Source organism: Diabrotica virgifera, chromosome 9 (genome assembly GCF_917563875.1).
Source record: "Diabrotica virgifera virgifera chromosome 9, PGI_DIABVI_V3a".
In the NCBI taxonomy this organism is placed as follows: Eukaryota; Metazoa; Arthropoda; class Insecta; order Coleoptera; family Chrysomelidae; genus Diabrotica; species Diabrotica virgifera.
The window spans coordinates 43,776,920-43,849,008 of record NC_065451.1 but is presented as its reverse complement, the minus strand read 5'-3'; the positions used below and the strand labels follow the sequence as shown (position 1 = coordinate 43,849,008).

Below are 72,089 nucleotides of genomic sequence, written 5' to 3'. Positions count from 1 at the left end.
AGGTATGCGCCATTAATTCTTTACGTTTAATATTCGTGTACTTCTTGTAGTCATTTTATGATGTATCTCAGTTTTACAATTCGTCAGAGAGTTGCTGCGTGCTATATACACTCACCGGCACAAAATTCCGCCACGCAAAATGTTTTATTAATTTTGACAATTTATAACTTTATTATTTGTGCTCCGATTTTCAAGATTCTTGCACCAGTTTGTAGGTACATGTATTCATATTGTTTGGTATTATTCCGGTAATAAAAAATTTTGCTTGCACGTCATTGTACAGGGGTGAAAAAAAGCGTTGTATTTTTTCCTAATTTTAAAAAATTCTGTGGAAAATGGAATAGCTGATTTTGTTTCATAGTCCTGTCATATTTTCCCGGAGGCATCACCAACACTTCTTGTTTTTGAATTATCCGAATATCTTTTTTCTTGTAAGAGCTGTACCATTTTTTGTAAATAAAAACATTGATTGACTCATACAATTGAGGTTGAATTGATAAGATTAGAATGGCCCGCATGCAGCCCAGATCTCAATCATATTGAGCATTTATGGGATGAATAAAAAAAGCTATTTGCCGTCATCCTAGGCCTCCAGAAAATTTGCTACAGTTATGGCCCTGGTAGAGGAATATCAGGCAATTCCCCAGGCAAGGAAAACACATCTTTATTAGATGCTAAACAGATTACGAGCAGTCGTTGCTGCAAGAGGTGGACATAACCGCTATTGAATTGTTGTGTTTTGTTGTTAAATTTGTTTTGTTTTTTTAATTTTAGTGCATTCGATATTTTTAATTAAATAAACCTTCAAAGCAGTGTTTTTATTTACAGCTCTTACAAGAAAAGGGATATTCAGATAATTCAAAAAACAATACTTTAGTAATACCTCCAGGATAATACAACATGAGTATGAAACAAAATGAGCCCTCCAATTTTTCCACAGAATTTTTTATCATTATATATTATTTTAACTGACATCAATACCTGTACCTACAAATTCGTGTAAGAATCATGAAAATCGAAGTACAAATAATAAAGTTATAGATTGTCAAACTTAATCAAAAATTGTGGGTGGCGGAATTTTGTGCCAGTGAGTGTATTTCATAATATTTTGAGAATTTATAATAAGTTTTTTTTTTAATGACCGAAGAGAGTTTTTATAAAGGTCAGTCTGATAACTTACCAATTATAAACATAACACTTTATTATTATGATTATTAGTTTATTTTAATTTTATAATAAGAACGGTTCCAGAAAAATGTTGTAATGGTAAATACTACTCAATATGTAATGTACAGCCGGTTCCTAAAAAAACTGATACGACTCTTAGTAAGATTTGATCATGTTGAGCAGTGTATTTGATTGATCTGACATTATTTGATTTATTATGACAGACAAATAATAAAATAAACAAACAACAGACAACTGATTACATATTATGTTAATTCATAAATTGTACTAATTATTAAGGTCTAAATGTTTATATTATTTTGAATTCCTATATTTTATAAAGAACATATAAATGATAGTTTTTACATCAAATAGATCACATAATTATTGTAAACGTGGATTATACAACAAAACAAATTAATATTCAATTCAGCCCTGTAACTTATTAAAATAAATATTATAGAAGTTTTCAGGGACTTTCAGCCCTCGATAATAATGTAGTCTTTCATTTTGAGTTTAAATTTTTCAAAAATATTTATTAGTTTTCTCAGGATTCGAAAAAAAAAATGAATACAATTAAAATACATTGAGAATTTTGACATGCGTCACAATTTTGCATTAACTCAATGTAAAATTCTAAACTGTTGAATTCCAGCTTCCCTAATTATTTGACAGCAAATGACATTAGAAACTACTTGTAGAGGATTGAAATATGTATTGAAAACAACTGTTAAAATTGGTCTACGTAATTAAACATATTCCAAAATTTTGTAAAAATGTAATACACTTCAGTTTTCAGCCCAAACTTAGGCCACACACAATGCAATATGTTCACATTTTTGAACTGTCAATATTTTTATTTTATCATCTATTGTTTAAAAACAATACAGTTGATAAGATACCCTCAGTTGCGAAGAAATTATTAATAATAAAGGTTAATAATAAAGTCTAATAACCGTGGAACAGAATAATATATCTGACAAATTTTAAGATTTGGCAGTGACATTGACAGTATGTAAATATTAAGTATTTATCCTTCAAAATACACTGCCCAATTTTCTACAAAATACGCTTCAAGAGTCGTATCAGTTTTTTTTGGAACCAGGTGTACATCTACCAAAATTTACCAAAAGTTCTATTTTCTTTTTGTTCAAAATAGACTTAATTTATCAAAAAAAGTAATAAGTCGACACCAGATATTAAAAACTTACATTAAAATTATCCTCGAATACATGAAGACCTTGAGAATGAAGCAAAAGTCTTTAATGTCCTTTCAACATGCATATAACCACTTTATTAAGCTCCGCTTCTTATCCACTGCATTTCGACATAATGATTACAATATAATATTTTTGTTTTAGCTGTACAGGATATAACATCAGGGGAGTACTATAATGCATTTGAATTATGGAATGAAATCGTAGGCACTATACAAGAATATACGGAATTAGATATATACAACTATCTGTCACTTAAAGGAAGCGCTGCTGATGAAGAAGAGTTAAACGAATTTTTCAGTAAAGAAGAGGTAAGAAAAGCAATTCACGTTGGCAGCACTGAATTCGGCGATGGTGAGGTTTATACAAATCTTGAAGAAGATATTCCCAAATCGGAGGCACATAAAGTCGCTGAACTCTTAAAGCACTATCGAGTTTTAATCTACAATGGGCAAACAGATCTTATAGTTCCTTATGCTTTAACAGTAAACTATTTGCAGCAATTACACTTCCCTGGGTCTGAAGAATACGCAGAAGCAGACAGGACTGTATGGCATGATGATAACGATTCCGATGTGGTTGCTGGGTACGTGAAAACAGCTGGAAAGTTAACAGAAATTATGGTTAGGAATTCTGGCCATATGGTACCGACAGATCAACCAGAATGGGCTTTGCAGCTCATTAATAAATTTACCAGAAATATACCTTTTAATTAAATTTAATTAAAATTATATAGTATTTAATAAATACGCTAAACATTTTTGATGAAAATTTATTACTTCTTCACGTGCCTTCTCCGCCACCACTCATTACTGAACTTATCTTTAGTAGTAGTTATCTTTTAAGTTCTCGATAGAATATAGTAGACCTTGCTAGGATGCGACTCTGTCCACGCGAGCCATAGTTATCTCCTAATCTTCTGGTATTTGGGAGAAATTATGGCCTAAACCCGCTCTCCCACATAATTATTATAGTTTATCTTCCCATATCTTACTCTGATACCAGACAGCAGCAACATCAGTACTAAGATATGTAAGAGCAATGATCCTGAATCGGATCATTACAGCGATAAAAAAGCAACGGGAAACTTACTCATTATTCTTTCCTAGTATAATTATATACTAAAAAAGATAGTATGTATGTATAATCACACAAGAATAAAAAACCGCTAAACGCCGTAAAAATAAGTGGCGCATACAATATTCCCGCTACAAAAGATCTGATGTTAATATTACGTGTAGTGGCGCGAAGATGTATTTTCATTTTAATGCAAAACAAAATTCTGGTTTTATTTTTTTGATTTTTTTCATAATATTTGCCCAATTTGAAGTAAAACGTGCCACAAAAGAGTAACTTTGATACCGTTTGAATTTTGAAACTCTTTTGTGGCGCGTTTACTTCAAATTTAGCAAATATTGTGAAAAAATCTTGTAAAATAAAACTACAATTTTGTTTTGCATCAAAATGAAAATACATTTTCGCGCCACGTAATATTCATATCAGATCTTTTGTAGCTGGAATATTGTATGCGCCACTAATTTTTACGGCGTTTAGCGGTTTTGTATTCTTGTATCAGGAGTTTTTCAAAGTTATTTATAAATTAAATGTATAAAGTTGAATGCACTGTTTCTCAATTACACGTTAAGCTTTATAAATGGTCGCCTTTGTCGCATTATCTCCCAAATAATCTAGTGTTCATCGAATGTACACTAGATTTTTTTTCTATTCGAAATAGATTGAAAATAATATTGGGATGGTCGGTAAATGAATTCGGATTGCCCGTTGCCAGATCAAATTAGCGTCGTAGCCACTACAACTACATAAACCATTTAGAGAATAATCGTTAATTGGATTATACGTTTGTAGCTTAATAACTGCTAGATGGCTTAACCGATTTTGTTTACTAAACATGAGTTTGAATTATACTGACAAGTAGTATCTTATGCATCTAAGGTCAATTATGATAACTATAGCTATTACAGGAATTATTGAGCTTGAAAAACAGTTTTTCCCATTAGAAATAGATTTGATCATACTTATGAAGCCTATAACTTAAAAATTCGAATTTCCCGGATATAAGGCATACACCGCTAGATTCGTCAAGAGTCCTTCTACAAACGTTCAGTTATGGGCGTAATTCGTAGGTTGAAATTTTGAGTAATTGTCGAAAAACCAAAATTTTTAAAGTTTAGTTTTTCAGTTTTTCGGCTATACTGAGCCGTGTTTATCTCTGATCCTGACAGCTTAGACACCATTTGAAAGTTTAACTCAACGCTATTGATTTGGTGTATTTACTGTTTTCCTGTCTCTTCTTGAACCGAAGATATATACCCCCAAAAAATATGCCGTTCTGTACCTACCAAGTCCTGTAGCTGGCTTATGAGTAGTCAAAACTCACAAACTACACCGGTTCTGAATCGCCTTTTTTAAATAAAAATTGACTCATATTTCTGAGCTCGGTAACTTTTGAACGGTATAACCGATTTTCAAAATTAGACATGCGTTGGAATGGTAATGATCGAAAAACAATAAATGCTGTATAAAAGGTATATTTAAAAAACCCTCAAAAGGGCCACATCAATTCACATAACTAGTTTTCGACTGGTTTACCAGTCATCATCAGTGCTTACGTGCAATGTACATGTTAGCCACCAAAATGCTATTTTACAAAAATATGTGGGTCAAAGCCCATTTCAAGTAGTCCGTTAAGGAAACATAAGTATAAAAAGCTACCTTAAGCCTTGATGTTTAAAATATAATTTAATTTGCCCTAGGTAACATCTGAAATTTGATAATGATCGCTTCTATTAAAAGCCGAAAAGGTCGGAGTTAAATTTTTGAAGCTTTTGGGAGTTTTGGGGACGAGAACGAAAAGCAGACCCTAAATAGGAATGAGGTTGACATATGAATGGATGAGTCTTTTCCTGATCTTTAAGATGGGAGTTGGCCCAATTTTCAGTTCAGTCAGATTTAGAAAATCGAAAATTTCGTGTATATGTATATAGTGTCGGGTGTAGGGGGTGTAGGTGTGCGCCACTGGCGAGAACTTCCGTTCTCTGGTAATACTAGAAAGCCGTATTTTGAAGATTAGTTGGGTAGATAGGGTCACAACAGGGTTTTGCAACGTTTGAATAAAAGTTGTAAAGTAGTGAACATGGTTAAAAGGCGAAATTGTAATACTTTGATTATACATATTATAATGCTTCACCTAGAACAATATCACATACTTCACCTTGTCATGCAAGGTAAAATAATGGGAAAAAGGAGTGTGGCCGCCGTACAACTTTTTGGTTTAAAAACCTACGCCAATGGTTTGGGAAAACTAGCACTGAACTATTTCGTGCGGCTATGAATAAGACAATGATTGTTAATATGCTGGGCAACATGAGAGTCAACGATCGACAAGCGGTCTCGGCACCTTAGGAAGTATAATCAGCATGACAATTGAAATATAGGATCAGTCCATGGTAGACTTTAGATAGTCAGAGTGTACTAAGAATCCCCTGATGGAATTTAAAAAATTGAACGTGAAAAATAAGAAATATTTTTCAAGTGTTAAATCAGATAATATAGAAAAAGAATTGGCATGACCGAAAATCTATATTCTTGGAACTAGTGAGGTCACCTTGCCGGGTAATGGTAAATGCGTCACAATCAATGAAATGCCATTTTGGAAGCGACAGTCAATCAAATCCATCCAAACGGAGTCAGAATTTTGGTTTATAAAACTACTACGCCAGGGAAATAAGGCAAAAATTTACCATGTTCTGGACACTTGAGCAGCCAGGTTGCAAATGGGTTTTTTGGGTACTATATACCTAATACATTATAAATACAAAAATGCCCGTCACAGTTTGGACGAGAAATTTAGTTATTAACAAATAAGGGTCAAAAATGGGAGTTTTTTCGTTTAAATCGCTGCAGGTAAAAATAGGGTAATTAAATATCTTACTTATAATATTTTTCTTTTAGTAGATGGGCAAAGGTATAAAACAGCGCTTTTTGAATTTTGTTCCGATCATTTGTTGCTTCGGATAATGCAAAAGAAAACTAAAATGTTGAAAATAAAAAATTTGCTATAACTTTTGCGAAAATGAATTTAAGACTTTCATATTGCACGAAAAGTTGAGTCAAACAGTCCACACAGTGCACAAAAAATTTTAAGACGATTGGTCGGTTAGTTTAAATTTTATTCAATTTGTTTATCCCAAAGAGCTTTTCTTCGCAATGTTATTGTTCAGAAAATATTAATGCTATAGCAATTATGTGGAAACAATATGAAAGAAGAATAGTCATATTTTCAATGCATTTAAAAAAATCATTTGTATCACTACGAAAACAGTTTAGTAAAATAGAGTCATTTTTGGTTTATAAATAATTTGAATAGCTTTGTTAACATTGACTGTAGTCTAAAACTACAATGGAATTTGAAAAACTAGTATCTTTATACGAATTTTCAAAAAAAACTTTTCGTCCAGGTTAATGACGGTCAAAGTTAGCCAATTTTTTTATTTAATTGACGGCTACTTTGTTTATAACAATTAAGCAACCTAACTAGAGCCGTTTTGAAGTTGAAGGTATATAGTTTATGTGTAAAAGTTTGAGTAAACTTTAAACCTCAACAAAGTGAATAATAAAGTTTTAAAAATGGCGTCCTAACGAAATGGATTCGTGGTCGGTGGGGGGGAATTATTAAAATCCGTGCCCTCCAAAAATGAAACTGATTCTTCAAACATATGCTGCGATTAATATCGTCGGAGCTTGTTGATAGGTTTTGATCATAATTTTTTTAATTTGTATGTACTCGTAGTCTTAGAGAGTACGTCATGTACACACATCCCCACCTAACATTAAAAAATGTTAGTGGGAACTCCGCTTATCACTCAGGGATATGAAAAATAGATTACGACCGATTCTAAGACCTACCGAATATACATATATAATTTCATAAAAATTGGTCAAGCGGTCTCGGAGGAATATGGAAACAAACACTGTGACAGGAGAATTTTATAGATGTAAGTATATAGATGGCAATTACCAAATAGGGGTTGGTGATAGAAGAGTGAAATTAAGGGTTGTACGTATTTTTTAATTCTACATCATATAAAATTAAGGTAGATAATTTTGTCCAAACAAATAAAAAAAATATCAGGGGGGTAACCCCCCTTATAACTTATGGATATAAAAAATAGAGTAAAACCTATTCTCCGTACTATAGGATATACGTGTAAAATTTCATAAAAATCGGCCAAGCCGTTTCGGAGTAGTATGGTAACTAACACTGTTACAGGAGAATTTGATGTATATAGAAGTAACTGTGAATTAAATAATAGAAGTGGCTAACTTTGACCCTAATTAATCTAGGCAAAAAGTTTTCTTCTAAAAATTCGTGTAAAACTACCAGCTTTTGAAATCCTAAAGTAGATTTACTCTATAGTCAATATTAACAAAGCTATTCAAATTGTTTATAAGCCAAAAATGGATATATTTTACTAAACAGTTTTCGGAGTGATAAAAACGATGTTTCAATGTTTTTTTTCAATACTTTGAAAACATAACTATTCTTTTTGCATGTGGTTTCCACATAAATGCTATATCATCGTTATTTTCTAAACAATAACATTGCGAAAAAAAAGCTCTTTGCGATAAACAAATTGAATAAAATTTAAACTAATTGACGAATCGTCTTAAAAATGTTTGTGCATTATATGGAATGTTTAACTCAACTTTTCGTGCAATATTAAAGTCTTAAGGCCATTTTAGCAAAAGTTATAGCACATTTTTTGTTTTTGAAATTTTAGTTTTATTTTGCAATTTCCGAAGCAAAAAATAATCGGATCAAAATTGAAAAAGTGTCATTTTAAATCTTGGCCCATGTACTAAAAGAGGAATATTATAAATAAGATATTTAATTACCCTATTTTTACCTGTACCGATTTAAACGAAAAAATTTCCATTTTTGACACTTATTTGTTAATAACTAAGTTTCTCGTCCGAACTGTGACGGGTATTTTTGTATTTATAATATATTAGGTATATAGTACCCAAAAAATCCATTTGCAACCTGGCTGCTCACGTGTCCCGACAAAAACCTTATTTCTCTGGACTATACCAATAGATGGTAATTTTATTTCATTAGATTATAAATAAATTCATTCCTCTATCTGAATCAGTAATTATGTTACAACTTCATACTAATTTAGTTAACCTTCCGATGACCAACCTTTTTTTGTTACACGGATGACCAAGGGGGGAAAATGACCCCAGGTCAAAAATGTCTAAAAATGACAATTAACAAAAAAATTAAGTTTTTTTTTAATTTTTTTTATGGCATGGACTTTATGTCATTCAGCCAGTCAAAACATGAGTATTAGTGTCATGTGTAGTGTGTATGTTGAGTAAATGTCTTATTACTTTGCAAAGTCGACGTCATTAGCGTAAAACTACTTGGAATTACAAATAACAGACGGTATTTTACTAAACATCAACTTCAGAATATATTTTTTATTCGTAAAATATAGGGAATTTTTTTTATTTCAAAATATGAGGATATCTAGAATGATATTAAAGTCAAATAAAAAAATGAGTTAAAAATTGAAAATACTTTTGGATTTATTAAAGAAAAACATACGCTGGGGTCACAATTTCCCCCGCTTGGTCATCCGAAGGTTAATTGGTGGTGTCAATGCCAAATTAGGCAAAAATAAATGCAAATATTTGATTGGAGAACATGGACTGGAGCGAACGCAATGAAACAGGAGACGAAACATTGGTTGAATTTTTCCAATTAAAAAGTGGTGATAACAAACACGTTATACACCCTTCTACCAAAAAAATTATATACTAGGAAGTCGTCCTAAAATATATCTTGTTATATTTCTATTTGATATGAAAATTAAATTTTAATAATTATAAACAAAATTCACTTTAATATAAAATATTTTTAATTTTCTCAACCTCGGGCATATAAATTTAGAACAACCTGTATACAACAAATTGTTATATTTAATTTTAAGAAGTGATTAGAATAAGCGTACGAAACTCGGAACAATGTGCTTAGATAAACAAAGTGAATGACGCGTACCATTATCGTTCTTCTCGGAAGGTCGATCATTAGCCTATGCTAAATAAAACTCAGTGAAATAGATGATAGTTCATTATCGTTTTTCGCGGAAGGTTTCGATCATTAGCCTATGCTAAATAAGACTCATTTGAAAGAGAGAATAGGTCATTAAAATTTGTAAATAGTTAGAAAGTATTTTAGAATGGGATTTAAATATTTTCTTTTGAAATCCATTAAGCATATTTAGAAAGATTAAAAATTGGTTTTGAGGAATATTACGAATGAGAGTTGGTGGTGGAAGATTGATTTGTGAATCTGGAAGGGATATTTAGAAAGTAGGGGAATGGATGAGAAAGTGAGATCAGAATGTTTTGAGCTGTCGAGAAGTGAAGTCGAGTAGTAGACGGTAGTGTACGGAGAGTGAGAAAGCCGATGTAGTTCCGTGAGTGTGGAGTATCTATCGTGGAACGAGAAGTAGGCCAGGTCGAGAGTAAAAGAACCTCCTTGAGCCAAGAGTGTCCCGGTAGCTGATAGCAGTTTCGAGAAAGGTAGAACACAGCATCACGACAGACGCAGGAACGAGAGCTATACGAGCTAGTTTTTAAAAGGAGAACATTACTGGAAGCCAGGACGAGGTTTGATCGCAGCCAAGGATAGCAGGAAACGGGTCTTGTGTGAGGACATTTTCAGTTCACCAGGAAAAGGTCAGTCTCATTTGTTTGGACATGAATGTATGGGTTTTTCGTATTAAATTCCACATAAAAAATTGAATAACATAATCAATAATATCAGAAAAGCTTCATCAAACTTAAATAGAGTTGTTCCTAATAACTCCTAATAGTTAAATGTTAATAAAAACTTTCAATTGAAAACCAAAAGGAAATAAGATTCCCATTTGTAAATGTTATGTTTAAGAATAATAAGAAATAGCAAATATTAAGCATTGATTGCCTTTTAAATAAAATAAAAAATATTTTGATTATAATTGTAACCCATATGTGTATTTTTTTTACTCTTTTCTTTTCTATCCCGATTAGGAACCATTAAGAAATATTTAGAAGCCACGAAAGTAAGTAATTAATTTATAATTCGCCCTGAGATTGAAAACATATTGATATGTGATCTGGTTAATTAATTAGATTAGTATTAATACATTGATTAAATTAAGTGACATATAAGAATATTATCTCATATCAATAATCAAGATCACATCAATATGTATACGATAAAATCTTAAGAAACCAAATAGCCTATATTATGAAAGGAAGACGATCCAGATTAGAAATTAGATTCGCAAAAACGTGTCCAGGTAGTGACGTAGGTTCTGATAACCATACATTTGTTACTGAATTTAGGTAACATGTAAAACAGCCTAAACAGAACCAAAATAGAGACAACATCGATCTCTCTTCATAAAGAAACAGGGAAACAAAATTTCAAATTTCTAAGTAAATCAAGAACTACTCCAAGCTAAAATTGATAAAACAACAAAACCTATGGACACTATGGACACTAGCTCAATGGACAATTAGGAAGGCGAATTAACACGGAGAATTTGAAACCAAGAGGTTGAAGAATCGACAGGCATCTTATTATACATTGTGCCTTTTTTATGCCACGTGGATGCTACTCCCTCAATTTAGTCATTTAGTCAACATACAGCATGTATTTTATAAGTACACGAAAATTGTAAAAATGCTGGTGCACGACGTAAAGCATTATTTGTAGTATCAGAACGAATATGTGAATTTTCTATTCATTTAGAATAGAAATATGCTTTATTGTCACTGAAAATTATACAATTTTATGGACAAAGCTTAACATAGATTCACGAAAAAGATATACATAACAATAACAATAACAAATACAATTTTATAAAATTAGATAAATCGTCAATAAAAAAATATATAAACAAGTTAAAAAAAGTGAAGTAAAAAAACAAAAACCATTATATTGCAAAATTACTATAAATTGCAAAATTGAACCTACAACATAATATAATAAAACACAAACAAAGGAACTAATAAGTTTAAGCTGCTGTATGTGACACCCAAATATAGATAAATACACTTTAGTTACTTGTACATTACTGTGATTTCTTAGTTAGTCATTAAGAAACTCTTCTACTGAATAATATGGTCTTTTAGATAAATGAGCTTTTGTCATTTTACGGAACTTGAGAAAGGATGTTGCAGATTTAAGTTGTAAAGGGAGATGGTTGTATAGTTTTTTTGCGGAATATAGTATAGATTTCTTTACTAACTCAGAAGACGGGATCGGTAAATAGACATCAAAAGTTGAATTTCTGGTGGAGTAGTCATGATGAGGCCTTGCTGGAAAGACATGCATGTGTTTACGAATTAAGCAAACAGTTTCTAAAATATACAAAGATGGAAGGGTTAAAATTTCGTGATCTTTAAAGTAACTTCTGCAATGGGTTGTTCTTCTGAGGCCAAACAGATATCTTATTGCTCTTTTTTGTAATTTGAAAATAACATCAAATTGGGCAGCTGTACTAGACCCCCAAAAAGGAAGACCATATCGAAGATGAGACTCGAATAAAGAAAAATATGTTATTTTAGAAGATGCTAAATTGAGTTCCTTCGAAACAGATCTTATGGCATAGCAGGCCGAGGCGAGTTTCTTACTTAACAAATCGATATGAAGGGACCATTTGAGGTTGCTGTCTAAAAGAATACCAAGAAATTTTACAGAATCAACGGTAGAGATCTGGCTGCTATTCACAAGCAGGGGTTGAAGAGCACCTTTATATGATAATGCTACCGTTTTATCCACGTTAAAGGAGAGTAAATTAGAGTCAGACCAGGTTTTTATCGTAAGAAGATCAGAAGTTATAGTTGCATGAAGAGTTGCAATAGTTGAGTTGCTCCAAGTGATACTGGTATCATCAGCAAAAAGAAAAATTTTTCCATCGATTTTTAAATTAGTGATGTCATTTATAAAGATCAGGAAAAGTAGAGGACCCAATACTGAATCTTGTGGTACTCCACATATAATGTTTTTGAGACTAGAGTCAGTATCATTTGCTCTAACCAATTGTTTCCTATTATCTAAGTAAGATTTAAACCAATTCAAACAAATACCTCGAATTCCATAGTAATTCAGTTTTTTAATCAAAATGTTGTGATTTACACAATCAAAAGCTTTGGAATAGTCACAGAAAACAGTGGCAGTATAAAGATTATTGTTTAGTGCTTGGTAAACCTCGTGAAGTACAGAAAACATGGCATCAGTTGTACATTTATTAGTTAAGAAGCCGAACTGATTTTGTGATAAAATATTGTTATCAAAGAGAAAGGACATAAGTCGGGTTTTTATGAGCCTCTCAATAATTTTGGAGAGTACCGGTAGTAGGGCAATAGGTCTATAGTTGCAGGCATTAGATTTTTCGCCACCTTTATGAAGAGGAATAATAATGGCTGTCTTTAGGCACTCTGGAAATTTACCGTTTTCAAAGGAATCATTAATTAGTGACACGAGGAGTTCTAACACATTATCTGTGAGATTTGAGAAGATTTTTATGGATAGTCCATCAGTACTACAAGATGATTTGCTTTTGATACTATTGATCGTTTGGATCAATTCAGATTTATAGATTGGTCTTATAAAGAATGAATTCGAGACAATTTCTGAATTAGGGAGATAGGAAATGGGATCTTGTTGAGACTGAATAGTGGATGTTATATTTTTACTCACGTTAATGAAGTATTCGTTTAGATTTTCAGGGTTTGGAAGGGCAAATGTTTGAGCTGCGTGGGTTTTGTTTCGAAGATCGTTTATTATGGACCAAGTTTCTTTTGCAACACTTTTGGAGCTTCCCAGACGATTTTGATAGTAGGCTTTTTTAGCTGATTTGATGAGTTTTAAGTATGTGACTCTGTAATTGGTGATATATTGAGTGACAGAGACGTTGATAGTAAATTTCTTGATATAAAGTAGTGAACGCATATTTTTTGCTGATATGCGGATACCTTTGGTAGTCCAGGGTTTGCGACGTTTTGGCTTAATCGTAATTAAAGGAAATGCCTTATTGAAGATACAGACAAGCTTCTCCAAAAAATCACTGAAATTATAGTCCACGTCCGTAGAAGGAAAATGCCAGTCAGAAGTTAAACATAAATTTTGAAATTTATGAAAATTCCGAGCGGAAAAAATCCTACCTAAACGTCGGGTTTTCGAGGAGGGTTTGCTGAAGATGTTAAATTTCGTATATACTGCTTCATGATCCGATAGTTCCGCATTAATAACTGTAGAGCAAACATCAAGGGGTGAGAAATCGGAGACAATATAATCAATTATGGTAGATGTAGTTTTTGTAATCCTTGTAGGAGAATTAACGTGCATGGAGAGACCATATGATTCAAATATGTTGACCAAGAACATTTGGGTAGCACAAGCAGCAGCATAATTTATGTTGAAGTCTCCGCATATAATTTTTCTGCTTTTGTGAGGCAAGTCATCTAACAAATTTAGCAGGTTCTGAAAAAATAGTTCCACGGAAGAGTCAGGTGATCTATAGATGCAAATAATGTAAAGATTAAGATTTTTATTAAAAACTAAGGAGAATTCAAAGAAGGCTTCATTCAACAAAAAGTCATATTTTGTTATCAGAGAAAAATCATTGTTTGCAGAAAGAATTAGGGTGCCTCCATGAGCTGAGTTTGGACGATCTTACCTAGCAATTGTGGTATAATTCTCTACAAAAAAAGGCTCGTTGACTGCAAGCCAGTGTTCTGTAACAGCAACTATCTGGGGAAATCCTAATTCCTCTAGAAACAAAAACAATTCGTCAGTTTTATTTCTTATAGAACGAATATTAATCAGAACCATACTAAAGTTGTCATCACTAAAATTATTCGAGGTTTCTAGTTCCTCAGAACACGTCGTATTATTTAAAAATTTCGTCTTGGAGAGCTAGTGGAATAATAATTTCGGTGACATTCCCTTGATTTTTGCAGGTTTCTGGTATTATTGGTTATATAATGTGATCTGTTGTCCACTTGAACATTGCTAGTAAAAAAAGTAATCCATAGATGGAAGTCCCAAGGAAATAGAACAAGAGGAAGGCTCCGTAAAAGATAGATAGACGACGTAGGGATATAGTTACTTCAATCAGGTGCCGCATATAGGTTGATTTTAAATAATTCTTCTTCTTCTTTAGGTGCCGTGTCTGTATTTAGACGTTGACCGTCATCATGTTGACAATTTCTTTAAATCTCTCTCCATCGGCTGCTGCGCGAAATAATTCTTCTACTGTGCAGCCACACCATTGTCTAATATTACGCAGCCATGAAAGTTTCTTTCGACCAATCCATCTCTTTCCCTCCACTTTTCCTTGTAATATAAGGCGAAGCAGATGGTATTTAGGTCTTCTAATTATAGGGCCGAAGTATTCTGTTTTTCTTCTCTTTATGATGCTTATGAGCAGACGTTCTGAATTCAGTATTTGAAGAACATCTTAATTGGAAGTGTGCGAAACCCACGATATCTTTAGGATTCGTTGATAGCACCACAATTCGAATGCTTCTATTTTGTTTAGCATTGTGGTTTTTAACGTCCATGTATCACAACCATACAATAGGATAGACCACACATAACATTTTAGCACCTTCTTTCGAATATTCATCGAGAGGTTTCTGTTACATAAAACTGGTTTTCAGGTCATAAAAGCCTTCCGTGATATTTCGATCCTAGTTATTATCTCTTCATCAGCGTCACAATTTACATTTAACCAGCTGCCAAGGTACTCGAAATGATTTACCCGTTCTAACTCCTCTCCATCAAGAGAAAGCTGACCTTGATCTATATTAATCTTTCCAACTGCCATCTACTTTGTCTTTGAAATGTTGATTTTAAGGCCTCTTCGATAAATTGCTTCACTGACTAGATTTAGTAATGTCTGAAGATCTTGTAAATTTTCAGCAAGAATGGTTGTATCGACAGCGTATCTAATATTGTTGATTACTTCTCCGCCTAGCCTTAATCCCTCTTGTCTGTTATCCAAAGCCTCCCTAAAGATTTCTTCAGAGTACAGATTAAAAAGGGTGGGTCATAAAACACAACCTTGTTGTACTCCACGTTTTATCGGCAGTTTTTCAGTACGACTGTCTCCAATTTGGATAGAGGCTACTTGATTGTAATATAAGTATTTCAGCAGTCTTATATCGTAGTGGTCAAGTCCTGCAGCCTGCAGGCAATCGAAAAGTGTATCATGTTGTACTCGGTCGAATGCCTTCTCGAACTCGATGAAACAACATAAACGTTCTTTCGGAATTCACAACTTTTTTGTAATAGAACGCGCATACAAAGTAGTGCTTCTCTAGTTACTAGACCATTTCTAAATCCAAATTGCTTATTACCCATTCTAGTTTCGCACAGAAGGAATACTCGGTTTTGTATAATACGTAAAAGTATCTTAAGTGTGTGGCTCATCAAACTGATTAGTCTAAAATCGCTGCATTTGGTGGGCCTGCTTTTCTTTGGTAATGTTATAAACAGTGACTCCAACCAATCATCTGGTATTTTTCCTTCGTTGTAAATTTTATTAAAGAAAGTAGTCAAGTAGGTAATGTTTCCTCATCTAAAAGTTTAAGTAGCTCAAGAGGGATTTGATCTGGTCCAGGTGCTTTATTGTTTTTGGCTTGTTATATTGCTTTTAAGACTTCTGACTTCAGTATACTGGGACCTCTGTTTAATTGGTTGTCACAGGTAGTATTTGGAATATTTTCTCGAGAAGCATCGTCAAAAAGGTTACTGATGTGTCTCTCCCATTCTTTGCACTGTTGTTCGTGATCACAAATTTTTCCGTCTGCAGTTTTAAGTACGTGAGCATTTTTCTGTTTTCTAATTCCGGAGGTATATTTAAGTTTCTTGTGGAGGTTGAATCTATCATGCTTTTCTTGGAGGTCTTCTATTTTTTTACATGAATTCTCGAGCCAGGATTCTTTGGCCTGTTTAATTTTTCTTTTTATGAGTTTGTTGATTTCACGGTATTTGATAATATTTCTATTTTTGTATTTTCGTCGAACTTCCATCAGGTCTAGAATTTCTTGGTTCATCCAGTCATTTTTTGCCAACGTTGTAGGTGTTTTTAATAATTTCCTTTCGTCCTCTAAAATCGAGTTTTGAATATCGTACCAACATTCGTTAATAGTTCTGTTTTCGTTTGATATATTTGATATTCTGTGCATTTTACTATTTATCTGCTGTGATATGTGTTCGCGCGTTTGGGTGGTTTTAAGGGGGTCGAGGTATATCTTACTAGGCTTAGTTGGCTTTGTTAGTTTCTTTAATTTAATTTGTATTTTGGAGCAGAGTAAATTATGATTGCACTTTATGTCGGCGCCGGGGTAAGTTTTTTCTTCTTTGATATTGTTCCGAAATTGATGGTTTATTAGGATGTAGTCTTTTTGATTCCGTACTATTCTACCTTGATGTCCATCTTGAGGGGATTTCCACGTGTAGAGACGCCTTTCTGGAAGTTGAAACCAGGTATTTGTAATTACGAAGTCATTTTCTTGGCAGAATTCTACTAGACGCTCACCTCTTTGATTTCTCTCTCCCAAGCCAAACTTTCCGGTGATGTTTTGTGTCATCTTTTGCCCAACTTTAGCGTTAAAGTCTCCCATAATTATTGTTGTTTCGTGTTTCTTTGTTGTTTTTAGCACTTCTTCTATTTGATGGTAGAATTCTTCAATTTTATGCTCATCTGCATCTGTAGTGGGGGCATAAACTTGGATTATATTTATATTTACAGGTTTAGCATTCAGCTGTATTTAAATTACTCTGTCTGACATTGAAATGAAGTTAGTCACATATTTACTACTATGCTGTTTTATAATTATTGCTACTCCGTTTCGATGCATATGGTCTTGATTTCCAGAAAAATAAACGGCGTATCCGTGTGCTATGAAATTCCCTGTATTTGGCCATCTTGTTTCATTCACCCCCATGATAGTAATGTTTAGTCTGTCCATTTCAGAGAGTAGGTTTCTCAGTTTACCGGCTTCATATAAGGTTGTTACAATCCATGTAGCTATTTTATACGGATTCTTCATTTTCATCTTATGTCTGGTGATGTTTTGCTCACAGGGATTTCGCTGGCTAGCGACCTGGGAAGCCCTGTGGTTTAATTTTGTATTCCTTCCCCTGCCGGATTTTAAGTTCCGCAGCCCATGATCAGTAATGTTATTCGTTTCACTAATTGATTTCATGATAACTTTACTAGGGATTATAATGGGGTGGTTTCCCTTTGCCTTCCCCATCGCAGTGTTTTAGCCGTATCAATCTAATATAGTAATTGTCGCCTAAAAGTGTCCATATTAAACTGTTCCAAAACTTTTTCTCCACCGTAACACAGTAATGAAAATGCTGCTTTCCATTTCCATGTGTTAGATTTTATACTTACCCTAAAATCCGGGGTCGCCACTTCCGCCATCCTCGCCGTACCGAAGGCTTCCCTCTCCGCCGTGGCTGCCGTTGTGGTCTTCATCCGTAACTCTGGACAAGGGACCCTAAGCAGGTACTAGTTTCCCGGGCCAAGAAACACCTGGAATCTGTGGGGGGCAGGGAATGGTTCAGTTTCCCTGATAGGACTATCCAAGGAGTTCCTACCCACTACTCACATACCCTTAAATAATTGGCCGGCCAAAAGTCAAATTTCAAAACTGACGTTAAAAATTCAAGTCACGTCCTAGAGGCACCTGATGGTCTTAACAAAAACTTACTATCCCCACTCCAGAACTATTCACCGCGCACGTGTGCACGTGCGAATATGCGAATGTGCGCGCATGTAGCTGTTAGTGAATTTTTGTTCTCTTAGCTTAGTAGTCAACTTTTTAAAAATTGTGACTTTTGCAATATTCACCTTATTTTTTAAAGTGATTGTGATGAAATCGAATAATTTAGGTAAGAATAAATATTTCTTGAAATATTTTTAGAAAGTTTACTGTTATTTTATATTATTTTTAGAGAGTCAAAAACAAGCCGTTTTATAGTGACATTTTTGTATAATTTTTATGTTTATAAGACATTAGGTTATATTATCGCCTCCGATCGAGCAATACTATTTATTTTATAGCATACTGAGTATATTTGGCTAATTAACGGCATACAGTTTAGCTGCGGATAGCTGCGGATGCCAGAAATACAGGGGTTTTAATTTTGCTATATAGGATGACGTCACAAAAATAAAAGTACGTACATATTTGTTTTAAATATAATAATTGCGATTTTTTTTTACCTACATTTGGTGACTGTTCTGTCCTAAAAATAGTGCTCCGTAAATATCTCTGAGACTAAATATTGAGCTACAAGATTTTCCTAACCTAGAGAGCAAATTAAAATATTTGGAAATTAACTTATTGAACTGTTATATCTGATTATTTCATTCATAGGAGATTCTGACCAATAGAAAGCTACAGAAATCTGAATTAAATCGGTAATTTTTGGTAATTTCCCGTCGTCAAGTATATTACGTCAGATGCCCTTCGTTGCTACGAAAAAACACATTCAGTAACATTAATGGCAATTAATATTTTAAAAATTATAAAAGTGATGACTTCCAACCGTCAAATTAATATGTATAACAACTGTTTGTTTAATTGTACTAATTTACATAAATTGTACTAATTTACATAAATAAATTACAAGAAACAGTTTTATTCATGAAATAATCGCAACAAATTGCACTCGAAATTGCACTGCGCAAAATTAATATAGAATTTTTGCCCTCGTGACACTTTGACATAATTTCACTCGCTTCGGCTCGTGAAATTAAAACTGTCACTCGAGAAAAATTCAATAATTTAAGAGCTCTTGTGCAATTACTACTGATAATTTAATCAATTTAAAACAAAGATTTCGAGATTTTAAAACGGCGATGATAGAGAAATGGTTAAAGACTCAGGAAAAGATGCGGTATTTCTACAAGTAAATAAAAATTGGTTAAATGGAACATTTAAAACTTGTAGAAAACAAATAAATGGAACCAGGTCGGCTTCCTAAATTATTTGAGGACTCCAGTGAAAGGATGAAAAGAAAAAACAAAAGAAATACGTTCTTTGCTTGATGGTGAAACTATCGTTCATGAAGCACAGACATTACAGGCTCGTGAAAAAAGGAATTCAAAAGAGATCCCAGCTAGTGCAAGGAAATACATAGTTGCGTACAGGAGATTAAACTTCTTTTAACTTCTGACCAGCTATTAACAATTTTAAGAAGCAAGAAACGTGTACATAAATGGATCAAATCACGGTCATTTTGTTCTGAAATGATTAAAATGCTGTTACCTATCAGGTGACCCCAAATACTGAGTCCGATATGTCAGACACCGACTGAGGTATAAGTAAATACCTGCATATTTTGTATTAACATTAAATTTTGATTTTTTTCTGTGAAAAATATATGTCAATTTTGAAAAAACAATATTTTTCTTTGATTTGTACCAATTTTAGTAGAAATATGCTGTAAAATAATTTTGGCCGCGTAAATCCATTAAATCGACGTATGTGTGCCGCTTAGCAGAATGGCTCCTAGCTGAGTTCCATCCTCTTCTTCTTCTTCTTCTTCTTTACGTGCCATCTCCGCGACGAAGGTTGGCAATCATCATTGCTATTCTCACTTTTAATACTGCAGCCCGAAAAAGTTCAGTTGAGCTGCATCCAAACCATTCTCTGAGATTTCTCAGCCAGGACATTTTTCTCCTACCTATGCTGCATCTTCCTTGAATCCTTCCCTGCATAATTAATTTTAGGTGTTTATATCTGTCACAACGTGTTATATGAACCAAGTATTGATTTTTTCTTATTTTGATGGAATCCAGTATCTCCCTGCTGTTCTGTATTCTCCTTAGTACTTCCTCATTGGTTATTCTGTCTGTCCAGGAGATTCACAGTATTCTTCGATACGTCCACATCTCAAATGCTTCCAATCTATTGAAGCATTGTTTATTGAGGGTCCACGTCTCCACACCATAAAAAAGAACAGAAAATACATAACATTTTAGTACTCGCTTTCTAAGATTTAGGCTGAGGTCTCTACTACATAATATTGGTTCCATATTAGAGAATGCACTTCTAGCATTTTCTATTCTAATTCGGATTTCTTTGGTGTAATCGTTTGTTTCACTAATGTTTGTCCCTAAATAGTTATAATTCTGAACTCGCTCTATCGTCTTATTATTTACGTGTAGATTTATGTTTCTAATATTTTTCTTTGATATAACCATGAATTTCGTTTTCTTTATGTTTAGTGACAGACCAAATTCTTCACTCGTTGCAAAAAGCTCATCTAAAATTCTGTGTAGATCTGTAATAGTTTCTGCTATTAGTATTGTCATTTATTTTTATGCCTGCTACTTCATCTTCTAATGCTTTTTTAAATATTTTTTCTGAGTATGCATTAAACAGTGACGGCGACAAGATACAGCCCTTTTTAAGGCCTCTTTTTATTTTTATTTTATTGGTGTTTAAATTATTTATTCTTATGACAGCTTCTTGTTCATAATACAGACTATTTATTATTGTTATATTCCGTGTGTCGATGTTCTTTGTTCTCAGTAGTTTTATTAATGGATTATGTTTCACCTTATCGAATGCCTTGTTATATAGGCCAGGGTAATAAGCCAAAAATATACCCTGTTCGTGACACTCGAACAGCCAGGGTACTGAAACGTTTTTTCGAAAGGTAATACTATGAGATCACATTGTAACTATTTCCTGCGTAGAATCTGGCGGCCATTTTTATTTATAAACAATGTAATGTCAAAAAACGGGATTTTTTCTTTTCTTTTCAAATCAATGAAAAACAGTGAACCTCGTGGTTACTTTAATAAAAACATCTTCGAGAGCATGGACAAAGCTTTAAAATGACGTGTTACAAAGATTAATATACTTATTTATTGTTAATATAATTGAGAAAAAAGTCTAAATTCCAAAAAAATTAAGTTTGCAATAACTATTGTGAAAATTAGTGTACAGCTTTGAAATTTTTGTTAAATGAGGGTTCTTTGGTGCGTAATATGGGACAAAAATTTCAAAGCGAATCATTCAATTGTTTATATTTTATTCAAATTTTTTATCCCAGAGAGCTTTTTTGCAATAACATAAGTCAGAAAAACAGAATGTTAGAACCATTCTGCATGTGGTAAATGAAAGTTCATAAGATAAACTTTCAAACTTGATTAAAAAAATTTAATAAAAAATGCATTTATTAGTAGTAAATAATTATGCAAAAGCGTCGTCAATTTTTCCTTATAAACAATTTGAATAACTTTATTGTTATGGCCGGTACAAATTTTTTTTTACACATTCTAAAAGATGGCCTTTTTACATGAACTTAAAAAAAAATAAGTTAACGTAGGTCAATTAGGGCCAAAGTTAGCAACATTTTTTGTTTAATTCACAACTGATTTGTTTATAATAAATAAGGATCTAAAATAGCGCTATTTCGCTTTTAGAGACACGAAGTATTCACAAAAAAATGTTGTTTTTTTTTCTCTTCAAGGGAATCGTCACTATAGCTTCAAAAATTAAGTACAAACGCGACCCGCTTTCAACCGACGAAGTAGAAGCATAAAATCCGTGCGACCTAAAATTGAAATATCAACTTGAAAATACTACAGTTTTTTGTATATTTTCAACCAACCAATGGATTTTAATGTTTTTTTAATTTGTATGTACTTTTAGCCTGCTTTACAAATATGGAGTTGATTCCTAAATTATAATAAACAATTTAAATTGTTTAAACAAAAAAAAACATGTTATTTATTTTTTTTACCGTGTTTTAGGTGAACAATTTTAAATGTAAAATACTGTACCTATTTGAAAATAAAAAAAATTTTCTTTGTTTTTATAATAATTTCATAACGTTTCAACATGAACTAAAAACCACTTCTATGTAAAAGGTATATTTACTAAAAAATTTTAAAATCCTAATGGATTCAATAAAATGAGTTCATCAGAACATTTTCAAACCTATCGGTCGATCATCAGTTAATTTGAATACTTGCAAAATAGCCCCAGAACCAAAGAATGGTTGTGATTATAAATAAATCTACATTATGTTAAAATAAAATTAAAATGGCTAAACGCCGATGTTCAGGGATTAAACCTCTGGGAACATGGTGAAACTCTACCCGAGGACCCAATCAACCATCTACGGTCAACGATGACTACTAAGTTTATTATGCATGTTTTTTTATTTAGCTAATGCCTCGACAACTAATGGCCATTGGCATGGTAGGTACGGTGAATTTTTGCAGTTAGGTACCTAGTGCCATGTGTAGTTTTTAGTGTGTGTGTGTGTAAAGTAATTGTCTTGTTACTTTGCAAAGTCGACGTCATTATCTTTGAAAAGAGACGCTAATTGTATCCGAACGTCTGCGGTCCCTCCGGTGAGTACCGATTCCACAATGACAGAAACTATTTTCATTTATTAATTTATAATAAACAAAAAATTTCTGACCCTGGTGAGATTTCGAGCTCACGACCATTCGGATCCTTCGATCCAAAGGTAGGCTCTCTTACCACTGAGCCACAGAGGGGGTTTTAAGGCATGTTAATGATTTGTTAAATAGTAAATTAAAAGATTCAAATCACTGCAACTCTAAACATATTTATAGAGTAAAAGTCGCACTTTTATTAAAATTTTTGTTTTTTATATAGTAATTTATACAGAGTGAGTGTGTAATATGGATTAAATTAGATAGCTCTAATACTAATTGTTTTTTTTTTGAAAAATTCTCAGATCTGTCGATTAGTATTTCAAATCGAAATTTTTTACATACAATAATAATGTATTGAGGGGGTCCCAATTTAGAGATACGAAGTTATCGTTGATTTTCTTAAATGGCAACACTGTCATTTTAATATCTATTTTAATAAAACGTGTAAAGTTATACATAACTGTGAAATATAAAATTTTTATTCCCTACTATTTACAAGATAATAAAAAATAACAAAAGTATGTCTGTAATTTGGAATGATTTCAATAGTTCAAATACTGATGGTTTTTTTGAGAAATGCTCAGAACTGTCCATTAGTATTTCAAATCGAAGTTTTTTACATACAATAATAATGTATACAGGGTGTCCCAATTAAGAGATATGACGTCATCATTGATTTCCTTCAATGGCAATACTGTTATTTTGATAGCTATTTTGATATAGTCTGTAAAGTTATATATAACTGCAATATATCAATTTTTTATTCCCTACTATTTACAAGATAATAAAACACAATTTCAAATCTCTAAATTGGGACACCCTCTATACCTTATTATTGTATGTAAAAAAATTCGATTTAAAATACTAATCGACAGGTCTGAGTATTTTTCAAAAAAAAAACAGGTAGTATTTTAACTATTAAATTAATTCCAAATTACAGACATAACTTTATTTTTTATTATCTTGTAAATGGTAGTATAGTCTGTTCGCTAAACTCAGACGCAACTTTCTAGATATTTTAGTCGGTAATTTTGCCAATTTTAGTAAAATTGGCAAAAAATAATTACTAAATAGTTAATAATCACTAAATAGTTAGTAATTTTGCCAATTTTTGCAAAATTCGCAAAAAACAAAAAAAAAATATCGACTAAAATATCTAGCCAGTTGCGTCTATGTTTAGCGAACCGACTATAAATATATTTTGATATTTTGCAGTTATGTATAACTTTACACGCCCTATCTAAATAGCTATCAAAATAACAGTGTAGCTATTTAACCCGCCATTACACGCGCTATGAGGGAATCCCTCACCATATTTGTTTATAACCAATGAAATTGTGTAAACTAATACGATAACCTTAAGCACCCAGGAATGCCTTTAGCATGGTTCATGAGAGGGTATGAAAAAGTTATAGAATATTTCTGGCGGTCAGTGTGCTGTGTGATAGTTGAAAGAAGAGACATCCCACTTCAAGTGAGGGAATTCCTCACTGCGCGTGCAATCACGGTGAAATCACGTTTCTGTTATCTCAAAGAAACTTTTAGGTTTTTATTTAATATTTAGGTAGGTTTAATTAAAATATTATTGTTTGGATTAGGTTAGGAACAGTGGCACACCGAGTGGGGGGTTTAGGGGTTAAAAGCTCACCCAGAGCATATAGAAATATATAAAAAGAAAGTAGGAAAATGTAACTTGTCTTTCACAAATAATACCAAAAACTTTCGGTGCCCAAGCTAAACCCCCCTCCCCCAGAGGAAAATTCTAGGTGCGCCACTGGTTAAGAACCCATTTTTAAATTTACCTATTCTAATTGGGAAATAAGCCACAATTTAACTTGAAAAATTGATTTTATTGACGTTTCGAATTCCACCTGGGACGTCGTTATCAAAATACAAAATATTAATAGTTAATTACATAAATACCACAAAGAAATAGCTTCAGAACAGTTGTTAATTTTAATTTGTATTTTTAGTAAAATTAATTCGCGTAAAGAACGTTAATTTCTTCAGTGGCTTGCTGAAATTGAAAATTAAGAAAACTTGCTTTTGATCTATGTATATTATTTTTACTTTTGTTTTGTTAAATTAATAAAAAAAAGTTGGTATACGAGACTTTCTATAATATGTGAGTACAACCCATTTTATATTTATACATGTTGACATTCATTCTTCTTCGAAATAAGTCGAACTTATGTAGGTGAGGGCGACGCTCATACGCGTGCAACCACGTCCGAATAGAAGACGCGTGTAACGGCGGGTTAAGAAAATCAACGATGACATCATATCTCTAAATTGGGACACACTGTATACATTATTTTTGTATGTAAAAAATTTAGATTTGAAATACTAATTGACAGGTCTGAGTATTTTTCAAAAAAACAATCAATATTTGAACTATTGAATTTATTCCAAATTACAGCCTCACTTTGTATATATGTTTATTACAATTTTTTATCAATATTACATACATAAAATTATAGTTGTGCAAAAATAACACGGCAAAATATTTTTTTTTGAAAAAAGTAATTTTTTTTAAACAGACTAAATTGTTTATTACATAATTTATGAATCAACTGACTCCATATTTGTAAAGTATGCTAAAAGTACATACAAATAAAAAAAAAACATTAAAATCCATTGGTTGGTTCCCAAGATACAAAAAACTAAAGGACTTTTGCTGATATTTCGATTTTAGGTAACACTGATTTTATGCTTCTACTTAGTCGGTTGCAAGCGGGTCGCGCTTGAACTTCATTTTTGAAGCTTTATTGACGACTTCCTTGAAGAGAAAATAAAACCAAATTTTTTTTAATACTTCGTGTTTTTAAAAGCGAAAGAGTGCTATTTTAGATCTTTATTTATAATAAACAAATTAGCTATGAATTAGGCTAACTTATTTTTTTTAAGTTCGTGTAAAAATGCTTTAGAATGTGTAAAAAAATTTTGTACCGGCCATAACAAGAAAGTTATTCAAATTGTTTATAAAGAAAAATTGACGAGACTTTTGCATAATTATTTATTACTAAATTTTGGCCCTGATGGCAATCCTAAGTATCTATTAAAACAATGTGTTTGTACTATATCTAACCCATTGTATATACTCTTCAATAAATCTTTGCAAGAAGGGGTTTTCCCTGATTACTGGAAACGTAGTTACGTAAAACCTATATTTAAATCTGGTTCAAAGTCAAATGTTGAAAACTACAGAGCAGTTTGTACTTTATCAGCAATTCCAAAATTATTAGGTTATTTAGTTACTAAGCAGCTTACTTGTGAATTCAGTAGTATTCTGGTGAATGAACAACACGGTTTTGTACAGGGTAAATCTACAGTAACTAATTTACTTCTTTATCAGAGTGACATTGCCATTGCTTTGGAAAACAAGTTACAAGTAGATTCCATCTATACTGACTTTTCTAAAGCATTCGATAAGGTCAATTATAATATCTTACTTGCGAAACTTACAGCATATGGTATTTCTGGAAGTCTCTTTGATTGGATGCAAAGTTACCTGACTAATCGAATTTTAAGTGTAAAAATAGGATGTTTTCTTTCTAATGCTTTTACAGCTACATCTTCAGTACCGCAAGGTTCCCACTGTGGCCCCCTTCTATTTAATTTGTTCTTGAATGATGTTCACGCTATTTTTAAGGAAGTTAACTTTTTAATGTTTGCTGATGATGTTAAAATATATAAGACTGTCCATAATGAGGAAAACATTTTTCAGCTTCAGGCACAAGTAAATGATTTTTATGAGTGGTGTGTTAGAAATGATATGGAACTTAATATTAATAAATGCTTTTTAATAACTTTTGCTAGATCCCATTCGCCTATTCACCATCAAAATTTTATTAATAATACTCCTGTCACACGTGTGAACGAAATTCGGGATTTAGGTATAATATTTGATTTTAAATTAATATTTTACTCTCACATTGACCATACTGTTTCGAAGGCATTTAAGATGTTGGGTTTTGTATTACGTTCATCAAAAGATTTGTCAATTCACACAATAAAAATCTTATATTGCAGTATCGTGAGATCAATTCGTCGCCTTAATACTATAACTTGATAACTCGAAATTAGTAGTTTTGAGATAAACGAGTTTAAAGATTTTAAAGATATTTGTGCTGCTACCATGATGTTGGTAAATACGGAATTCACTCTGCGGCTCTAAACTACTGTTCCTTAACTTTTTGGCAACTGATCTATTTAGGAATATGGTCTAAATTTCTTTTCCAATATGGAAAAAAACATGAAAAATTAAAGTTATCAACTTTTAGCACTACCATAATGTTAACATTTGGTAATGTCGCATGTTGTGCTAAGTCGCATATAAGTGAACTTTTTAACACAACTAATATTTTAAACATTATTTTGTTGAAAATTAGCCCTCTGCCATGGGGTTTGCCAGATCTGCTAACAATTCTCGAATTCTTGCATTAAAATGAACCTAATAAACAGATAGCAATTATGTGGTAAGTTCAATGGTTTCAGAGAAACACGTGCTAAAACTAGATAACTTGAGTTATCTAGTTATAGCATTCAGTGTATGTCGTATTCACGATTATTTCGATTAAATAATAGCTTGATAACTTATCTTGTCAAGTTTTAGCACTGAATATTAGTGGCATTTGAGTTTTATCAACTTTCGTCAATCATAAATAAATACTTAACCCATTTGAAGTGAGCTATCAAGTTTTTACACAATATGGAGGCAAATAAAATACATTTTGTGAACTAGTTACCTCAAAAACGTCAATTTTGGAGTTATCAAGTTATAGTACTAAGGCGACGAATTATTGAATATGGTTGTATTGTCTGGTCACCTAGTTAGGCATATCAAATCCTAAATATTGAAAAGGTTCAAAACAAATTTTTACGTTTTGCAGCTTTTAAGATGGGTTTAACAGTCGGAAATTATACTTATGACAATATATTAATGAGACTAAATTTACAACCTCTTGAACGCAGAAGAGTCATGTTGGATATTTGTTATCTTTGCAAAATTATCTCTGGTGTCAGTAACTCCGAAGAATTGTTAAGTCTTGTATACTTTAATACACCTCTCCTAGATTGACACGAAATCCACAAATATTCAAGGAACAACGGCATGCTACAAATTATGGTCAATATGCACCAATTAGTAGATTGACCCTGTATGGATACAAGTTTATTCATCTAATAGATCTGTTTGGTTCTTCAGTTTCCTCTGTTAAACAAGAACTCGGGCGTCTTGAATTTTGAATTCAAAAAATTAATTAGATTTAACTGTTATAATGGATTCCGTTGTTTTCATCATTTAACAATATTTTATATTCTTTTATTTTTATGTTTGTGTTTTATACTTAGTTGTAGTTTTACATGTATCTAAATTTTATATTTTCATTATTAGGACGAAAGCTCTGCTTTATTGTATTCTGTATGTATTGGGTTTATCCCGTTAATTAATAAATAAAAAACTAATAAGTGCATTTTTTATTAACTTTTTTAAACAAATTTGAAAGTTTAGCTTATGCTATTTCATTTGACAACTGCAGAATGGTTCTAACGGTATGTTTTTCTGACTTATGTTATTGCAAAAAGCTCTCTGGGATAAAAAATTTGAATAAAATATAAACAATTGAATGATTCGCTTTAAAATTTTTGTTTCATATTACGCACCAAAGAACCTTCATTTGACAAAAATTTCAAAGCTGTACACTAATTTTTACAATAGTTATTGCAAATTTTTCATTTTACAGCTCTTTCCAGGCTCTCTAAGATGTGTGTTCTAAAGTAACCATAAGGTCCATTATTATCCCTTGATTTGAAAAAGAGGAGAAAAGGCAGTTAAACATCTCTGTATTAGCACATTTACTGCAAATAATGCTTCTCTGGTTCCTTGAGCATTTCTAAATCCGAACTGAGTTTGTCCAATGTCTTGTTCTAACTTTTTGTATATTCTACGATGATATTCTATCCTTTTCGATAGGTAGCAAAATGGTTAAAGCCATGAACATCAGGTACTTATGAAGGAAAGTAACCGAGAGGGCAGAATGAAAGAATACTGTTAAGCAGGACGATACTCACAAAGGGTTTTAGCGTAACAACAAGTGAAAAATGTCCCAATTTTGCAATGATTTTGCACTAATTCTAAATTATTTCCAGTCCTAATTATTTAATCAAGGTTTACCGTACATCATTTTATATGTCTCTCTTAAGTAACAAAAATTGCATGTAAGTTAGTTTGCAAATTACAATAATTTAAACAATTAAATTATTAGTAACAAATACCCATTACTTCCGACGCAAAAGCAAGTTTGAAACTAGAATTCATAATACATAATGGCATGTTTACATGTATCAAGTAACTGGCGCTAGTTTCACTGGCATGGCACTGGCATGAAAAAAATAGACTAAGCTTCTATTCGAGACATCGCTGGCAGACAGCGCTGGACTGGCGCAAAAAAGTGTTTACATGATGCCCAGATGCGTAGCTACCGCTGTATCAGCCGTATCAATTATACGGGACCCCCGACATTCAGGGGCCCCAGCGCGGCATGTCGAAAACAAAATTCCATTCAAAAAATTAAACAAAATATTCTACAAAATTACTTCACTATTAAAACGCTTTGAACAGTGTGTATTGAATGGATATCGTTATTTTCGTGAAATGAATTTAATATATAAACTATATTTATGTACAGGTACCTATCTATTTTCTGCCTCTCGCCTTTCTATAACTACAGAGCCTTTTTGTTTTCAAGTTACTTTGTATTGTCTATTCACCGTTGGCTCTGTGTGAGACATTGTATAATGTGTAAGGCCATATTGCAATATTTGTAATCGCTTTACCTTTGAATATTTGAAACATTGAAACACTGTGTATGGTTTGCTTGTATTTTCGTGTCATCTGTTCTTTATCTATAAATTGTATTTAGGTATATCTATGTATTTGCCGGTCGCTAGCCGTTAAAGTACAGAGCTTCTTTCATTGGCTTGAAAAAACTGAATCTGTTTTAAAACCATGAGTCTCAATAATTCCAATCTAAGTTTTCGTCTTTTGTTTACTAGAGTTTATTAGGTTTATTATTATTATCTATATTTGAGAACTTATTAGTTCCTAAGGCCCTAAGGTTCCTAATATGCAAGTTATTTAAATATTGCCATATACAGGGTGTTTCATTAATAATTGGAAATAATTTAACGGTGGATTCCTGGGCTCAAAATATTAAGATTTAACCCAAATCACCTAGTCCGAAAATGCTTCCTAAAGGAGCTAGAGCTCTTTGTAGAAGGCGTCTTGTAATTAGTTTTTTTTTAATATCTCCAGAACGCTTCTATTTGGAGAAACGAAAACTGGTACCTGCGCCTATTTATATTCCAGAGATAAATCGTCTCCATAAATTGGGAATTTTTAGTACCAGTCATAGGCGTCCGTTTTGGGTAGGGCAACGGTTATTTTATAGCATAAATTTTTTATCTTTAACTTTTAAGCCTTTTTGACACTGGAGTATTAAATTGTGAGTTATTCTAGTAATAAAAAGTACTCTTGATTTAAGTCGGTAGGATACACAGTTTTCTAGAAATGTCGAATGGAAAATTTTGTGTTTTTAATTTAAGAAAAATTTTCAAAAAAAACTACCTATGAAAACAATAAACGAAAACTGGTACGTTTATTCCAGAGATATATCAATTTTATCAATTGTGAATTTCTAGTACAGGTCATATGCGTCCGTTTTGGGTAGGTCAACGGTTATTTTATCGCATTATTTTTTGTGTCTTAATTTTGAAGCATTTTTGACACTAGATTTTAAATTATGAGGTATTATAGTACTGAAAGTCACTCTTGCTTTAGGTCGGTAAAATACAACGTTTTTTTTAAATGTTTTCAAATTTTGTTCAAATAAATTCAAAAAACGAAACATTTTCAAATCAATTTTTCTATAAAACGGTGTATCCTACCGACTTAAAGTAAGAGTAACTTTTAGTACTAGAATACCTCACGATGTAATAATGAGTGTAAAAATGCTTAAAAGCCAAAGACAAAAAAGTTATGTAGTAAAATAACCGTTGCTCTACCCAAAGAGGACGCATATGACCGATACTAGAGATTCGCAATTTTTGAAATCAATTTATCTCTGGAAGATAAATAGACGTACCAGTTTTCGTTCTTCTAAATTGCAGTGTTCTAAAGGTATTTAAAAAAACTAATTTAAAGACACATCTTCAAAGAACTCCAGCTCCCTTAGGAAGTATTTTAGGAGTAGGTGATTTGGGTTAACCCTTAATATTTTGAGCCCAGGAATCTACGGTTAAACCATTTCCAATTATTAATGAAACACCCAGTATTGTTTTGTTTTATTTCATTACCTTTTATTTTGTAATAATATTGACGATTTATGTAAAATCAGTAAACTGTGTTTGTTATTGTTTTTTCCTAATATTTGTACGCTTTGCCCATAAAATTGTAAAACTTTCAGTGACAATAAAGCATATTTCTATTCTATTCTATACAAGCGTTTTTTCTTCTCTTGTTGGACATTTTTTTTAGCACTATGCCATATCAGTGGTAGAAAAGGGACCCGCGGCAAACGTTAGTGCGACTGGCGTCAGTTACTGGATACGTATAAACATGCCATACGAATACATTCAGGCTTTCATACATGTCAGGCCTCCTTCAATGTATGGCATGCTGGTATGCTCTTTAAACTAAAGAAAAACCTTCCCCATCCTTTTTATCAAATGCTAAAAAGCTATATTTCCAACCGACATTTCCTCGTCAAGCAGGATAGTACATACACAAGCCTAAGACCAACAAAAGCCGGTGTACTACAAGGAAGGGACCCGCGGCAAACGTTAGTGCGACTGGCGTCAGTTACTGGATACGTATAAACATGCCATACGAATACATTCAGGCTTTCATACATGTCAGGCCTTCTACAATATATGGCATGCTGGTATGCTCTTTAAACTAAAGAAAAACCTTCCCCATCCTTTTTATCAAATGCTAAAAAGCTATATTTCCAACCGACATTTCCTAGTCAAGCAGGATAGTACATACACAAGCCTAAGACCAACAAAAGCCGGTGTACTACAAGGAAGTGTCTTGGGACCAATATTGTACTTGATCTACACTGCTGATCTACCGAAAAGTAACAGAACAAGGTGTGCAACTTTTGCTAATAACACTACTATACTAGCCTCTCATCATGATCCAATCGCAGCATCCAAAATCCTTCAAAAAGACCTTAATAATATCCAAAGATGGCTTAAAAAATGGAATAGAAAGGCGAATGAGAGTAAATCCACCCATGTTACATTCACCATGAAAAAACAAACATATCCATCTTAAACTCTGAATGAAACACAACTCCCAAAAACCGATACTGTCAAGTACATAGGGGTCCACCTTGATAGGAGATTAATTTAACAAAAGCACATTTTCACAAAAAGAAAACAACTAGGAATAAAATTCCGAGAAATGTACTGGATCATCGGTCGTAAATCTCAACTATCTCTTGATCATTTACTGGTCGTAAATCTCAAACTGCTGCTATATAAAACTATATTAAAATCAGTGTGGACCTATGGTATCCAACTTTGGGGGACAGCCAGTCAAACACACCTAGAAATACTGCAGAGATTCCAGAACAAAATCCGTAGAACAATGCTGAATACCCCTTAGTACGTGCCAAACTATGTGATAGGACAAGAATTCAATGTGCCATCAATAAAAACAGTAATAAAAGAATATTACAAAAAGTGTAATAAGAGACTAGAATCTCATAAAAACGAATTAGCCAACAACCTCGCTGATGACCATAATAATGCACGACGCCTGAAGAAATTCAAAGTAGTGGACCTAGTAAGAAGATTCGAATAATCTGTGATAATTCATGTTATTTTAACCTGTTTTAATTTACTTTATGTAAAGAAGTTGATTACTGGATCTCCCTCTACAGGTCATTTAATGTTTGTTAAATAATTTACCTATTGTTCTCAGTTAAGGACAGATTGTAAATAAAACATATTCAAAAAAAAACAAAGTTTGATCGGAAACGAAACAGCACTGGCTCCTAGATTATATTTTATTTCCAATATTTTAAATTTTACTACAAAATGAAAAAATTTTACAACACTATTATGGTTTATACCAACGTGACTAAGGAGAAAATAAAGCATCCCATATTATTTGAAAATCGTGCTAAAAAATGTGTAAAACATAATTTTTACAAAAATTTAATTAGGTTAAGATTATCACCGTCACATAAAATGCTATCTTTAAGTGCGTAATTACGTTCTAAATATGATCGGATATATCTATAAATATACGCCGGATATACGCCACCTACACTATTATTCCAGGTATCCTTAAAGCAGTAACATAGAAGGGTTAAGCTTCAAAGATGAAGGTTTTTCTAGGTATTAGTTTTGGACTTTTCATACTTTGTTCAATAGAATCCAAGTCTTTAAGTATCGAGCATTCTAGGAAGCCAATATTTAAAGACTTTTACGGAAAACTGAACCCAGAAGTAAGAGGAAACCCTGGAGAGCCCCTGATATTAACTGACTTGATTAAAGCAGGGAAGCTAGATGAAGCTCAGAACCAAGCACTCGTAGAAGGATTGGATACTGATGTTAAAAGTTATTCCGGGTATTTTACTGTAGATAAAAATCATAATTCTAATATCTCCTTCTGGTTTTTCCCTTCACAAAGTGACCCTAGTTCGGATCCGGTAGTTCTATGGCTACAAGGAGGACCAGGATCTCCATCCATGTTTGGACTTTTTCAGGAAAATGGACCTCTCCTATTAAAGGGTAAATATGTATTTCATCAGTATGCTTGTATAGATGCTTTAATCATGTTTTTCGATTTTAGTTTTGCTTTGTTAATTTGTTTTCATGTATGTGGGTAAAAAATGTCCACCTATTGCGTATTCTTTTGTAACATATTTAATACGTGTTTAAAAATTTAAAAGAAAATTTTATTGTTAAAAAGACAGCCCTTTATCGAATGTTAATTTGGTTCTACCGATATTTTTGAAAATAAAAGTAGCATATTGAGTTAAATATGGGTGGACATAAGAAGTACACCCTTGATAAAACTTGTTACTAAAGGTTTCTATATAATTTCTCGTTGGTAGAAAGATAATCCATATAATTATCGACGTATAATTACATAATCTACATAATTATCCGCCAATCAGGGTTGAAAGGAGGAATGTGGAGAAAATCGACAAATCTGAATTACTGGCTTTTACTGGTACGTTAATTTTGATGTACATTGTAATTTTGTTTGTAAGGTTTGTAAATTGTTTATATTAATATTTTAGAAGGTGCTGTGTTTATTAAGCGTCAGAATCTTAAGTTTAATCCAGCAAGCAAGCAATTTGATTCAACCCGACCTGTGGGAGATGTCCACCCTACCGAAAAAGTACATTCGGGTGTAACAATTCATTGGGGCGAGGTGTTTTGACCCGAGTAAAAACAGGGATCACGCCACCTCGCTCCAATGCCCCAGGCTATCCCTTTGCCCCATAGCACGCTGATGCGCGATGGGGGCACAACTATCGTAGCCAAATGGTCTTCACAATGGAATCCTGGGTAATAAGATTCCAATGTGGTGCCCTAATCGAATTACAAAACTAGGCCAGCGTGAAGCGCTCTATGCCTTTTTTTTTCTATTTACTTATACACGGTACTAAAATTGCTTGCTTGGGCCCCAAGTCACTGTACCGAGCTCGGCCCAATGGCTTGGTGCACAAGAATTTTATTATGTTTGTGTTTTTTTGGTGGCTTACGCCTTTTTTTGTTTTTTTTTTGTTTTTTTGTTGGCTTGCGCCTTTTCCTGTATTTTCTTACTGGCTGATTTACCTGGTCGTGGTGTTGGACCTACACTTGGGTTACGTGTTTCTTCGGCATTAGGTGTTTCGAGCTACGAACTGACTACTACTTTCACTTTTACTTTTTCTTTTACTTTGTCACTCTTTGTTTGCTTTATTCGATTTACTTTAATCCACTATTTGCTATTTAGGACGTTTGTGCTTCCATCGGTGGAAGGCGTCATATCCTAGCATCTCTCGTAGTATGTGACTTGGGTGGTGCGCCAGCTCTGCGAATTTGACCCTTGCTTTATCCGTCATCATTTCGGTGACTCTCACCTGTTGAAGTTCTCTGAACAGGAATCTTTCTGCGACGAAACTTGGGACTCTGGCTGCTTCTCTTAAGCTGCTGTTGTGGACCGCTTATATCTTCTTTTCGTGAGTTTTACATACTTGTCCCCATGCGAGAGATGCGTATGTTCATAACGGTAATATTATGCTATTTATTAGTCTTAACCTCGTTTTTAGTCTTAATTTACTTTTTCTTCCTGTGAGTCTTCTTAATGTTGCTCTCGCCATGTTGGCCTTCTGGACTGTGGCTTCTTAAGTTTAATCGATTTCCAACAACTCTCAATAAATATATTAGTTATTTTCGAGGTGGACATTTTTTACCCACCCTTGGGCGTACATGGAACCTAAGAAAAGTTGGGCGTTTAAGGGTTAATAGCAAACTGAAAATTTGTTAATAGCTTAACGGTGTTTAGTCGGACAAACTTTGATCTATGATAACACTGGAATAGGGGAAGCTTTAGTTGTGGAACACAATTTTATTTGTGGAACCTGTCATCCTCAAAAATTTAGGATTCTGAAACTAATAGGTTATTTTAAGTTTATTTAATAGCAAACTTTGTATAAGGTGAGCTAAATAAAGGGCCAATTAGAAATATCTCGAGAACTAAACGTAAGGGAATCATGAAAATTGGAATACAGAGATATTGAGGTATGAACTATTTAATGAAAATATCTTGGTCTCTTTGCTACTTCCGGTTATACCGGAAGTAGGCTGTAACTTCATTTTTTAAATAGGACACCCTGTATATTTTTTGACTTTTCGATTATCGTCGATGTGTTCTTTCTTAAAATATTGTAATATTAAAAAATTGGAAAAAATCCTCTGTAAAAGTTATAAAATTTTATTAAAATCCCTTTAAAGGGCTACATCACAACAAAACGTTTTAGATTTTTATAAAAAATCATCATCAGTGTTAGATAAACTGGATGCTAGCTGAGACACAAAAGACAAATATCAGGGTAAAAACCCTTTAAATATAACATAGATGCGTTAAAAGTGTATACTTTAATGAAATGCCTTATGATGGTCACATGGCAACTAGGATAATGCCCTAAGGTAATGTATTGAAATTTCCCAACACGTGGAATCCAAATTGAGTTTACATTTTATAAAATCGAAAACGTTTTGTTGTGATGTAGCCCTTTAAATGGATTTTAATAAAATTTTGTAATAAAATTTTGTACCTTTTACAAAAGATTTTTTCGAATTTTTCCAATTTTATGATTGATGGTATACAGCCAACTACAAGAAAAACGCTTTCTTTTCCTTGTGGATATTGTAATATTATACAGGATAATTTAAAAGGTAATTACGGTTTGTATAAATTTTGTAGCAAACTTCACACTCTGTAGAATTGTACTGATTTGATATGAAAAACTTCATTTATGTTCAAGTGATTTTTAATATAGCCTATTATTATTAAAAATTATTATTATAGCGAAATGTTTAATTTTAGTATACAGGGTTGGTCGAAACTCGGAATGAGTATTTTCTGAGTTTTCTTAAATGGAACACCCTGTATTTTATTATTGTATTGAAATGATATTTTATACTACTTTTTTATTTATTAAGCATTTCCTGTAGCTCACTGCTTTAATTTATAAGTTATTTGTAGTTCTTTAAGCCAAACATTAATTGCAACAAAAATTACGTTAAATTTTATTAGGTTTGCCGTGAAAATATTCAATCATAAATAATTTTTTGAAAATAAATACATGTTAAACTAGATTGATCCTTAATTTATTAATATTGGATAAGATACCAAAATGCCTACTTTATTAAGATTGTTGGTGCATAACATATTAATAAAAACAAACCATGTTCTACCTAGTTGGCTATGGCTTTGACACTAAACTTGATTAACCATTAGGCATTGTATTATTTTTATAGTTCCATTTGCTTTGTTGCCATTACTAATAATAAATTTTTGTAATGGGGAACTGATTAGTAATGTTTTTCTTCTAGGAGGGTATAACAAAAATGTACTACTAGCAATAAGAATTTATCATCTGCAACTCAGTGATAGACGACAACCAAGAAGAAAAACTTTTCAAAATTTTCTAGATTAGTTTCGACGTACCAGATACTTAGATTACAAGAGGGTTCATACTAATATGCAGATTCTCAGTGGCACTAACATCTAATTCATTTTAATCATTTAAAATAGTTTTGTTCCATCAGATTTCTCGTAATCTAAAATTACAGTTCGTTGAAACCGCTCTTGTAAATTTTGAAAAGTTTCTCTTTTTGGTTGCCATCTATCATGGGATTGCTGATGTTCAATTCTTATTGCTAGTAGCATACTTTTATATTTGATATACTCTCCTAGAACAAAAAAACATCTGAATCAGTTCCTCATTAAACAAATTCATATTAGTAATGGTAGCAAAGTAACTGGAACTTTAAAAATAGTAGAATGTTTAAATAGTAGGAAAGTAGGAAATGGTAGGAAATAGTAGGAAAGTTAAGCAAAGCAAATATTTAAGCATATTTAGTGTCAAAGTCATAGCCAACTAGATAGAATATTTTATGTTTTTATTGGTAATATTAAACACACCAACAATCTTAACTGCGTAGGTATTTTGAAATATCAGTATTAATAAATTATGGGTCAGTCGAGGTTAATATGTGTTTCTTTTTGTTTCATTTAATGTTTGGCTTAAAGAACTACGAATAACTTACAAATTAAAGCAGTTAGGTATAGGGAATGCTTAAAAAATAAAAAAATACTAAAAAATATCATTTCCTTACGATACAAAAATACAGGGTGTTCCATTTAAGAAAACTCAGAAAATACTCATTCCGGTTTCGAGCAACCCTGTATACTAATATTAAACATTTCACTATATTATTAATTTTTAATAATAACAGACCCTCTTAGAAATCACTTGAACATAAATGGAGTTTTTGATATCAAATCAGCACAATTCTACAGGGTGTGAAGTTTGTTACAAAATTTATAAAAAACCGTAATTATCTTTTAAACTACCCTGTATAATATTACACAGAACCTCATATTTTAGGAAAGAAGACATCGAGCAGAATCCAAAAATGTAAAAATATACAGGGTGTACTATTAAGAAAAAACGAAGTTACAATCAACTTCCGGTATGACCGGAAGAAACCAAAATATTTTCAAAAAATAGCTCATATCTCAAAACCCCTGTATTCCAATTTTCATGATTCTGTTACCTTTAGTTCTCGAGATATTTCTAATAGGCCCTTTATCTGCCTCACCCTGTATAATATATGAAAAAATGTTTGTCCGAAAAATATGTTGGGCACTTAAGTTAACGAAACATAGTTAGCTGACTATTCTTCTTCAGCCGTAATCGTTGGGTGAAAAAACCCACGCCATGACAAAAATTTTATCTTTTGTATCTTTTGAGTGGCCTATTTTTCGTGTTTTAATTTTTCAACTTCCTGAGTTGCACAAGGGACAACTGAAGCATTTAATTTACATATTATAATACACTTAGAACTTCTAAGTTCTGTAACTCTAATTTAAATTCTGATGCTCACTCACACTACTCTAAATAGTGGTAATTCTGTTTATAAAGAATGATCATTAGCTCCTTTATCCGATGATGACAATTTTGTCCAAAGCGCTTAGCTAAGGAAATAAAATACTGTTACACACTTTAATATACAATTTTTTCACTTTCTTTATTCAATCAAGTATGTAAAAAATTTATTAGTCTTTCTACGTAACATAATAATATGTAAAATATAATTACTGTATTTTTGATTCTTCTTCTTTTGCCCTTTAATTCGTCCAATTTTGAACATACGCTTCCCCCAGTTTCCTCCATTCGCTTCTGTTTAGTGCTTTCTGTTTCCAGTGCGTTCCTCCTATCTTTTTAATGTCGTCTACCCATCTCATCTGGGGTCGTCCTCTTGCTCTCTTTCCTGTCCATGGTCTCCATTGTTATATCGTGCTATTCCACCTATTGTCCGTTTGTCTAGCGTTATGACCTGCGAAGCTCCATTTTAGCCTGGCTATATGTTGGCCTGCGTCTTTGACTTTTGTTCTATTTCTGACCCAGTTGTTTTGCTTTTTGTCTGTCAATTTTACTCCTAACATTGCTCTCTCCATGGCTCTTTGTGTCTTCATTATTTTATCCATGTTTGCCTTGGTCAAGGTCCATGTTTGGCACGCGTATTTGAGAATTGGGAGTATGCACTGATCAAACACTCTTGTTTTTAAGTATTGTTGTATTTTTTTATTCTTTAGGATCCACTTTAATTTTCCAAATCCTGCCCAGGACAATCTGACCCTTCTTTTTACCTCCGCTGTTTGGTTTTTCTTATTTATTTTTATCATTTGTCCCAAATATATATAATCATTAACCGCTTCTATTGTGGGGTCGTTTAGTATTACGTTTCTATTTTCTTGTGTGTTTGTCATTGTTTTTGTTTTGGCAAAATCCATTTTTGGGCCTATTCATTCGGATTCATTTGCTAGTTCGGTTAGCATGGTTTGTAGTTCTTCAAAACTTGATGCTATGACTACTACATCGTCTGCATATCTTAGGTGGTTTAGTTTCTTTCCATTTATGTTTATTCCCATGTTTGTCCATTCCGTTGTTTTGAAAACATTTTCCAGTGGTAATGTTAACAGTTTAGGAGAAATAACATCTCCCTGTCGCACTCCTCTGATAATTGGTATGGGTTTTGTGGTTTCTTTCAATTGTACTGTCATTGTTGCTTTCTTATATATATTATGTATTAGCATTCTGTATCTGGAATCTATTCTACAGTTGTTTATAGCTTTTTCTATTGCCCACATTTCCACGCTGTCAAATGCTTTTTCGTAGTCAACGAACGCTAAGTGCAGATCTATATGGTATTAGTTAGCTTTTTCTATTAGTGTCCTAATTGTTAGAAGATGGTCAGTGGTGCTATATCCCTTTCGGACTCCTGCCTGCTCTACTGGTTGATACTAGTCAAATTTGTGTGTTAGCCTGTTGTTGATAATCTTCATGAATAGTTTATACGTTTGCGACAGCATTGAGATGGGTCTGTAATTTTTTATGTCCTTTCTGTCGCCTTTCTTAAATTTCTAAAATTTAGGATTTAAGTATTTTTGATTAATTAGCACAAATTAAAAAAATGTATATGGTGTCATCTTTGACATCACGGTACCTACTGCTACTGAACTAAAAAATATCGATACGATTTTAGGGTTAATTTTCTATATAACATATTCTACTACGAAAATGTTTTGCGTAAAATACCTAATTATTATTTCTTCAGATGGTCAACTTGGCGTTAGACCGACGTCTTGGAATAGGAATCACTCAGTTATCTACATTGATCAGCCAGCTGGAACTGGATGGAGTTTCACTACTGGAGGATACGCCAAAGATCAGCAAAAAGTAGCTGCTGATTTGTACGAGGCTTTGCAGCAGTTTTTCACTCTATTTTATCAATATCAGGATAGAGAATTCTTCGTTACAGGCGAATCTTATGGAGGAAAGTATGTTCCTGCTATAAGCTATAAAATTCACCAAGAGAACGAGGACGCAAAGCTGAAGATCAATCTTAAAGGTTTGGCTATAGGAAATGGTTTTACTGATCCTATCGTACAAGTGCGATATTCGGACTACGTCTACCAACATGGACTAGTTGATTTGAATATGAGAAATGAGCTCCATAAAACGGAAAATATGGGTAAGAGTATTTTATTTAATTTAATTGAATGTAGATGCACAGATTTAGATTCTCTTACGCTGGATTTTCCCCCAATTAGAGCTTTATTTAAGACAACGAAAGCGTATATGGTTACTACTGTTTTAGACCCTTTTAAGATTACTTATACTTTATTTGTTTTAAAGTGGTCAAACTGAAATCCTTCAAAATAATAGCATCTCTTGTGGAAATGCAGGTTATGATAATATTATTTTTCAAAGAGTCCACCCTATTCTTATAAAAATAATAATACAAACCCATGGATTATTACCGAACGGGAATAAAAATCATGGGTAAATTTTTGGAGAATCAAAAAGCAACCTTTCTAACTACAGTTGTTCAAGGATTTTATATTCCATGTCGCAATTCTGACTATATTTTTCTTATTCTTTGTCCTGATTCTCGCCGTTTTCGTCATCTGTGTAGTGTACCCGCCCTGTTCCGAGGCATTCCGTTGGTTCTTCGAGCATTGCTTTATTTTACGATAGGCAGGTTGTTAACCCCGCCTATTAACTCTCCACTTTTATCCGGGTTGGGGACCGGATGTGATACCTACCAAGCTACTCGATTCAGCCGATAGTCATCCCAGGCAGTGTTCTATCAATCTATCAGTCGACAACACTATCGAAGAAGAGGTAAAAGGCCAAATATTTAAAGTCAGTAGAACGACTGGATGCCTAAACGACACAATTTGGAAAAACAAACAAGGGCGTGAAAATATAAGTCAGCTATTAGGCCAGTTATGACTTAAACGGTCGAAACAAGACCAGATACAAGCATAACACGAAGACATCTGGGGACCAACGAAATGAAGATCTTAAGAAGGTTGCTGGAAAAGGACTACAGGATAGGGTAAGATGTGAGCAAATCAGACGCATATGTGGGGTAGACAATATAAATACCTGGGTAAAGAACAGAAAAGAAGAGTGGAATGAACATATAAGCAGGATGTCCGAATCAAGGATAGTAAGAATAGCCAGGGACAAGTCACCGTAAGGCAGAAGAAGTATAAGACGGCCAAGGAAAAGATGGAATGACAACTTAGGGACAGAATGAAAGGCACCGTTGAAGAAAAATAGGCAGTAGTGCCTATATAAAAGAAGAAGAAGAAGAAGAAGAGAAGAATAAGAAGAAAAAAAAAACACCTTTTACTTGAGCTCATATAATATATTCTTTATTGGATTTAGTTGACAACGGCAACCGTTATACTGTTAGTCCTTTTGTTTTTTCCACTTCGTCAACGAAATTTTTATAGTACATTTTATGTTGCCTAGCTCCTTCTCTTCCTAAGTGCCTTTTCTTTGTTCTGAGCTTGATGACTTAAGTCATTCCTGTTAGGTTGATCTTTTTCAGCATCATCAATTTCCGATGTTTCGTAGCCAATATTTTTTCTTTCTTCCTATATCATTTTTATTTCCAATCGTACCTTCTAGTATTACCTGGAGCTGCTCAAAATCCCCAATAGTGCATTATATGTCTTAAATATAACGTCTTTCTAATTCTGATCGCATTGACCATATATGAGGACGTGTGTTCATTCTTTTCAGTACTTCTAGATTCGTAGATTCGATGGCAGCGATGGAAGCAAATGGAAGAGGCCTATGTCCAGCAGTGGACGAACACAGGTTGAAGAAGAAGAGATTCGTAGTTCTGCTGGTCCAGATTATTCTTTCTTAGCATTTGGCGGTACATCGACATTTCGAGTGAATTCAGTTTGTTGACATTATACTGTTTTAACGCTCAGGTTCCACAGCCATATAGTAATAGAGACCACACATAACACTTTGGTGTTCTCAATCTTATTGTTTCTGATAATTTGGGTTACAGAGCATTCTACGCATGTTCATAAAACCAGAATTTGCTTTTTTAATGCTTCTTCTCCTTCTTCTGCTTCTTCGTATTATTCTTCCAAGGCCTCTTGGTCTGTTCCTTACCGATTTTGAGCTTGTATTCGTAGCTGTGATGTTGACTGCCAGCTATCTCGCCACCTTTTAAAGGGCCTTCCTATTGGTCTCTTGTCTGTTGGCTTCGAATCCCTGGCTATACATGCTATTCTCTCGCTGTCCATTCTCGTCACATGCTGATTCCACTCTCGTCGTCTCTGTCTTCCCCACCGTACTATATCTTGTATGTTACAGAGATCTCTTATTCTGTCATTCGGTATTCTGTCTCTCAGTGTTTTCCCAGTTATTGACCTCAACGTTCTCAGTATCCTACTGGTTTCTGCTGTGTCACATCTAGTTTCTATCGCATACGTCATGATCGGTCTTACACATGATTTGTATATGCGTACTTTCCCTTCCAGCCTCATATCTTTGTTTCTCCATATGACATCCCTCAGACATCCTGACGCGTAATTGGCTTTACTTGCTTGCTTTCGGACGGTCTCTTTAACATCTCCATAACTACATATTTCGACTCCCAGATATTGGAATCTCGAGATTTGTTTAATTAGTTCGTTGGTAATTACTAATTTGCATCTTATTATGGGCTCCCTTGACACTACCGGGAGTTTGTCTTGGCTGTTGATATTTTCATGTTGTAGTTCTTCGCCACTATATTGAAAGTTTGTGCCATTCGCTGTAGGTTATCCTCGTTATCGGAGATTAAGACTGCGTCGTCAGCATAACAGAGGATTTTTATTTGTATTTCCGCCATCTTATATCCTTCTCCAGTACCTTTAATGTTTTCTATGATTTTGTCCATGACTAAATTAAAAAGCAATGGGTTCAAGCTATCCCCTTGTTCGATTCCCGAGTTGATTTCTACTTTCGATGTTAGTTCATTCTCGACTTTTATTCTGGTTTTGTTCTTCGTATTAATGTCTTTAAGTATCCTGATACATCTTGTTGGGCTGATTTTTCTCGTTTAGATATCTTAGCACATCTTCCAATTACATAATCGAAGACCTTAGTCAGATCTATAAAGCACATAAATGCAGGTTTATTATATTCCAGTGCTTTCTCAGCAATTTTTCTGGCTATGAATATGGCGTCTACTGTGGACTCATTTTTCCGGAAACCTTGTTGTTCCTCACTAATTGTGTATTCTTCATTTATTTTATTGGCAAGTATTTTTGTTAAGAGTTTAAGAGTTGTGCTCGGCAAGGTGATGGTACGGTAGTTGCTAGGGTCTTTGCTGTTTCCTCTCTTGTGTATAGGTATTTTTATACTCGTCCTCCACTGGTCTGGTACATGCTGGCTACATATTTTTAATGCGTCTTCTAATTTCTTTTTAGTAGTCTAGTTGACTGCAGAGGTCGGCATAAGTCAGGCAAAAAATTTGCGTAAAAAATTAAGCATCAAAATTAATTTATTCGAAACAATTTTTTAATCATTGTTTTTCGAAATCTCTAATTTTTGTCGCATTTCGACATAAGAATTACAATATTTTCTTTTTGTTTTAGCTGTACAAGCTATTACATTAGGGGAGTACCATGATGCATATGATTTATGGAATTTAATCGTAAACACTATAGAAAAATACACGGCATTAGATATATACAACTATCTGTCACTTAAAGGAAGTGCTGCCGATCAAAAAGAGTTGGACGAATTTTTTAGTAAGGAAGAAGTAAGAAAGGCAATTCACGTTGGCAGCACTGAATTCGATGACGGTGAGGTTTATACTAATCTCGAAGAAGATATTCCCAAATCAGAGGCACATAAAGTCGCGGAACTCTTAAAACACTATAGAGTATTAATCTACAATGGACAAACAGATCTTATAGTTCCTTATGCTTTAACAGTAAACTATTTGCAGAAATTACACTTCCCTGGGTCCGAAGAATACGCAAAAGCAGAGAGAATTGTATGGCATGATGCTAATGATCCAGAGGTGGTTGCTGGGTACGTGAAAACGGCTGGAAAGTTAACAGAAATTATGGTTAGGAATTCTGGGCATATGGTACCGGCAGATCAACCAGAATGGGCTTTACAACTCATTAATAAATTTACAAGAAATGTACCTTTCAATTAAATATATTTTAAATTATTTAACAAATACGCTAAATATTTTTTATAAAAATTTATCTTCTTCACGTGCATTATCCGCCACAGCGGTTCGCATTCATAATTGATAGTGCTGTTTCACATTATAAGAATTTTGAAAGTGCGAGGGTTTTCTCGTGCGATAGTTTTAACACACCTATCCTTTTCACACAATAAGAATTGAGTCGCACGAAGATATTTTGCTGTGTTGTTTGGTATATTATTTTTATTTACACTTTGTGGCTGAGTTAGGTGCATGATAGGATGTCTGATATGTATCATTAAGATGTATCATTACACATGGGTATTTTTTGTCCATACTTTTGTCCTAATGTACTGTAATGCGTATTTAATTCTTTTGCAATTTCTATTTTGTTAGTTATTAATTCTTATTTTTTCTTAATCGTTGTTCTACTAAGTTATTTATGGGATCTTGGATTAGCTCATCTAATTAACTCATACAATCTATGTAATAAACTATTCTAAATGGGAAATAAGCCACAATTGCACTAAAAAAATCATTTTATTAACGTTTCGACATCCGATTTGGGCGTCGAAAAGTTAATAAAATTATTTTTTTTTTTGTTAAATTGTGGCTTATTTCCCATTTAGTAGTTTATTATAAAACTTCCACATGAAAACAGCTTCAGAACAATATTACAATCTATCTTTTTTATGTACAGAATTTAAAAGACCCTCTGTCATCCATTCATTTTTAAATGTTGTTTCCCTTGTTTTAAATGTTGTTTTTAGATAAATTCACACAAGACGTGACCGCAGCCCTACTCCAGTTTTCACCGAGTTGTTTACCCTATAAAACCAAATATAATTTCGTAGGATAAAAGGTATATTTTTTATGGAGCGAAATCAGATTATAGCGTTCTGTTCACTTTATCGTCGAAGAAAGAGAAATAAGAGGAACCTGTTTTTTTCTTTATCACCTAATTCGTCAAATTAATTAATACAAATTAATTCGTTCACTGTCAAGTGCACTGCATACACCATTCCAAGCATTTCTCGTCAAGTTTCTATCTTTATATATTTCTATTGTTTTGTCCCAATGAACAGGTCTCGCTTCAAGTAATGTTATTAATATTTCATTATCAATATGAGACATCATAATATAAAATATAGGCACCTATTTTAAACAGCCACAAAGTATAGATGAAAATAATATACCAAACAACCAAAGAAACTACCTTCGTGCGACTGAACGACAGTATCATATGAAAGGATGCATTAAATCCCCTATGCTACTTGGTGCGTAAAGACGGCACGGCTGCCCTCTGTTGTTGTAAGGCCGATGCCGCAGTGCAGGAAGTTTGGTAGGATGGTGGATGGTAGATACCCGCCTGGCGACAATCCAGCTACTTGTACCACGAATAATACAACGACGGTAGCCGCAGTGGCCTTCCACTACCATCTACCCATCCGGTGGTCCGCCAGGCGTCTATCCACCCAAATCAGTCGTGTTTGATAATCCATCCGGGTAGCCTCGCTATAAATATATTACATATATGGAGGAAAGCGTAATAAGTGCTGTTTATAAAAGAAGGGCAATCATTTTTTGCATAATCACATTTTTAATACACCCCAGAATAAGGTTCAAGAAGTCGCCCACGAGAAAAGTGGTCCAATTTTTTTTAAAAAATGTTTTTTAATCAAATTGCAAAATTTATTATTTTTGGTCCGGACAAATCCTTTTTAACTTTTTTAGCCCATTCTGGACAAAAAGGTCTCTTGTAATTTTTCTCTAAAGTTGATGGTTTTCGAGTTATAAGCAATTTAAAATTTGAAAAACGCGAAAATGGCCATTTTTAAGACTTAATAACTCGGTTAAAAATTATTATTATGAAAGTCAGAAAGTGACTAAATCAAAGTTTAAAGCCCCCCCTACATGAATTAATGTATTACTAAGCTCTTATTTTTAAGTATTAACAATAAGCCATAAGATCGTGTTGACGCGGCTAAGTCCGAGTAAGACGCCCCATTGGACTTCCGGAATGGTATCTCTATCGCACTCACCAAAGACGGCCGCCTAATACGTGCTGGCGCTTATTATTATTACTTAAAAGTAACAGCTTAGTAATAAAATAATGACAAAAATTTTTTTTTACATTATTTGCCATTATAATTGCCGAAGATAGTAACATTTTTTTCGCAACTTTAGAGAGAGGCATGATATCTCCCCAGCATTCAGTTGGATACTGACTTCATTTCACTCTATTCACTGCGTCCAGGATGCAGCGACCCTCCACCATCCACCTTTAAAATCCACCATCCAAGCCACCATCTAGCATCCTGCAGTGCGGGATCGGCTTAAGCGAGGGACGACATAAACACAGCGACTTCACCTAATGTACCAACCACCGTCTAGTGAGAAAGGCTCCATATGATTACATGCGCCACCATTGGAATGTCGTCGTGCGTTTTAACCTTCGCACGTTTAAATTCTTATAATGTGAAACAGCACATTCACTTGTGTTTAGTGGCAGCGCGGAGATACTCTTTTAGGTTTCCGATAGACGATAGATCTACTTCTGGTATGCGACTCTGCCCACGTGACCCACAATTATTATCTCCCAATCTCCTGCAGGGCCCCCGCAAGGCAGAGCGGCGCCCGCGTGCAGCACATATTTTAGCGCCCTTTAAATCTACTACATCCACTTATAAAATAAATCTATAATTTGCTATTGCTATATAGCTAATACTGCCAAACCAGATAATCTTTCCTCTACCATAGTAAACCTCAAAGATTTTTTATTTACTTTAATTTTGAAAATGATCTCTCACAGAAGCAACACAGAGTTAAAGTGAAAAGAATTGTTAATGAAATATTTGGTAAAGATGAAGCTAGATATTTTCAAATATCTATTGAAGATTATAGGACATTTTATAGACCAGTTTTCAACCATATTACACTAACCCTCTAGCGGGGGCGGACACAACCCCCAAAATCTTTAATGGAAAGGGGGGTTGAGTGATACCTCATTTTAAAGATCGTTCTATTACCTTTTCAAAAATACCACATACATTATATTTTTCTTCAGTAATTTTGGAAAAATCAAGTGAAACCGTACAGATATTAAATATCGAGTTCAGAACTCCAAAAATTTTTTTGTAGTATTGAACTCCAAATTGAATTTTTTTTGGGTGTTGAAGTATTTAGAGTGTTTTTTTGAAGTATTTTTGGAAAAATCAAGTAAAACCGTAAAGATAAAGTATCGAGTTCAGAACTTGAAATATTTTTTAGAGTATTGAGTCAAACATTTTTCCAAAAGTAAAGAAAAGAAATATAAGGCATGTGGTAGTTTTGAAAAGGTAATTGAATGACCTTCAAAATGAGGTATCACTCAACCCCCCTTTCAATTAAAGATTTTGGGGGTTGTGTCCGCCCACGCTATAGGGTTGATGTAATTTAGTTAAAAACTGGTCTACAAAATGTCCCCCTCACAAAATTTGACGTGTTTCTGCATATTTTAGATTTTCTATAGGGACCAAATTATAGGGGGTGGCAACTTTTCAAATTGACACACTGTATATGAAATTTAAATAGCTTTATAGCTATTATTCTACTCGACCATTTTGTATCACTTAGAGGTTTTAGATTTAATTCAGGAACATGAATTTTATAATATTCCTTCTATTTGTGGAATAAGAGAAACATGCGTAAAATTCTTGTACAATATTAAAAAAGTTTACTATTTCATTTGACACTTTAGCAGCATCATTTACTACTTTTAAGCTATGTGCAGTGCGTGGAACAAAAAAAGCACGAGGGTAATTCTACCCTTATCATACACGCATATTTGCACCATTACCACACCACTTGACCTCTCGTGTCTTTTATACTTAAAGGCGTAGGAGCAAAATTTCGCGACATTGTGTTTTAAATGCATTAATTTTTTTCGAGTCCTGAGAAAAATAATAAGTATTTTTGAAAAATTTAAACGCAGAATAAAAGAATACGTTATTACCGAAGGCCGAAAGTCCCTTTAAATAACAAAAAAGTTTCCTTTATGAGATATTTCAAATTAAAAATAACACTAAATTTTCTCTTTTTTTTTTTTCACCCCTGTAACTTATTCAAACAAAAATTATAGAAGTTTTCAGGGAATTTCGACCCTCGGTAATATTGCAATCTTTCATGCTGCGTTTACATTTTTCCAAAAATACTTATTAGTATTCCCGGGATTCGAAAAAAAAAATGGATGCGTTTAAAACACAGCCCTTCCCCTGTAGTGTCAAATATTCGATAAAAAGCTAAAACATCCCTTGTATTTCAACTTTTTCTGAATTACCGTTTACTTCTACATATCGCAAACCTAGGGTTGTTTGCTTTTTATGACAGGAATCTGGGATACAGTCCATAATTATTGAATAATATTTGGAACTATGCACCATATCGTTCTTATTAAATATTATTTTTTACTTTAGAAGACATTAATTCTATCATTTATGGATAGTGCAAAATAGGTATTCGGATATTATATTATTTCAAATATAAAATAATAGTAATAATTATTATTAACACCAAATATAAAATAAAATTTTAATTATTTTTTCAGTAATAACATAATATTTGATTTTTGAGATTGAGATTTCTCTCGATGTTCATGAAAAAATTGAAATTAAAATTGTATAAAAAATCATTATCTCATTTAAAATAAATATTTCTTATTTGCCAAACCTTCGGTTTGGCGCCCTTTTGGGGTTGCGCCCGCGTGCGTCGCACGCGTTGCACGCCCGGTTACGGGGGCCTTGATCTCCGGATACGTGAGAGAAATTATGTCCTAGAGTTATTATATTCTCTCCAAAAACAAGGTTTTAGGTCAGGAAGATCATACACACACGCTATAATTATAAGGGAGGTTCAAGAGAAGTCATTAGAATACACAAAATCAGCGAATTTATGTTTCCTGGATCTTAGGAAGACATTTGACCTTGTCAAATTATAGGACATTATCCATTTCTGGTCCGCAAGACCTCTAATAATAATTAACACGATCTAAAAGATCTAACAGAATAACACAATAAAAGTAAAGAAAAAAGAAGGACTAACTAATCCAATTGAAGCTGGCAATGGTGGATTCCCTGAGTTCTCTATGATTGTTTAACCTGATCATGGATCAAATAATAAAAATTATGAACTAAAAAGGATACCAAATGGGAGAAAAACAACTCAAAATAATGTGATGTGTAAACGATGCAATAATAATCTCTAAAAGTGAAAAAAATTTACACCGTATCCAGCACCAATTTAGCATAAACGGCAGAAAATTTAACATGTTAGTTTCCCTAAAAAAGATCAAACACATGGTTATAACGGCAAATCTCAAGATAATACTGGTCAGATAATATACAAATTCATGGAGTTTAAATATGTAGGCATCACACTATCCAGCTCTGGAAAGCTTGAAACAGAAGTGAAAGATCAACTGTATAAAGGAAGAATATGAAAGTTACCTGAATTAGACAAGATGAAAGAAATATAAATTTCTGAATAGAAATAAAATAGTGGAGTCACTGAAGGTTTTCACCTCCGATTTCGTTGAACCTCCATCGATTTTCACGAAAATTGGCGAGTAATTAGAGGATCAGGAACATAGGTGACATAATGCCAACTTGCGCTTTTACCCTGGGGGTGGATGCCACCCTTTCTCGGGGGTGAAAATTATTTTATTAAAAATAACACCATAAATCGATAGAGGGACAAATTATAAGCAAAATTTGTTATATCAAGGTGTTAATATAAATCAACACTTTTTGAATTATTAAAGACCAAAATTTTTATTATTTCGTAAAAAATTAATGTTTTAAATCGGTTTTTCACGAATAACTCAAAAACTATAAGCTTTTACAAAATTGTTATTATAACTGAAATTGATGATAATAAAAAACTGAATACATTCCTCACTTAAAGAACTAAACTAATGTTAGTTCAAAGTGAGTTATTGCCAATTGAAGGTTATTAACATAAATCAATACTTTTTGAGTTATTAAATATCAAAAATTTTATTTTTTCTTAAAAAAAATGCATGTTTTAAAGCTGTTTTTCACGTATTACTCAAAAACTATAAGCTTTTGTAAAAAAGCTATTATTACCACAATTAAAGATAATAAAAAATTTAATACACTCCCTACTTAAAGAACTAAACTAATGTTATTTTAAAGTGAGTTATGGGTAATTGAATGTATATTTTTGTCGACGAGTACTCAAATCTAAGTATTCAAGCTTAAATAACGGGAAAACGATGCAATGTATAAAATATATTTGTTAATCATTTGTCAACGTACTTCGAAATACCTATTAATTGAGCTTTACAACAAGTTAATAGCGTCAAAATTAAGCAAGTTATGATGAAAGTAAAAGAACGCTTTCGAATGTTTTAGGAAAAAGTGAAAAATAAAACATACGCCATTTCCACAAAAATTAAAATTTATAATAATCCTTACAATAACTTCTTTATATTAACATAAGTAATGATTTCAATAATTTTGACCGGTTTGAATGCATAATTTTGAAAAAAAGATATTTTAAAAAATCATAATTTTTAAAATTATTGTAATTTTCATATTCTTTTGATAACTACTCCAAAAATACTCAGTATACGTAAAAAATGATAAATACTTAAATTTTAGATTATCCTGTGTCAAATATTTTACCTGTTTTACTATTTCCATAGGGTAATAAATAACCGAGGTCTTTAACGTTTAAATCTTAAAATTTTGCCGTGAAAACCATGCAGCCGGGGCCATTTAACCTTTTATTTTTAAAAAAGTGAGGGATCTAAAAGATTAAATTTAACGTGGTTATATAGCCCTTGGAATTAACTTTCAAACGGTTTTTAAATAAACCTGATATCTTAAAAATAAACGGAGTTATTAAAAAAAAATAACATTTTTTGGAAAAATTTTAAAAGAATAAATTCTGAAAAAGTTTTGGTGCATAAATTTTAATGTTATTAACATGTTCGGGGGCTCATTTAATAGATATTTTTAAGTACTTTGACAAAAGTTAAATAGGTTTTATGTTATAAAATGCATAATTTTCGCGTTACTTCAGCTTGAATAATTAGATTTTTTTACTCGCCGAAAAAAAAATATATTTAATTACATACAACTCACTTTTAGTTAACACTAAAAGGTTTTCTAGCAAAGGATTTATTTCATTTTTTATTAGCTTTAATTTTGGTAATATTAACTTTTTTCAAAAGCTTATACTTTTTGAGTCATTGATGAAAAATCGGTTAAAACCATGCATTTTTCTCAAGAAAAATTAAAATCTTTGATCTTCAATAACTCAAAAAGTTTTGATTTATTTTAATAATTTTATATAACAAATTTTGCTTAGAATTTGTCCCTCTATCGAATTATGGGGTTATTTTCAATAAAATAATTTTCACCCCCTAGAAGGGGTGGCATCCACCCCCAGAGTAAATGCGCAAGTTGGCACCATGTCACCTTTGTTCCTTGAGATATTCTCTAACCACTCATCATTTTTCATGCAAATCTATGCAGGTTCAATGAAATCGGAGGTAATAGCTCATATCCACCTCCAGTGACTGCACTAAAAGGCAGAATTTACAAAACAGTCATCAAAACAATAGTGACATAATCGACAGAAGTACTACCTGATACAAAAAGGACAAAAAGAATGCTAGAAAGAGCAGAGATAAAACCCTGTGAAAAATCGATGGTACGGCACTATGAGACAGAGCTAGATGTGCAGACATACGATATTACAGGATCCGAATATAGGTCAATCTGCTTGCCGGATGAAACATTGTTTTTATTAAATTTGATACATAGTCAAATATTTCTAGCATGGGTTGCCTATCAAAATCGTGTCATAGCTATCCTTGAGGGGGGCCGTAGGCGTTGAAATCAATATTTTAAGCACATTTTTTTAAAGTATGATAGAATTATTTTATTTTTAAATTAAATACGCATATTAAGTACTGGGTGTCCCAATAAGAAGTACAGCTTTGAGAAAAAAATATGTATAACAAAAGTTGCCTCGGGAAAAGTCTGGAAATTATTTTCATAAGTCTAGGTCCGCCGCTAGAGGGCGTAATTAAATATTAAAAATTAAAAAAATCAAAATTTTACAAAATTTACCTTATGAAATCCATATCCGAATACTGGAAATCCAATCATCGTATTCTTCATAAAATTCTCCGTATTTGGTTTCACAAGTTTAAGTCTACCTTTGCAAATAAGAGGTGGGGGTGAGTGGGAATCTTCTTATGAAAAAATAGCTGTAAGTCCGGTTCTGCTAAATCGAATTTTGCATACTTGGTCTTGTTGAAAACAGCTCTTCTTCGTTAATGTAAGAGTCTTACTTTTGAAATAGCGTAATAAGTAATATGTCAGCTAGTAGGGGTTATTTAATTATTTTTGTAAATCGAGTTTTCTTTGGAGAATATTAAATACAAGTATGCATTTTTAATCCTTTATTGGAAAATTAAACTAAATTAGCAACAGAATACCATAAACCACATGTCTATATCTTTTTTCTATCTCAAGATATCTTAACAAACGTGTAAATTTTAAGAAACGACAGTTAATGTCACCGGTAAACGAAGTTAAGGAAAAGTAGTGTGCTATGGAAATAACAAGAAAACCTTTTCCAGATGTAAACGTATATAATTAATTAAAACAACAATAAAACAAACAACACTATAAAATATAACAGAAAAATAAAAGCAACTACTTACTTAGTGACGACCTAAATGTTCAAATTGTTACCCATCATTTTCGATGATTGTTACCCATCATTTTCGATTACCCATCGAAAATGATGGGCAACAATTTGAACATTTAGGCAGTCACCCAGTACTAAGTAAGTAGTTGCTTTTATTTCTTTGTTATATTTTATAGTGGTGCCTGTCTTATTGTTGTTTTAATTAATTATATACGATTACATCTGGAAAATGTTTATTTGTTTTTTCCATAGCACATTACTTTTCCTTAACCTCGTTTATCGGTGACCGTAACAGTTGTTTAATATTTACACATTTCTTAAGATATCTCGAAATAAAAAAAGGTATCGACATGCGGTTTTCGATACTCTGCTGCTAATTTGGTCTAATTTTGTTAGATAGGATTAAAAATACATACTTGTATTTAATATTTTCCAAAGAAGAACTAGATTTCTGAAAATAATTAAAGAATACCTCATAGCTTGCATGTTACTTATTAGGCTATTTCGAAAATTAGACACTTACATTGAAGCAAAAGAGCTGTTTTCAACAAGACCAAGTATGCAGAATTCGATTTAGCAGAACCGGACTTACAGCCGTTTTGTCATAAGCATAAGAAGGTTCCCACTCACCCCCACCTCTTATTTGCAAAGGTAAGCTTAAACTTGCGAAATCAAATATGCGCAGAATTTTATGAAGAATACTATGATCGGATTTCCAGTGCCCTCTCATTAGGCAAATTTTGTAAAATTTATATCTTTTAATTTTTGATATTCAATTGCGCCTTCTAGCGGTGGACCTACAATTATAAAAATAATTTCCAGGCTTATCCTGAGGCAAATTTATTATAAATGTTTTTTTCTCCAAGCTGTAGTATAATCGGTTCCTGAGATATGGCCGAGAGCCCTTTCAATTGGGACACCCGGTACAATTCGTAGATTATTCAAGAAAACATTCAAGAAAAAATATTGAAAAATAAGCCAACGGTGGCAAATTTTTGAGGTGACACCTCTAAATATAATGAATTTTGCGGTGGACCTCCGCACTCATCATTGGATCATAGTAAACAAAAAGTTAAAATAGATTTTAGTGAGTTTTCCCAGGTAATGCTGTCTAGTTATTTTTAGTTTTATAGACCTTTAACTTTTTAATATCACTCAGAAATCAAAACAATGAATTTTTTTGCAAAAAGGCTGAAAATCAACATATTTTTATTGTTAAACAAAAAATTCGTATAAAACAAAAAATATCTCGACAGCGGTACCTCAAGGAATGTCTAAATAAATTTTATAATGAAAATTCCAGGTGGGTCGGTCAAGTAGTTTTTGAGTTACAATGTCTACAGCCTTTGAAAAAAGCAGTTTTGGGAAAAAAGCGTTTAAAGTATTGTCAACTTTTATTTTCAATTTCTTCTTTGTCTGTCAAATCGTAAAATGCACACGGGAATATCTTTTTGAATCGCGAAGTAATTTACAAAAAAAAATGACAACAGCTTGACCATTGTTCACTACGTTCAAGCGTGCTGGCGCGAACCTACTGCATAGCGAGTCAAAGGTAAGGATATTCAACACTATCTCCCTACCTCCCTAGCTTCAACTCGCTTTGCAGCAAGTTAGCGGCAGCGTGCTTGAGCGTAGTGAGAAAAGGTCAACCGCTGTCCTCATTTTCTTTTGTTAATTACTCGGCGATTCAAAAACATATTCCGGTGTGCATCACTCTACGATTAAACAGACAAAATAGAAATTGAACATAAAAGGTGCCAATACTTTAAAGGCGTTTTTCTTAAAACTGTTTTTTTCAAATGCTGTAGATATTGTAACTCAAAAACTACTTGATCGACCTACCTGAAATTTTGTATAAATTTTCTTTAGACCTTCTTTGAGGTAACGCTGTCGAGGTATTTTTTGTTTTATGCTTATTTCTTATTTAACAATATAATAATAAATATGTTGATTTTCACTATTTTTGCAAAAAAAATCGTTGTTTTGATTTCTGAGTGATATCAAAAAGTCAAAAGTCCATAAAAATAATAAAACTGGACGTTACCTAGAAAAACTCATAAGTTAATAAAATCTTTTTGAATTTTTTGTTTACTATTATCCAATGACGAGTTCTTATGTCCACCGCAAAATTCATTATATTTTGAGGTGTCACCTCAAAAATTTGTCACCGTAGGCTTATTTTTCAATATTTTTCCTTGAATTTTTTCTTGAATAATCTATGAATTGAACTGAATATGCCTATTTAATTAAAAAATGAAATAGTTCTATCGTACTTAAAAAAATGTGCTAGAAATATTGATTTCAACCCCTACGTTCCCCCCTTAAGAATAGGTATGACACGATTTTGATAGGCAACCCATGCTAGAACTATTTGTCTATGTCTGAAATTTAATAAAAACAATGTTTCATCTGCAAGCAGATGGGTACAGATCGACCTATATTCGGATCTTAGACTACGACGATGATGCAAGGTGGTCAACATTAATAAATGGGTATAAGAGACCGTTCCCCAATAAGAAGACAATCAGTGGCAAGACCACGAAAATAATGGAATAGCAACTAAATGGAGGCACACTGTTAGAAGAGACAAAAAGAAGAAGATCTATTCTCGCACATAAATACCAAAGTTTTCCTTCCCGTATCCTACTCTGATGTCGGACACCAGCAATGTGACCAATACACAGCGTAAGGAAAAGATCCTGGATCCGTTTATTATTTTGATACTAGAAATTGTAATGCTTTTAGGCTGGTAGAGAGAAAGCCATGAGAAATTACTCCTTTACTCTTACCTAGTATAATCATCATGACAATTGAAATACAGGATAAGTCCCTCAGTCCTCGGCAGATATTTGATAGTCAGAGGGTGCCAATAATCCCCGGGAAGAATTAAAAAATTGGAACGTGGAACGTAAGCACACTTTTTAAGCTGGAAATTAGATAATTTAAAGAAAGAAATGGCCAAACTGAAAATCTTTATTCTTGGAAATAGTGAGGCAGATCTCTGGGTAGTGGTAACTGCACCACAAGCAATATAACGCTATCCTGGAAGCGACAGTCCTCAAACCCATCCAAACAGAGTGGGAATTTTACTCGATAAAATGACCAATAGATAAATCAGTGGCTTCATTCCTCTATCATCTATTTCAATGCCGAATTAGGCAAAGGGAATGGCGAAGATTTTATTGGAGGACATGAACTTAGCTGTTTACCTCTATTATCTGAGTCCTATGCGGCTTTGTAGTACACGAATATGTGGTGGGTGTCGACGCCGAACTCTAGGGTTTTTTCAAGGATTTGCCTCACTGTAAGGATCTGGTCCGTTGTTGATTTATTAGGACGGAAAGCGCAGTGATATCCTCCCACTATCTTCTGCTTCAACTTGTCCAATTAACCGAACTTACACTCACAGGGGCAGAGAGGATGGTAAAATTCCAAAACGAGTTCTCAAGACCCTTTCATTACAAAAATGGACTAAGATTGGGCAATGGACTATCGTGTCTCTTATTTAACCTTCGTAAGGCGGTGCGGGGTGCAGGTGCACCCCAAACCTCGTTTTTCTCATCTATCTTTTTTAATAATTTTTTTTGATTTTTGTCCATTTTTTTTTCGCATTAAATTCACTTCTAAACGCATTCCACCCATCACTGCATTTAAAACTCTTTGCGTTTACGTGCTTTTTTTGGAAAAGTGACTGTAGGGTGCAAATGATGAAAATTTCATAATATCCTGAATTGGACGTTTCTGATGTTCCACCTGGAGCTAACAGAGCTACGGGACAAGGTCGGTGTTGCTTATGTCAGAGAAAAAAGAGAGAAAGTCCCGGCATAACTGTATTGCGTATAGAAACTGTGTGTTGCTCACTCTGGGAAAAATTTCATGTGTTTGTCTTGCAACGATAATAATTGTTTTTAAGAAGAAATGAGTAGGTACTTTATTTGTAAAATTATGTTTCATAGTATAATAAACAAGTCCTAATTATCTTTCAAATCAATTTCCCCGAATTTCACATAAAAAATGGATATACGGATGGGGTTCAGATGCACCCCGCACCGTCTTTTACGTAAGAATCTAAAGATGCTTACGTAAGATGCTTTACGAGGGTTAACCTGGGCTTAAGAAAACTAATTCGAGATTCCCAGGTTAATATGAATGGTACTATCTTGAACACATCAGTACAAATTGTCGGATACGCAGATGACATAGATATCATAGGTAGGTCCACAGAATCGCTGACTGAAGCATTTCTGTCGTTAAGAGCATCTGCACAGAGAATGGAACTATACATAAATGTTCAAGAGACCAAATATATGTATTGCACTAGGCCAAGCAACCCGACATTTACAAGAATAATAACTGGCGAACTAGAACTTGAAGGTGTCGACCTTCATATACCTAGGCTCGCTGCTAACTAAAAATAACAATGTCAGTGAAGAAATCAAAACAAATAAAGGATAATACCGCTCCCCAGTAGGTGTTACTATGGCTTAAGAAAAGAGATGGCCTCAAAACTATCTTGTTGTTGTTGTTGTACTTGTTGACTTGCTTTACAACTCGGGGTGAGTCTTCGCCGCATCCACTATGACCCTCCATCGTCTGCGATCTTGCGCTTCGATTTGCCATTGTTGTACCCCAATCCTAGATAGATCGGTTTCAACATCATCCTTCCATCTTTTTCTGGGACGGCCCACTGATCTTCTACCGTCTGGTCTCTCGAAGAACACCGTCTTTAGCACTCTGTCTTCCTCTGATCTTACTACATGACCTGCCCATCTTATCCGATTAGCTTTTATATGTCTGACGATGTTTTCAGTACCATATAGAGTCACCAATTCAGCATTGCGGCGCCTTCTCCACTCTCCTGTCAATTCATGTCTTTGAGGACCAAATATCATTCTGAGGACTTTCCTTTCAAATATCAGCAATTTATTTATTTCTCGCTGATGTAGAGTCCATGTTTCACTCCCATATGTAACAACTGGGCGAATAATTGACATGTACAGTCTTAATTTAGATTGTCTTTTCAGCAGCTTAGATCTTAATAATGATGATAGGGAGTATAATGCTCTATTTCCCGCAGCTATTCTTGCTGAGACCTCTTTTTCTATGTGATTGTCCTCTGTGATTACTGCTCCCAGATATTTAAACTCTTTTACTACTTCAAAGTTGTGGTCATTAATAGTTACGTTCTGCCTAACTCTTGGTCTTGGATTTTTGGTCACCAGCATATATTTCGTCTTCTCTTCATTTATTCGAAGGCCCAGGTTACCTGTTTCCTCCTCGAGCTGTGAAAACACCTCTTTTACGTCTCTTGTAGAATGAGCGACTGCATCTAGATCATCGGCAAAGGCCAACAATAGTTTTGATCCTCGATTTGCGAATCCCCCTGTTAGTTCAGACGATGTTTTACTTATTGCGTATTCTAAAGCCAAATTGAATAGCAATGGTGATAAAGGGTCTCCTTGTCTAAGCCCTGATGTTATACTAAATGGCATCGATGTTCTGTTTCCTATCTTTACCTGTGCATATGAGTCTGCCACGCACATTTGAGTGAGCTGCACTAATTTTCTTGGTATTCCCATTTCTAGCATTGCTAGCCATAGTCTGCTTCTTTTTATCGAGTCATATGCTTGCTGGAAATCTACGAAGATTTGGTGTACATCTCAGTTGAATTCCCAGTGTTTTTCTAATATTTGTCGGATGGTAAATATTTGATCTACTGTTGACCTTCCACTTCGAAAGCCGCATTGGTAGTCGCCTAGAATATCTTCCGAATACGGAGTGAGTCTCTTTAGTAAGATAATTGCTAGAATCTTATACGCTGTACTAATAAGCGATATGCCTCTGTAGTTTCGGAATTGCTCTTTATTTCCCTTCTTATGTATGGGTATTATAACGCTTCCATTCCATTCTCTAGGCATTTTTTTGCTGTTACCATACTCTGAGAATAATGTCATACAATTTTTGATGTAAAACGTTTCCTCCTTTTTTTATCAATTCTCCATTTATACCATCATTTCCTGGTGCTTTGTGATCTTTAAGAGATGCTATTGCATTCTTTACTTCTTGGAGTGTTGGTGGTGGTATTTCCACATCTGCAGAATGAAATGTAGTCTCTGATTCCTCCATCTCACTTTCAATATTTAGTAAATTCCGAAAGTATTCCTTCCATCGCTCTACGATTTCTGTTTCCATCATTATCAGTTCACCTGCTTCATTTCTCATAGCTTGTGTTACCCCAACATTTCCACCTTGTCTGACTGTCTTCACTTCCCTAAAGAATTTTCTTATTTGATTCCTCTCACCACTTATTTCCATTACTCGTATTTGCTGTTCTATGTAGCTTCTCTTTTTAGTTCTGAGTAGTTGCCTTGTCTGTGCCCTCGTTCTGCGAAAATCTGCTTTGTTCTCATCTGTAGGGTTTTGTAGCATTTTCATTCTTTTGTGAGTTTTTGTTTCCAGCATTTCTTCGCATTGTTTGTCAAACCATTTCTGTTTTGGGCGAGTCCTCTTTTTCAAAACTATCTAGAAACATTAAATTGACTGTCTACAAAACACTAATAAGACCAGTGCTAAAATATTATGGTTCAGAAACTTGGCCACTTATACAGAATGACCAAGAACTGCTCAAACGTTTCGAGTGAAAAATCCTAAAAAGAATGTATGGAGGGATAAAAGAAAAAGGTTTGTGGCGCAGGCGTTACAACTTTGAGTTATATAGATTCTATATATTATATTCTATATAACTCAAAGTTGTAACGCCTACGCTACAAACCTTTTTCTTTTATCCCTCCATATATTCTTTTTGAAGTCTTGGAGGACGTGAAGTTGTAAAATTCATTAAGGTAGCACGCCTTAGATGGACACTACATGTAATCAGGCGAGACAAGGGTATACCAGCAGAATGCACTAAGTCAATCAATTTTTTTAGTTATTTAACTATTAATGCAGTCGTATATAAAAAAGGATGCTCTATACACTGCACAAACACACTAAGTCTTATTTATCATAATAACAGAAAAAAATTAATACTAAGTCAGTTTGACTGTTTCATTTACTAGCAGAATGCATTAAGTACTCTTAATGCAGTCCGTTTTTACTATTTTTGCGAAAACCGAACATACAACAATGTATTAACGTTGACTTACAACATTCTGATTGTACAATATGTATACCTATCATCAGGTTTAAATCAAAAGGTTAATGTACGAAAAAGAGAAACCATTTACCTAATTAAAGAGCCATAAATGTGACAACTCATAGGTCAAGCCGTGCTAATCAACTATTTTTGAATATTGAAAATTTTACAAAATTGTACTCTACGCCGATTAAAATAAATTTTGCCAAAAAGAATGAATTAATGCGGTTTTGCAAGAAGAAGGTAATACCAGAAGCCAGAAGTATTTCAGAAGGTGGTACGAAGATTTGCTGTTTGATAAACAAATTATCAATGTTCTGACGGAACCTGATGTCTATGATTCAGATTAGATCATTTAGCACTAAAATCACCGGAGTAAATAGATTTTAAATACAGCACCTAGAGACTTGCAACTTTTTGCATTGTGTTCAGGATGATGTCAGGAAAAACGTCTACAATATAAAAATTAGTGGAAATGCATAATTGTATTTTAAAGGGCACAAAGTGCATCTAAAAGTGCATAAACATGTCAAGATAATTAAGGACCAGATTTTGTAACTAGGGGGCTTTTGGGGTCGCTGAATACGAATTCTCCATCAGTACCGACCCTAGCGGTACCTAGGCCACAGTTTCACTGCTAAGGCACATCATCTTCTGGAGTTTAGAGGGTTTTCGGCATTAAATTGATGCAAACAGATTACTCAGAGGGAGTCTTTGGGTGTGCTGAAGACGAATACACCTTCAGAACAGACACGTGGTGTCTATATAGGGTCATACCATCTTCGAAGTTTCGAGAGATTTCGGCACTTAATGCATGCAAATAGATTACTTCTAGGCGGTTTTTGGGATTACTTAGTACGAATGCGCCATTAGAAACGAACCCCGACCACCTGGTGCCCAAGGTCATTGCTAAGGCATGTTACCTTATAGAGTTTAGAGGGTGTTTGTGCATCGGGGGTCGGTTCTGATGTCGTATTCTTATTCAGCGGCCCCAAAAACCCTCGAGTAATCTGTTTGCATCAATTTGCCAAAAACCCACGAAACTCCAGATCATGTGCCCTAGCAGTGAACCTGGGCACCTGGTGCTCCGGTGGCCGGTTCTAAACCAAAAAACCATCAAGTTACAAAAGCTAGCCCTTAATACACTTATTTGGATATGTTTGTGCACCTTTGAATGCATTCTTTGCACTTTTAAAATGCAAGTATGCATTTCCATCCATTTTTCTAATGTAGAAGTTTTTTGTGACATCATCTTGAACACAATTCAAAAAGTTACAAGTTTCTATGTGCAGTATTTAAAATTCCTAAATGCCTTGGTCTAGATAACGAAGACCAACCATCTATTTGCTTTTTGTACTTTTTTTGTATCTAATAATTAAACTTGTAAAAATTTCTATTGTCCTTTTCTATTTTTATTTTTCAATAAGATTTCTTTAATGCCGAAATTCTAGTTGTCTAAGATTATAGGATAAAACATTATAATGGTAAAATTAATACAACTAAAATTAACATTAAAATGGGATTAGTAGTGTGTCTACTTGTGTAAAATAGTAACATTATGAACAAGCAGAATGAACTAAGTCAGTTCATTATTTATTAAAAAAATAATTACTAATTAACCAAAAACAATAACTGGTGTTGTCATATACCACATTCTTTAAAATACCTTTACTATTTGTATACAAGTAATAGAATTAAACTAAAAGTAATACTTTTTGTGTAATTTTAATTTATACAGGGTGATCAACTTCTGTGACAAAGTCCAATATATCTGTTATTATACAATATATGAAAAAAAGTTGTTAATAAAAGTTATAGACACCTTTAATGTACACATTTTAAAATTAGTGAGAAATATGAAGGGTCCTCCATAACACGGTGCCAAACCAAAGTTATGTTTTTTTAAATGGAACACCCTGTATTTTATTCAAAATCTGGTTTCTCTACATTTTTCTGATTCTGGAGATATAACACTTGTCTAGGTTTATACTGAGTGTTTCAAAGTTTCGAGCACTTTTATTATAAAATCATACTGATTTGATCGCCCTGTATGTTTCTAACGGTGTAATATAAACTTATTTTTTGAATGCTTTTGACTGTCAATATAAAAGTAGTTTTGCAACAATGTACAATTTTTTTATAACTACACAAATTGTATACAGGGTAAGTCAAAATGTAAATACAAGATTTTCTTCATAATTTTAAATGGAACACCCTGTATTTTATATTATTATCGAAAAGTTCTATCACTATACTTACATATCTTTTAAATATTCCCTATAGCTAAAGTTATTAGTTTTCGAGATATTTTAGTTTTATTGTTGATAACAACATGAATTACTTAGTGCGTATCCCGAATGAAGTACGTGCCTCCTAGTGGCGGGATACGGGCAACAATACATTGGCTTATAGGGCAGTCCTTACAGTAGGGATCCTGGCCTATACAGAAAAATGCAGGCGGGTGTGGGGTAATACTGCACTTTGGTTGCATTGGTGGTGTATTGGCTAAACGTGCAGGACAGGGCAGGGTATGGTGCTGATAGAAAAGGCATTCAGGCATCAAATATCCAAAAATCTTTTCAGGCCATAATAATGAAAAGACCTTCTCCAAACGAAATAAAAACTTATACTGAAATGATGGCATCTCCTGAGGTAAAATGTTCCGGAAGTAAAATGAGCCTCCATTCGGATCTCCGGGTGAGGACTATCTCAGGGGGAACACCATTGCAGGTTAGAAAAATCAGGATAGGGTCTTGGAATCTTGGTAGTCTTACGGGTAAGAGTCTGGAGTTAGTGGATGCGCTCAAACGAAGAAGAGTTCAAATTGCTTGTATTCAAGAAACTAGGTGGAAAGGACAAAGGGCGCAAGAACTAGGTGATGGATATAAATTGTGGTATGTAGGGAGTAGTAACACTAGAAATGGAGTTGGTATAATTGCTGATAGTGAAATGAAAGATAACGTAGTAGAAGTTGTAAGAACGAGTGATAGAATGATGTCAGTGAAATTTGTAATTGATAAAGAGGTATTGAATGTTGTGTGTGTATGCTCCTCAAACAGGTCTGGGTGAGAATGAAAGAAGAGCTTTCTATGATCAATTAGGTGACGTACTGAGTGATATTCCAGCGGAGGAGAAAGTTATAATAGGAGGTGATTTCAACGCACATGTGGGCCAAGCCAAGACAGGATATGAAACAATACATGGGGGATTAGGCTTTGGAACTAGAAATGAAGCTGGAGATGACATGCTAGAATTAGCAACAGCATTGGATATGGCGATTGTTAACACATTCTTTAAAAAGAGAGAAACTCAACTTATTACCTACAAAAGTGGACAACATCAATCCCAAATAGACTACTTCATGATAAGGATAGAAGACATACGTGAATGCAAGGACTGCAAGGTAATAGTTAGTGAGACAGTAAGCCAACAACATAAGCTGCTTGTTCTGGACATCGAAGTAAAAAGCGAAACTAAACAAAAATATCGGAGAGGACCACAAAAAATCAAGTGGTGGATGCTAAAAGATGAGAAGGAAGGTCTATTCAGGGAAAGAATAGTAGAAAAAATATATTGGAACATGAAAGGAAGCCCTAACACAATTTGGAGAAAAATGGCCAATATTATTAGAGAGACGGCTATTGAAATACTTGGGAAAACGTCAGGAAAGAAGTTTGAGGATAAAGAGACTTGGTGGTGGTCAAATGAAGTACAAGGAAAAATAAAAGAGAAGAGAAAATTATATAAAAAGTGGCAAGAAACCAGATCGGACATAGATCTTCAAAACTATATGGTCGCCAAAAAGGAAGCGAAAGTAGCAGTAGCAAAAGCTAAAGCAGAAGCGTATTCAAACCTATACGATCAACTTGATACCAGGGAAGGCGAGACGAAGATATATAAAATAGCCAAACAGAGAGCAAAGAAAGCAAAAGATTTTAATCAGATTAGATGTATCCGAGATGAAAATAATAAAATACTAGTTCACGAAAAGGATGTCAAAAAGAGATGGAGAAAGTACTTTGACAGCTTATTAAATGAAGAATTTGACAGACAGCCTGTAGAGTCAACGGAGACAGTAGCAGCAATGGTCACCAAAATAACCAACGAGGAAGTGGCTCAAGCGCTTCAAAAAATAAAGAAAGGAAAAGCGGTAGGACCAGATGATATTCCTGGGGAAGTATGGAGAGCATTGGGAGAGACAGGAACAAGGTGGCTAGCAGGTCTATTTAATAGAATTATGGTAGTTGGACAAATGCCAGACGAATGGAGAAGCAGTATACTGGTACCTGTTTACAAATACAAGGGAGATATACAACAATGTACAAACTACAGGGCTATAAAACTGCTTAGCCACACCATGAAAATATGGGAAAGAGTAATTGATAGACGGATACGTGAAGAGACCGAAATATCCGAGAATCAATTTGGCTTTATGCAGGGTAGATCAACAACAGATGCAATTTTCATTATAAGGCAGTTGATGGAAAAATACAGGAGTAAAGAAACAAACGCTCATATGGTATTCATTGATCTTGAGAAAGCATATGATAAAGTTCCTCGAGAGATTCTGTGGTGGGCACTCAATAAGAAAGGAGTCCCTGGTGAATATGTAAAGATTGTGAGGGATATGTATGAGGGAGTAACGACTAGTGTTAGGACAGGTGTGGGAGAGACTGATAAATTTCATGTGAAAGTAGGATTGCATCAAGGTTCTGTGCTTAGTCCGTATTTATTCTCATTAGTTTTGGACCAGATAACAGCGAAAATACAGGGTAACATTCCATGGTGCTTAATGTATGCTGATGATGTCGTGTTAGTAGGAAATAGTGAAAGAGACTTAGAACAAAAACTGGAACAGTGGAGACAAGCTCTGGAGGAAAAAGGTTTAAAACTTAGTAGGACAAAAACAGAGTATTTGGAATGTTCATTTAAAGATGGAGCTACTACAAATAAAGTGGTATCTTTGGATGGTGAAATGATTGTAAAAAGCAATAGTTTTAAGTACCTAGGATCGGTATTACAGAGTAATGGAGAAATAGATGGAGATGCATGCAGTAGAATTAGGGCTGGATGGATGAAGTGGAAAGAAGCGAGTGGTGTGTTGTGTGACAGAAAAATTCCAATGAAGCTGAAGGGAAAATTCTATAAAACAGCCATAAGACCAGCTATGATGTACGGAACTGAATGTTGGGCAGTGAAAAAGAAAGAGGAACAGCGAATGCATGTGGCTGAAATGAGAATGCTTAGATGGATGAGTGGAGTGACAAAGAAGGATAAAATTAGAAATGAGTATATTAGGGGAAGTCTAGGTGTGGCACCAATTGATGCCAAAATGAGAGAGCATAGGTTAAGATGGTTTGGTCATGTTCAACGTAGAGACGTTAACCACCCAATACGAAGAATAGCTGAAGTGCAGATTCCTGGAAGGAGTAGGACAGGAAGACCAAAGAAGACCTGGGGGGAGACGATAAGGCAGGACATGTTGGTAAAGGGGATTAACATTGATATGGCCCAAGATAGAATTGTGTGGAGAAATGCAATTAGGGAAGCCGACCCCGCATAGGGATAAGGCAAAGAGAATGATGATGATGATGAACAACATGAATTACTTAGTTATTAATAACAATACTTTAATTTATTAAAATTTATTAAAAAAACTAAATTAAATACAACGTACTTCTTATGTTATAAAAGGTGTTCAAAATGACCTCCCATAACGTCTACGTAAGCCTGGAGACGAGTTTCGAAAGACCTACTGATGTTTGTAAGCATTTGTTGTGTGACACTTTGAAAGGCGTTTTGAATCCTTACTTTCATATCGTCAACTATTGTTGGACGTGTGCTATATACTACGTCTTTAATAAAACCCCAAAAAAAGAAGTCAACTTCGTTTAATTCTGGTGATCTGGGTGGCCAGTGAACTGGCCCATCTCTTCCTATCCATCTTTCAGGAAATAGTTCATCGAGTTCACCGTTGACAAGTGCGTTGTGGTGAGCAGGGGCTCCGTCGTGAAGGTACCACATATGTTGGCGGATGTTTAATGGTAGATTTTCAAGTAGAATAGGTAAATGATTCACTAGAAAATTTAAATAAACCTCACCATTTACCGATTCCTCAAAGAAAGAAAGAAGGACCCATAACGTAATTGCCTATGATTCCACCCCAAACATTTAAGGACCATCTCGTTTGACTATGTGTCTGAGCACAGTACGGATTGGTTGTGGAATAATAATGAAAGTTGTGTCTGTTTACCCTACCATTTTTGAGGAATGTTGCCTCGTCTCCAAAAAAAAGAACAAACTCAAAAAAATATCTCTGTATAACTATTTGCTGTTGTGACCATTGACAAAATTGTACTCTTCGTTCGAAATCATCCCTGATATGGGTGCATGTTGTTTTTCTTGAGTATGTTTTGGATAGATCTATAATTTATATCTTGCTCTCTTGTGATATTTTGAATACTTGTATGAGGATTTTCTGTAACAGGCAGTAAAACATTAAGGGCCGGTTGTTCGAACGCTAATCAACAATGATCATTATCAAATATTTAATTACTGGCCCCAACTGTCAATGTCAACTTTGTTTGGGTTGCTGAAAACATAATATGAAATTACTTAATCAATTATGTTAATAATTGTTATGTTAATTGATTAACTAATCTCATAATTTTAATCAATTATGTTTTCAGCAACCCGATAAAAGTTGACATTGACAGTTTTGGTGACAGTAATTAAATATTTGATAGTGATCATTGTTGATTAGCGTTCGAACAACCGGCCCTTAATTCATTTTCATCCTTAATAATGATTTTTGTTTTTTCCTTTGCTTCATAAACAGAACCAGTACGATTAAACCTGTCTAGTAAGTTGTCAAATTCTCTCTTATTTGGTTGTTGACGCTATGGACACCGTTCCTTATAAATTCTTGTGGCAACTAATGAGTTTTTGAAACACTCTCCTAAAATCCATATCATGTCTGTCATTTCTTCACGACTAAAATTCATTGTTACATAACAATTATAACAATATGGCAAACAATTATAATCAATAACAAAAATAAAAACGTACAGATAATTAAAATCTTACATCTGACAGTTCTTGTGTCAATTATTTCAAAGCCACCTTAAACAAGAACTTGCAGCAATTTATAGTTCCCATTTCTTCGCGGAAAATTAATATCATTTTGTTAGTAAATACAAAATTGTCGTTATTGTATAGAATTTACCATAAACTTGGAGAAAAAATAAAACGCAGTCTAATTTTAATTATCATTAACAAACTCATCGGAGGTTTCTAATATTAAGGGTAATTAATTTACTGTAATAAACGTATCTATGAGTTATTAAAAATAAAACTAAAATATCTCGAAAACTAATAACTTTAGGTGTAGGGAATATTTAAAAGATATGCAAGTATAATGAAAGAACTTTTCGATGGTAATATAAAATACAGGGTGTTCCATTTAAAAATATGAAGAAAATCTTTTATTTACATTTTGACTTACCCTGTATACAATTTGTGTAGTGATAAAAAAAGTGTACGTTGTTGCAAAACTACTTTAATATTGACAGTCAACAGCAGTAAAAAAATAAGTTTATATCATACTGTTAGAATCATACAGGGAGATCAAATCAGTATAATTTTTTTATAAAAGTGCTCATAACTTTGAAACACTCAGTATAACCCTAGATAAGTGTTATATCTTTTTAATCAGAAAAATGTAGAGAAACCAGATTTTGAATAAAATACAGGGTGTTCCATTTAAAAAAACATAACTTTGGTTTGGCACCGTGTTATGGAAGACCCTGTATATTTCTCACTAATTTTAAAATGTGTACATTAAAGGTGTCTATAACTTTTATTGACAACTTTTTTTCATATATCTTATAATAACAGATATATTGGACTTTGACACAGAAGTTGATCACCCTGCATTTAAAAATTTTACTAAAACTTGATTTTCTCAAAACAATAATTTTTGACTTAGTGCAATCTGCTCGTATACCCTCGAGGAAGATGCCATAATTAGAAAAGATTTTGAGCGAAGAGGGCCGATAGGATAACGAGCAATATAAAGACCGAGACTTACGTTCTAAGACAACTTAGAAAATGATTTGAAATTAGAGCATGGAGAAGAGTTTCCAGAGACAGGGGTGAAATTGAGTATTGTTCTAAAGATGGCTTTGGCTCATAAAGAGCTGTGACGTCACTGATGATGATGGCATGGACTTAGCAGAATGAAAGAGGAGAAAGATTGGTCGAATTATTTTTCCAATAAAAAAATGGTAATACCAAAAATATTATACAAACTTACACCAATAAGATTAATTGAACAGAACAATAATTGATAAAAATGTTCAATCAGCTATTTCCAATGAACAGGAACACTGGAATAATGTATTCCAGGAAAGTATTTGTTTCGGCCCTGGCTGGTGTTATAAAATAAGTTTAAAGTATTCTAAGAAATGATTTAAAAATGATATCTGATAATCTAATTTAAGAATGTACTTGATAGTAATAAGAACAATACACTCATTTTCATTGATACATTGTAAGTGTTCTAAAAATCATAAAAAACAGAAATTATAATCCGATTTTTGGCAATCAAGTGGATACTAATAAATAATAATAATATAGATCGGTACGATAAAGTTCTCGGGCGGCCCTTCCGTCCAGCGTTTTTTATTTGCTTTTTAGACTCAGGGGGACTCAAAACGTCGAAAAAAAGTGAAATCTGAAAAAAATTTTTTGCACGATCCTATAACTTTATCGATTATACTATGGGCCATTCCATTTCAGATCACTCAATTTTGGAGCAAAAAAATTTTGGACCTCTGATTTGTCTGAAAATTGGTATATAGCTTCTACGGGACGTAAAAATAAGATATTTAAGGTCAAAAAATGTTCTTCTTTTTTTTTCTCAAAATGTTATTTTATGCGATTTTACAGTGATTTGGTGTTTATTTATACAAATTTGCATTTTCTATCGTAAATATCAATGGAAAACATAATATTTTAATAGAAGGGACTCAAAAATGTCATTATATGGCATTATAACAAGTTACTTTGATTCAAAACAAGCTTTTGATCAAATTTTATAGTGTATTTATTTTTTTTGGCATAGGCTTTTGCCATTCAGCCAGTCACAACTTTTTTAAGTTCTTCCTAAAGCAAAGAAAAGAAAGTAATTATCACAATACCTATTTGATTATCAGTAAGGAATAACATGGTTACTCGCTTCTCGTCTAGGGACCCATCAAGACATTAAATTAATACACAAACTAGACTGGGTCACGGAAAGAATTTTATAGTGTAGAAAACGGTAAAATACCGTTTTTTACATTTTCTCCATTCCCAAAATACATCATAATCGATTTGGTTGAAAATTTGCCCACAGATAGACAAAACATAGGACTTTAAGTGGTGAGAAGGATTTGAATTATATTACAATACCAAAAAAGTTACATGCAATATTATAGTCAAAAATATAGGCTAGGGTGGAACGAAAAAAATGATTTTATAATTTCAATGTGTAATAGTGATAGAAAGTTGCCTATAGCCATTGTGAAGTCACAAATAATAGCTATTTGTATAACAAGGGAGGAAAGTGTAACTTTTCCTCCCGAGAATGAAGTTTACTGCCCGACGCGTAGCGGAGGGCAGTAATCATTCAAGGGAGGAAAAGGCACTTTACTCCCATGTTATACATATGGTTTTTCCACCTTCCTCAAATAACAAGTAATTTTGTCATTTTTACTTAATTTATTTATGTAACTAACCAACAAAATTTATTAGAACTAAAACAACAAGTAGGTACAATATAACTGTCAGCTGTCAAATATAAGTCAAATTATTAATGTAAACATTGTTAAATCAAAATAACAATTTACTGTTTTTTACCATTCTGCAAAATATAGGATGTTTTATAAATAAACGTTAAAATGTATAGATACTCCGTAATAGAAAATAGATATTATACAGGGCGTCAGTAAGTTATATTTCATGAATGAAATATTATGACGTCACTTTTACTTTTCCTCCCTAGGGAGGAAAAATATTTTCCTCCCTAGGGAGGAAAAGTACAACTTTGCTCCCTACAATCAGGTCCGGAAAAGTATACTTTCGGTAGAGGTAGGTGGAAAAATATTTTTCCAAACAAAATATTTTTAGAGGTGCCGCAAAAGGGTTGAAAGTTATAATTTTTAGTTAAATTTTGCGAATTTTGATGATTTTGGTTTGGTAAAAAAATAGCTATTGTAATGTCTTAATTCTTATTTTGAATAATAAATACACACTCTAAAACTACTATTTTAAGATAATTTTAGTTTTAACTTACAACAATCCAATGTTTATTTTTACTAAAACTGGCAAAGTTTAAACTTGAATTCCACATTTAAAGAAATATTTAATATGAAATCTTTATTTCATTCCTTAATACAATTTAACATTCTGACTATAGCAGAAGAGCATATTTCAATAGTAGAGGAGCCTGGATCAACCTTGCTAGGGTATATAACTTCTGCTTCCGGAACAGGTGAAGTTATAAAAGATAATGGAGCATTTTTAAGAGGACAATCTTTTGAACATTTCCAATATAACAGCTGTCGGATTTGATGGAACTGCCGCTAACACCGGTATTAACAATGGTTTAATTGCTTTTATAGAAGAAAACCTAAACAAGCCGCTGAAGTGGCCGATTTGTTTGTCCTATACCAATGAATAATTGCCTTTGCATAATTTGTTTTGCACACTGAATGGAAAAACTAAAGACCTTATTAGGAGGGCTTTTAGGCGAAGAACTTGAAATGTGTAACCAGCTTCATGAGGTTAATTTCGTTCCCATACAAAGCAACCTCCCTACTCTAGAGAATAAGGATGATGTAAGCACAGATCAAAATATTTACTTGAAATGTGCATAGCCATCTCCAGTGGTGTATCTCCTGATCTTTCTTTAAAAACCCATGGGAAATTAGCTTATTCACGATGGCTTACGTTGACCAATCGCCTTCTTCGGTTATATGTTGCAACAGAGAATCCTTCAAATAATCTGAAAACTGTAACTATGTATGTGATAAAGGTGTATGTCCCAGTCTGGTTTCATATCAAACTGAAACCATTTTGTGTAAATGGATCAAAACATCTATGAAGACTCATCAAATTTTCACGTTATCTTTGTGAGCAACATCTCCAAATAATTGATCCAGTAATTCAAAGGAATGTGACAAGAGAAAACATATAAGGGAGCTGGTCTGCGGCGACTTTTGAAGGCAAAATCGGAACTTATAAATGGTGAAGGAAGTTTACTTACTTCGATTACTCACTTCCACTTACATTGATATAGATATAATTAACTGGACGGAAGAATAAAATTACTTAGCCTCCTATGACAAAACATAGAACTGGCGAGGACTTAAAAAATATATAAGTGAAGCAAGATACCCTGGTTGTCAGGTACAGTGTATGGATTTTCCGTGTTTTCCCTGTCATACACAGGCA

At 33.5% G+C, this 72,089-nt stretch overlaps 2 protein-coding genes across 2 annotated transcripts in view; both read left to right on the top strand.

The window, feature by feature from the left end:
* Positions 1-3,145, top strand: part of LOC126892697 (venom serine carboxypeptidase-like) — a 14,848-nt gene extending 11,703 nt beyond the window's left edge. Inside the window, exon 3 of the mRNA XM_050662331.1 lies at positions 2,529-3,145. Coding sequence (XP_050518288.1) covers positions 2,529-3,100 — 572 coding nt within the window. The 3' untranslated portion in view covers positions 3,101-3,145. The remainder of the gene's footprint in view (positions 1-2,528) is intronic.
* Positions 3,146-33,248: 30,103 nt separating this feature from the next.
* Positions 33,249-44,764, top strand: LOC126892696 (venom serine carboxypeptidase-like). The gene is made up of 3 exons (XM_050662330.1): positions 33,249-33,715; positions 40,328-40,744; positions 44,169-44,764. The coding sequence occupies exons 1-3, from the start codon at positions 33,304-33,306 to the stop codon at positions 44,738-44,740; spliced, it is 1,401 nt and encodes a 466-aa protein (XP_050518287.1). The 5' UTR covers positions 33,249-33,303; the 3' UTR covers positions 44,741-44,764.
* Positions 44,765-72,089: the final 27,325 nt, after the last annotated feature.

Bases quoted from the DNA above. Each gene is read 5' to 3' on its own strand.
- LOC126892696 (XM_050662330.1), top strand. From the start codon at position 33,304: ATGAAGGTTTTTCTAGGTATTAGTTTTGGACTTTTCATACTTTGTTCA. The intron at 33,716-40,327 runs GTAAATATGTAT...TTATTTCTTCAG, and splicing joins TGGACCTCTCCTATTAAAGG to ATGGTCAACTTGGCGTTAGA. The intron at 40,745-44,168 runs GTAAGAGTATTT...TTTTTGTTTTAG, and splicing joins CCATAAAACGGAAAATATGG to CTGTACAAGCTATTACATTA.